The 68,456-nt window shown below is 44.4% G+C and overlaps 6 protein-coding genes across 12 annotated transcripts in view; 2 read left to right on the top strand and 4 right to left on the bottom strand.

Annotated features, from left to right (window-relative positions):
• MRPS21 (mitochondrial ribosomal protein S21) overlaps positions 1-9,514 on the bottom strand; it is a 14,524-nt gene extending 5,010 nt beyond the window's left edge. The window contains exons 1-2 of one of the 2 annotated variants that reach the window (XM_027097583.1): positions 9,404-9,514; positions 8,855-8,969 (exon numbers count right to left, since the gene is read on the bottom strand). In XM_027097583.1, coding sequence (XP_026953384.1) covers positions 8,855-8,937 — 83 coding nt within the window. In that variant the 5' untranslated portion in view covers positions 8,938-8,969; positions 9,404-9,514. Of the gene's footprint in view, positions 1-8,854; positions 8,970-9,185; positions 9,323-9,403 lie in introns of those variants that run through there. The other variant, XM_027097582.1, reaches the window with a different exon arrangement.
• A 5,368-nt stretch (positions 9,515-14,882) lies between these two features.
• Positions 14,883-19,476, bottom strand: CIART (circadian associated repressor of transcription). 3 transcript variants are annotated; one of them, XM_027097621.1, is made up of 6 exons: positions 19,409-19,476; positions 18,431-18,847; positions 18,188-18,263; positions 17,882-17,960; positions 17,646-17,748; positions 14,883-15,542 (listed from the first exon to the last, which is right to left on the bottom strand). In XM_027097621.1, the coding sequence occupies exons 2-6, from the start codon at positions 18,833-18,835 to the stop codon at positions 15,015-15,017; spliced, it is 1,191 nt and encodes a 396-aa protein (XP_026953422.1). In that variant the 5' UTR covers positions 18,836-18,847; positions 19,409-19,476; the 3' UTR covers positions 14,883-15,014. The 3 variants fall into 3 exon arrangements, with proteins under 3 accessions (XP_026953422.1, XP_026953423.1, XP_026953421.1); XM_027097622.1 differs by having other exon boundaries at positions 19,217-19,451; XM_027097620.1 differs by lacking the exon at positions 19,409-19,476 and having other exon boundaries at positions 18,431-19,283.
• Positions 19,477-21,049: 1,573 nt separating this feature from the next.
• On the bottom strand, positions 21,050-27,600 carry CUNH1orf54 (chromosome unknown C1orf54 homolog). 2 transcript variants are annotated; one of them, XM_027097747.1, is made up of 7 exons: positions 27,319-27,600; positions 26,813-26,878; positions 25,537-25,620; positions 25,077-25,135; positions 24,549-24,659; positions 22,326-22,424; positions 21,050-21,656 (listed from the first exon to the last, which is right to left on the bottom strand). In XM_027097747.1, exons 2-6 carry the CDS (start codon positions 26,856-26,858, stop codon positions 22,329-22,331), a joined length of 396 nt encoding a protein of 131 aa, XP_026953548.1. In that variant the 5' UTR covers positions 26,859-26,878; positions 27,319-27,600; the 3' UTR covers positions 21,050-21,656; positions 22,326-22,328. The 2 variants fall into 2 exon arrangements, with proteins under 2 accessions (XP_026953548.1, XP_026953547.1); XM_027097746.1 differs by having other exon boundaries at positions 21,578-21,656; positions 22,326-22,427; positions 27,319-27,594.
• Positions 27,601-29,081: 1,481 nt separating this feature from the next.
• APH1A (aph-1A gamma-secretase subunit) lies at positions 29,082-32,875 on the top strand. Its single transcript, XM_027097610.1, has 7 exons — positions 29,082-29,584; positions 30,142-30,312; positions 30,479-30,552; positions 30,789-30,911; positions 31,065-31,192; positions 31,614-31,737; positions 32,076-32,875. The coding sequence occupies exons 1-7, from the start codon at positions 29,088-29,090 to the stop codon at positions 32,138-32,140; spliced, it is 1,182 nt and encodes a 393-aa protein (XP_026953411.1). The 5' UTR covers positions 29,082-29,087; the 3' UTR covers positions 32,141-32,875.
• A 329-nt stretch (positions 32,876-33,204) lies between these two features.
• CA14 (carbonic anhydrase 14) lies at positions 33,205-39,306 on the bottom strand. The gene is made up of 11 exons (XM_027097612.1): positions 39,198-39,306; positions 37,205-37,225; positions 36,061-36,240; positions 35,406-35,548; positions 35,084-35,179; positions 34,822-34,888; positions 34,467-34,624; positions 34,238-34,358; positions 33,998-34,018; positions 33,788-33,872; positions 33,205-33,665 (listed from the first exon to the last, which is right to left on the bottom strand). The coding sequence occupies exons 1-11, from the start codon at positions 39,250-39,252 to the stop codon at positions 33,602-33,604; spliced, it is 1,011 nt and encodes a 336-aa protein (XP_026953413.1). The 5' UTR covers positions 39,253-39,306; the 3' UTR covers positions 33,205-33,601.
• A 15,849-nt stretch (positions 39,307-55,155) lies between these two features.
• Positions 55,156-68,456, top strand: part of ANP32E (acidic nuclear phosphoprotein 32 family member E) — a 14,779-nt gene continuing 1,478 nt past the window's right edge. The window contains exons 1-7 of one of the 3 annotated variants that reach the window (XM_027097584.1): positions 55,156-55,550; positions 58,391-58,540; positions 59,024-59,146; positions 60,263-60,428; positions 61,497-61,678; positions 66,785-66,839; positions 67,579-68,456. The exon at positions 67,579-68,456 is cut by the window's right edge and continues 1,478 nt beyond it. In XM_027097584.1, the coding sequence (XP_026953385.1) occupies positions 55,497-55,550; positions 58,391-58,540; positions 59,024-59,146; positions 60,263-60,428; positions 61,497-61,678; positions 66,785-66,839; positions 67,579-67,649 (801 nt within the window). In that variant the 5' untranslated portion in view covers positions 55,156-55,496 and the 3' untranslated portion in view covers positions 67,650-68,456. Of the gene's footprint in view, positions 55,551-58,390; positions 58,541-59,023; positions 59,147-60,262; positions 60,429-61,496; positions 61,679-66,784; positions 66,840-67,578 lie in introns of those variants that run through there. The other 2 variants (XM_027097585.1, XM_027097587.1) reach the window with 2 other exon arrangements.

Here is a 68,456-nt window from a genome sequence, read left to right as displayed (position 1 = left end):
TTAAAAAATCTTTCCCAATAAACAAAATAGTCTAAGCCAGTGGTTCCCAAACTTGTTTGCACATTAGAATACTTGGGGATCTTTAAAACATTCCAATTAAGTCACAAGAGGGGAGGGACACGGGCAGGGTTTGTTAAGTTCCCTAGGTAATTGCAATGTGCAGATAAATTTGGGAACCACTAGTCTAAGCTCAAAGTCCTAAACAATTGAGCTTCACCCTCTCTCTCTCTAGCTTTATCTTTAGTAACTTGCCCTAAAAAGCCTATGTCTAGTCATATTGAACTAGGTGTTTTCCAAACACACTACACATGTATTTTTTACATTTGTTCATGATGTTCTCTGAGAATATGATTCCTTTCTTTTTCTGTTTTATGAAAGGCTATTTATTCTTCAAAGGCCCAGATCAACGGGTAATGATATTTGTAAACTGGTCCAGGAGAAATTAATCACTCCTTCTCTCTGTTCCCAACGCACAGTGGTTCTCAAACTTTGAGACTCATGCAACAGTCACCTGGAAAACTTGTTAAAACACTGACTGCTGTGCCACCTCGTTTCTGATTCCACAGGTCTAGGGTGGGGCCCACGAATCTGCATTTCTAACAAGTTCCCAAATGATTTTGCTGCTAATGGTCCAGGGAGAACCAATGCCACAGTACACTTTTAAAGCACTGATCAGACAGTATTATATTTAGCCATGTTTGGTTTTTTAGTTTTTAAATTCTCCCTTACAGGGTTGTGTGCCTTCTAAGGTTAGAGATTAAGTCTTTCATTTTTGCATTTAATATAGTACTTGGCAAAAGAGCAAATATCAGTAAATGTATGACAAAAATGAATCCTCTTGGTGACTGACAAATGTCCACAGCTCAAGGGATTAAGTTACTTTCTAACAGACACAGTTCTTGGGAATATTAGCTCAGAAGGCCTCAATATTACCTTTACTAAAATGGCACATTAGACTTTAGATAGCATTTTCATATCCATGACCCTAATCATTATCCTATGAAACTGATTAAGCAGGTAATGTCATCTTTTTTTTTTTTTGGCCGCACCACGTGGCATGCAGGATCTTACCACTGGACCACCAGGGGAGTTCCCGTCATCTCTTTACAGATTAGAAAACTGAAGTTTAGAGAGGCAGACCTGCCCAAGATCACAAAATGGAGCTAGCAGTAGAATTCAGGTCTTTAGTGCACTCTGCTTCTCAAACAAAATAGCACTCTGCTTCTCAATATCCTATACTCTCAATATCCTATCCTAGCACTCTGCTTCTCAAACAAAAACCACTGAGGTTTGAAAGACAAATTACTGCGGTGCCCATGGGCAAAGCGAAAAATGAGGGAGGAAAGAGCTGGGCCAGGCTCCTTAATTAGAGTAAAAAGATGCAAGCCAAGAAGACATGGCACACAAAGGGAAAGGAACTGATCCAAACAATTAAGTATTTATTTCTGTCTAGACCCTGTTTACTGCTATTTAATGAAGGCCACTTTTTGGACTAGAGACTAGTATATTAGAGAAAAAACAGAAAAAACAACAACAAAGAAAGTTCCTGAAAGGGAAAGACTGGAAATATAAAAAGGGCAAGGAGACTGGATTTGAGGAGAGACGATGAAAAGAACAGAGACCCTAGATATGACTTCACCTAGGAAGAAGAGCCTACTGGAATGACAAAGACAGTTTAAAGTAGTATGAAAGAAAACAGCAAAAGGAGGAGGAGTTTAGAAACACACTCAGGTATCCTACTGGAGTTTCAAAAGGGTTCTGAAACAGAAGTGATCATCTTACCAAGTAAATGCCTGTGTGGTCAGGCAGAAAAGAAAGACAAGAAAAAAGTACCAAAGGAATGTTAGAGGAGGTGAAAAAAGTGAAAAGATCGGTGGCCCCCAACATAATGATGGGGTTGCTAAATGGTGTTCCTTGGATGGTTCTAGTTCCAAAACACAAACCAAATAAATTCCAAGGTGCAAGGTGAGGACTTCCTTCCTTACCGTGCACTTTCTAGGTATCCTGAAAAAGCACAGATTATCTTCAAATGTTCCAGAATCCCTAAAGTAGAGGCATCTACTCAACTCATTTCTAATAAAGGATGTAGGAAGAGTTTTGTAGAACTCATGAAGTAAATAGAGAGGGTGTTACTAATGATGCTTCTGCTTCCACAGGTAGTTCAAGGACTAGTCAACCAAGGGGTTTAGAGTAAACAGATCAACCCGGAGTTTGGGCGCCTGGCAACCTAACATTTAAGGAGAACTCAGCTGCCAGTTCAACAGACTATGTAAAAGGAGCTGAGCTGCCTGGGCTGGGGAATTTGGGGGTGGCAGACTCACATGTCAGTGTAGCCAGCCTACATCAGGATCAACATGTACACAGAAGGACTCAATGGGCCCAGAAGCTCATCTACCAGGAATAAAAGGGTTCAACTGGGCATGCTTCCAGTGTGCTTGCCTTTCTTTACTGGGGCACCAGCCAATCACGCAGGGCTTCCTAATGACCCCCCACTCTCCATCTCTTCATCCAGGGCACCAATGAGGGCCCTTGGTTATATAACAAGCATTTTGTGGTGGTCTCACTGTGCAGACCCATAGGCTGTTTCCTTTCTAAGACTACATCTGTGCTCCAAACATGCTAAAGCTTTAACCACCTCCCTCTCCTCTCATTTGCTCTCATACCTATTGTTGTAATTAGACTGCAGAACATGCAACTTATTTTTAAACTACCAACTATCAGAAAGCTGAGAGAAACGAGGAGAAGCTCAGGATTTAAGAGAGATATACAGCAAAGGCAGCCAGAGGACATTACGGAAAACCAGAGGAAAAGAAGTAAAGTATCAGAAAATACTGTGTTTGGATGGACTTGGAAGGCATTATGCTTAAGTGAAATAAGTCATATAGAGAAAGACAAATACTGTATAATCTCACTTATATGCGGCATCTAAAAAATACAATAAACTAGTGAAAGTAACAAAAAGAAGCAGACCCACAGATATAGAGAACAAACTAGTGGTTACCAGTGGGGAGAGGGGAGGGGAGGGGCAATATAGGGGTAGAGGATTAAGAAGTACAAACTATTAGGTATAAAATAAGTTACAAGAGGAATTCCCTGGCGGTCCAGTTGTTAGGACTCACCACTTTCAATGCCAGGGCCTGGGTTTGATCCCTGGTCAGGAAACTAAGGTCCCCAAAGCTGCATGGCGCAGCCAAATAAATAAATAAATAAATAAGCTACAAGAATATATTGTACAACATGGGGAATATAGCCAATATTTTACAATAATATAAATGGAGTATAACCTTTAAAAAATTGTGAATCACTATATTGTACACCTGTAACTTATATAATATTATACAGTAACTGTACTTCAATACAAGAAAAAAAAGGGCTTCTCTGGTGGCTCAGTGGTTAAGAATCTGCCTGCCAATGCAGGGCACATGGGTTCGAGCCCTGGTCCAGGAAGATCCCACATGCTGCAGAGCAACTAAGCCATGTGCTACAACTACTGAGCCTGAGCTCTAGAGCCCATGAGCCACAACTACTGAGCCTGCATGCCACAACTATTGAAGCCTGTGTACCTAGAGGCTGTGCTCCGCAACAAGAGAAGCTACCGCAATGAGAAGCCTGTGCACCACAACGAAGAGTAGCCCCCGCTTACTTCAATTAGGGAAAGCCCACGCGCAGCAACGAAGACCCAACGCAGCCAAAAAATAAATAAATTAAATAAATAAATTTAAAAAAAAAAGAAAGAAAGAAAGAGAAAGAAAATACTGGGCTTCCCTGGTGGTACAGTGGTTAAGAATCCGCCTGCCAATGCAGGGGACATGGGTTCAAGCCCTAGTCCGGGAAGATCCCACACACCGTGGAGCAACTAAGCCCATGCGCCACAACTACCGAGCCTGCACTCTAGAGCCAGTGAGCCACAACTACTGAAGCCTGCGCGCCTAGAGCCCACGCTCCGCAACAAGAGAAGCCACCGCAATGAGAAGCCCGTGCACCACGATGAAGAATAGCCCCCGCTCCCCACAACTAGAGAAAGCCCACACGCAGCAACGAAGACCCAATGCAGCCAAAAATAAATAAAATAAATAAATTTATTAAAAAAAAGGAAAGAAAGAAAATACTGTGTTTACTGTGTTTGACAGACTGACAGATAGGAAGGCTGGGACACTCCAGAACCAACCTGCTCACATTTGGATGCTTAAAAGTCCTTGCCTATTTTAAGAACAAAATATTTGTTCACTTTTTTCTCCTGAGGCTAAAATACGATTTAAGGATATGTATCTAACACTCCAAGATAAAAAGGAACATAAATGCAGCTTCCTAAAGAATAAATCTACATTGACAAAATACATATCCTCCCCAAAGATTATAAAAGTCACTGCCATAATACTTGCTCCAAGCTGGCTTCTTCCAACCGTGCACTTCTTGCACTGTTTTCCTAGATAACCTTAGTCACAAAGTTCGAATTTTCCAAATTCATAAGGAAGCCTACAACGAGATCATCACACCTCAGGCCCTGAGTGTCTGGGACCAGAATTTCTTCATTTTTTTTTTCTGCCTAACCATGCCTCTCCTTTCTGATCAAATTCTTTTCTTTTTCAGCAATGTAAATTGTTTCTCCCCCCCCAGATCTATTCCTATGTTGGTGTTTTAATCCCTGGAGTGAGGAAAAAGTAATACCACATTCTTACCTAGGATACTTGATAGAATGCCAAGGGTACTATCCAAAGACAAAAATCTCTAGATAAATTCAATGCATCTGCGTGGAGGACCAACTTTAACTAGAGTGGAAGTGGGGGTGCTAGCCCTAAAACAAACGTAAAGACAACAAATAAAAATCACCTAAAATTTTAATTAAAAAAAGAGAGATTAAAAAAAGAAATTCCATGTTTGCTTGCGGTGGAAGAACCCCTTATAGTTCCTTCACTCTCCTCTCCTGTTAAGTATACTTCAGTGGAAAGGTTTGACAAACACTAAACTTAGGGAGTGACAGAAGATAAAGGAACATTTATATTCATTAAGTAGACATTTATTGAGAGCTTTCTATGCACCTGACACTTTGGTAAATGCAAGGAATATACAAATGAAAAAGCATAGGTCTCTACCCTTAAGACTATTAAAATCCTAGCTGAATATTAAAATCTCATGAGACATTGTAAAAAATGCTGCTGGTCAGACGCCACCATCGAGAGATTGATTTAGTCTCAGGTTGGGCCCTGACATCACGAGGGTTTTTGTTTTTTGTTTTAAATAAAGATTCCCCCAGGTGATTGGCAGCAGGGTCAAAAACCACATAGCGTTACACTGACCAGTTTCCTGCTGTTTCTGACTAAAATGAGCATTTCTACCCAGGAAAAAAGTACGCATAAACTGCAATTCACCTATAAAAAGAGAATCTTAAAAGTATGGGGCTCTTGTTTAACAAAAAGGAGGAAGGAGGGAAGAAGAAAGGAAAGAAGGAAGAAATCAATTTAGAGATATTTGAAAACAGATTCTTAGGAACAAGAAGGTATAAGATAGTATTAGGCCAGGCCAGATGACAGAAGGTATCCAAACACACCTCACCTTTTGTCATTTATTTCTTTTTTTCTCACCTACACCCACTCCACACCTGGGATCAGGAAAGATTTTCAGACAAAATGAAAAAAAAAAAAAAGAAAAGAAAAAACAGGAAAAGCAAAACCCTCATGTTGCTTAAATACAAAGGTATTTGCTAAATTAGGATTTCATAAGAGGCGGAGATACAGAGATTTGTTTCCAGGTTAATTAGAACAATCCCAGGCAAAAAAATAGAAGAGTCTTCTCTCAGAAGGTGAATTGGCCTTATGCTTTCTGCAGACTTGGCATCAATAGAGAGATGATCAACTCCTTTAGGCAGGAAGTTAGAAACATTTTGTTTTTCAGGTTTTCAATTTTTGTAAGTGGAAATGGGGGATGAGGGAGCAGTGCATACAGAGGGAGTAAATGCTGTTATTTCAAAATGAGATTAGCATTAGCATATAGAGAAGAAGCCTTGGTTGGAAAGTACCAGCATGTATAGGAAAAGTCATTCCAATATACCAGCAGCCAACTAGAGCCTCAGGACAAAATAAAGCTAAATTATTTTCTCATTTTTTCACCTCCAGGCCACCTTGAGCATAACTTGATAATCAGGGAGCATAAGAGAAAAAACAGTTAAAGCAAACTGTCAATCTCTCAAAACAAATGAATAAACAAATCACCCAAGAAGTAAAACCAAAAGGGTAAAAATTCCCTTACAGTTACTTCCAAATTATGATTATAGCTAACACATAATGCCTACTATGTGCCAAGCACTGTCCTAAGCAATTTATTTATATTACTAACTTAATCCTCACATCAACCCTATGAGGTGGGCACTATTATTAGTTCCATTTTACTGAAGAAACTGAGGCAGAGATATTAAGTAGCTAATCACAGATTATGAGGCCAATAAATGGCACAGCAGGGATCTGAACCAGTCAGTTGGCTCTGTGCTCTAAACCACTAAGTTACACTGCCTCATTTATGTGAGAAAACTATTTTTAGGCCTGGCTTTGGTCAAAAGTATTAAGGGGCTTCCCTGGTGGCGCAGTGGTTGAGAGTCCGCCTGCCGATGCAGGGGACACGGGTTCATGCCCCGGTCCGGGAAGATCCCACGTGCCGCGGAGCGGCTGGGCCCGTGAGCCATGGCCGCTGAGCTTGCGCGTCCAGAGCCTGTGCTCCGCAACGTGAGAGGCCTGCGTATCGCCAAAAAAAAAAAAAAAAAGTATTAAAGTTGCAGCTACTTTCTTTCTTTCTTTCTTTTTTTGGCCTTGTGGCCATGCTGCGCAGCATGTGGGATCTTAGTTCACGCCCCCACCTCCCCACCCCCAATCGTGCCCCATGCAGTGGAAGGGCAGAGTCCTAACCACTGGACTGCCAGGGAATTCCCTGTAGCTACTTTCTTGATACAACTGTAAGAAATGGTTCAATAAATAATGCTGCACAAATTATTTTTTGGTTCTTCATCAGAGTAGTTAATTTCCTAAAAACAAAATTCTTGCTTTTGTGTTATTTGTTCTTTAAGAATAAAAGAGGTGAGGGGAGCTAAAGCTGAGCCTCTGGAAATTTGTTTTACCATCAGGTTAACAGCTGCCCTTTGACATCCCTTAACAATACAAACATCACAGTCACCCTAGTTAGAAGACCCATCTAAATCCACCAAAATAAATCATACAGAAAAAAACTTGGGATTCCCTGGCGGTCCAGTGGTTAGGACTCTGCGCTTGTACTGCAGGGGCCCCAGGTTCAATCCCTCGTGGGGAACTAAGATCCTGCAAGCTGCACTGCACAACCAAAAAACAAACAAACAAAAAACTTACAGGAAGAGGTCAGAAGGGTGAGGTAATCTACAAGACTTCCTTTCCCCAAATTCAGCATTTCATCTCACTAGCTAATTCACTTCAGAATCTGTAAAGACATTCACTTGGTACTTCCAGTATAGGGGCAGAGAAAGATCATTAGACATCTCAACCCTCCCACAGACATGCCACTTAAAGGTCTAAAATAGGAGAGTAGGGAATGAGCAGCAATACAAAAACATGAAATAGGATTATCTTACTGCCCTGTACTTAACTGATTATCTTTACTTTAGACGCAAGTGAAAATGCAGAGGGAACAGCTTCTGCCCAAGGATATGACTGGCATGCACAGTCACTGAAAGAAGAGGCTGACCCAAGACCAGATCCTTTTAAAAGACATACAAATCATCCTCAGCCTGCAACTGCTTCTCAATTACATAGCTTCTGACAGCACCTTTGTCCTCATTTACTATGGTCCTCTGCCATCCAGCCCTCCACACCTAGAACTCTTTGCTTGGATAAGAATTGGTTCTCTTTCATTTACCTTCTTAGTCCCCAAGAACCCCACCTATATTTAAACCCAATCAAATAAGGATTCTTAACTGCAGAGTGACTGCCATAGGTCTCTCCATTTCCAGAGAAACTAGTCAATAATGTAGTAACAGAGCAAAGAACATTGCACTAGAAAATTGTGATTTATGCTTCTTTCCACCATTCAACAATTGTAACCCAAGGAATATAACTCAATCTCCCTAGGCTTCTCTTACTTCTGACATAAAGCTACCACCTTAGTGGCCTTAAGGCAGAGGACCAGCTCATATATTAACATCTCTTTCATATAATTATTTGATAATTCAACTCAACAAGCATTTGTTTCTCCAAACTCTGCTTCACTGGGGAAAAAATGATAAGTGAAACTCAAAATCCTTACAACTAGTGATAAGGGAAGCTTAAGGAACTATTTTCTTGAGAAACCACAACTGTGAGGCGTTTTTTATTAGAGTCATTCTACATCTCTTACCCTAGCATTCAAAACCTTTCAATACAGCTCCTCCACTCCAGCCAGTTCATTTCCATCTTGTTTTTGCTTGTGTTGTTAACCTTTCTCTGAACCTGTAACACTTTTCTATCTCTTGCTTGCTTCTCTAAGATCCCAAATCTGAGTTCATCTTTTCCATTAGCCTTGTCCCACACCAATCCCTCACTCAGCTTTCTATATATCATGTACTATGTTTTCGCTTACTAGCAATTTTATAACTTGATTTTCCCTTTGGGCTCTTTTTAAAGTCTTGGATAGAATTCAGGTTCATTATCAAAGGAATGACGGCTGATAAGTAAGCCTCACAGTTAGGTTTGGGAAAGAATTTCATTTTTAATATAGTAAACTGAGGGTCTGAGAAGTTTCAAGGCTGTGAACACCTGGGCTGGCACTGGTTTGAGACAACCTACAACAGGGGAAGTGAGAGAATAACCACCGCACTTCTCAAGAGTTGGTCTAGGCATGATTCTGGTCCCTAACCAGTTACCTGTTTAGGGTCCTGTATGCACCTTCCACATTCCCTTCCTGTACCATCACAGTTCTGGCAATGAACTTCAGATGTTTTGCCATGACCTTGGATTTAAGTCTTCAGTCTGCAGGACCTAAAGTATGACGGAGAAAGGGGTAGTAAAGTATAGAGACCAGCTAATAAAGAGAAACACAACAGAATACACAACGACGTAGCTTATTCAGGAACCGGAAATGCAACGGGCTCTGGAACATGCGCGACTGGGGCACCTGCAAGTCCTCATATCCTAGAAAGTATACGCGACTTGTTATCAAGATTCGCCCGATCTCTTTGCCAATACAAACCCTACCATAGGGAAGAAGACAGACGGTAGCAGGGCGTCCCCACGTAGATTTATCTGGCCGGTCATGGGAGACCAGGACGCGCCGCAGGCGTCCCCTCTCCCTCCCAATTACCGCTCCTCGTCCCAGGACGGTTTGGGGTGGGAGCCGGGAACAGGGTCTCTCCGTGCTTGGAAGGGGGGAATCGCGAGAACCCCGCCCTCCCGCCACACCTGCCTCACTTTACCCTTCCCCCGCACAAGGTCCTCAACGCTCGGCGCCCAGCCGACTGGAAGCCCGCCCCGACCGGAAGCGGAAGTTGCGTGATCTCCAGCGCCGCGCGAAGACAATGAGGCTGAAAGGGAAATGAAGCTACGTGGAAACCATGGCAACCGTCCTTCTGGCCGGGGTTGGCTGTTTCTCTAATCCTCCCCCACCACCGCCAACCCCCGGGCCTGGACTCAACACCTGACAAAGCAAAATACTTGTTGCCTTAAATTCCGCCCTAAACGGATTCCTCGCTTTCTCGTGGAGTCGCCGTCCTTCGGCATCAGAGGTCAGCCCGATTCCGTACCCCTTAATCCTATTAAATCTTTTTTTTTAAATTGAAGTATAGTTGATTTAAAATGTGGTGCCAATCTCTGCTGTAATCCTATTAAACCTTAAATAGATAATCCATTTCTTTTTCTGGAAGGAAAATAAGAATAGGCGAAGCTTCCAGAGCATGCTTCCTGTTTTCGCCAAGGACAGATTCCTTGAGATCTGCTCTCCGGATGGAAAAGAGTTTTACCCCCTCATCTGCCTGAAAACTAAGGAAAAAAAAAAATGAAATGAACATACTATCAGATTCCTATAACATCACCTTCTCAGACATTTCACTAAATACAGTGAAATCACTGAAGAAAGAATCAATACAGGGCTTCCCTGGTGGCGCAGTGGTTAAGAATCCGCCTGCTAATGCAGGGTACACGGGTTTGAGCCCTGGTCTGGGAAGATCCCACATGCCGCGGAGCAACGAAGCCCGCGCCTAGAGCCGGTGCTCTGCAACGAGAGAAGCCACCACTATGAGAAGCCCGTGCACCACATCAAAGAGTAGTCCCCACTCGCCTCAACTAGCGAAAGCCTGTGAGCAGCAGCGAAGATCCAACGCAGACAAAAATATAAATTAAAAAAAAACAAGAATTGGGAAACACCTGCAGGATTTAGAATCAAAGACTCTTTTATGTCAGCTTCTATCTCATTTGTCTCCTAGTGACAGTATAAATAACTCCTTTTTTATTTCTTCCTCATTGTGGAAACAGCTTTCCTTTTATTTTATTCGTATGTTACTTCTACATATATATCATTTTATGGTTATTCACATATGTTCAGATCTACTGGAATACAGTAGGGAAAGGCGCAGAAGAAAGTAGGTCCTAACCAGGTACTTGTGTAATAAGGTTCTTTGGTTACCTCCCCTAAAACACAGAGGCACATACACACACACAGATGGATCGTCATCAATTATGCTAATAGACCTCACACAAAAACTGAAGCCTTGGACTTCCCTGGTGGTGCAGTGGTTGAGAATCCACCTGCCAATGCAGGGGACACGGGTTCGAGCCTCGATCTGGGAAGATCCCACACACCGCGGAGCAACTAAGCCTGTGCACCACTACTGAGCCTGCACTCTAGAGCGTGCGAGCCACAACCACTGGGGCTAGGGCCCAAGCTCTGCAACAAGAGAAGCCACCACAATGAGAAACCTGCACACCGCAAGGAGGAGTAGCCCCCGCAACTAGAGAAAGCCTGCACACAGCAACTAAGACCCAATAAATAAATAAAAATAAATAAATAAATTTATTTTTTAAAAAAATCTAAAAATAAAAAAAACCCTGAAGCCTGCTTTAGAGTAAGCCAGGTTCAAAGTACCAAAATAGAGCTAGACTGGAACATGATTATGCTTATCAACAAACTTTTATTGAATGCCTACTTTGTGTCATGCCGCTGACTCTTGGACTACCAAAAGACAGTAAGTAGCCATAAAAAATAAATAGTAAAACAAGGTAGCATATATTGAATGCAAAATAAATTACATAGGCAACATAATATAGTGTAAAGCAAGGATTGGAAGTCAGGAGATCTGGATTCTACGCAAATTCTGATACTGAGGCATATGACCTTGAACAAGTCACTTAAACCAGTAGTCTACAAAGTACTGCCTACCGATCAAACCCAGCTCCACTCTTGCTTTTGTAAATAAAACTTTATTGGAACACAGCTGTGCTGTTTGTTTATATATTAGGTATAGTTGCTTTGGGCTACAATGGCAGAGTTGGGTAGTTGCAGCAGAGATGTATGGCCCACAAAGCATATATCTATCAGGCTCTTGCTAAGCCCTGACTTAAACGCTCAGTCTATTTCCTCATTTGTAAAATGGAACTAATATCTGCTGTCAATCACACAAAATTTGTCATGGGAATCAAATGGGATAAAATATAAAAATACTTTGAAAGATAAGAAGAGGAAAAGTAGCATTTTTGAGAACCTACAATATACCAAACCTTGTACTAAGCAGTTTATGTACCTGACTTCATTTGAAGGAGTAAAGGGCCAAAGACTAAGCATATATATCTTTAATGGAGCGAATAATTGGGAGAAGGACTTGAGTTAGTCATGGAAAGAAGTGTAGGGCTTAGTTAACAGAAGCAGGAAAGGCTGGGCAAGGTGAATGGCATGAACAGGAGTTTAGAGGCAAAAAGGCTTACAGTGTTCAGGGCAAACAACAAAAACAACAAAAACCTGGAACAGAGGGATCATACAGGGGAGCAGAGGGAGAAACAGAGACCTTGACTAAAGGCTCTAGACTTTCTTCTCAAAATACCAGGGAGCCATTGAATAGGTAATGACATGCAAAGCATTGTTCCAGGAAGACTAATCTTGTTATCAGTGAGAAGGGTTTAGAGGTAAGAGAGGCTATTGCTATAGTTAAGGTTTACACCAGAGAGGTGGCAATGGAATGGATAGGAAGAAATAGATTTCAAGAGACATTCCAAATACAGAATAAAAGGGATTTGGTGATTAAATACACCACGTTTTAAGCCTAGTTATATAGAAAAATGATGGTACCGGGGCTTCACTGGTGGTCCAGTGGGTAAGACTCTGTGCTCCCAATGCAGGGGGCCCAGATTCAATTCCTGGTTGGGGAACTAGATCCCGCATGCCACAACTGAGAGTTCGCATGCCGTAATTAAGAGTCCACATGCCACAGCTAAAGAGCCTGCACGCGGCAATGAAGATCCCGTGTGCCACAACTAAGACCTGACGCGGCCTCAATAAATAAGTAATAAATAAATATTTTAAAGAATTAAAAGAAAAATGATGGTACCATCATTAACAGAAGAAAAAGAGGTTGTAAAAAGGCAGAACGGGACATCTCTAAAAGAAGGATAATAGTTTGATTGGTGAGCACTAGAAAAGGTACCAGACTGGAAAATGAGTTCCGTATGACACATTGTGTTGTCTTACACAAGCTACCTAAGTTTTCTCATCTATAAAATGAAGGGGTTGAATTAGATACAGATGGTACCCTCTTGGCTCTAAAATGCTGAAATTTTCAATGTTTTAAGTGTTAGTAATATGTAAATGGAACTGTCCAGCAGAAATGTAGACATTCAGTATGTCATCTCAGGAAAGATTGGGACTGAAGATGAAGCTTCAGAAGTCTTCTAAGTTGAGGCAATAATTAGAACCATGAAAGGAGATGAAACCTTGAAGTGAAGGAATGTAGTTAGAGAAAAGAGCCAAGGGCTGAGCCTAAGGGAACATGCATACTCTGGAGTGGGCAGAAGTGAGGCTATTAAGAGATATAGAAGTTGCTGCCAGATAGGTAAGAGGAGAATTAGGATAGCGTGCTGACATGGGATCCAAGGGAGGAGAGTTTCAGTAGGCATTACCAAGAGTGTCAAATGATACTGAGAGCATGGAGTACCTAGGCTTTGTAAAAGCCCCTGGATCAAGCTATTGACTGGATGGAAGCTACATTATAATACTCTAATTCTGTAAGATCTTCTTAGTGACTTAAGAAGGTGCAGTAGAGTGATAGCAGTGGACGCTAGGCTGCAAGAATTTAAGGACTGAGTGGTGGAAAGGAGTCAGAAAGAGTATGATTAGACTACTCTTCTTTTTTGGGGGGGGTTGTTTGTTCATTTTTGTTTTTTAATTTTTTGGCTGCACTGCACGGCATGGGGGATCTTAGTTCCCCGACCAGGTATCAAACCCATGCCCACTACAGTGGAAGCACACAGTCATAACCACTGACTGCCAGGGAAGTCCCTACTCTGTCAAGAATTATAGAGAAAAGATGAGAAAGAGGGCAGTTGGGCTCAAGAGATATTTTCTTTTTTTTTAAATTATTTTAAAATTTATTTATTTACTTACTTATTTTTGGCTACGTTGGGTCTTCATTGCTGCACGCAGGCTTTCTCTAGTTGTGGCGAGTGGGGGCTACTCTTCGTTTTGGTGCGCAGGCTTCTCATTGCGGTGGCTTTTCTTATTGCAGAGCACGGGCTCTAGGAGTGTGGGCTTCAGTAGTTGTGGCTTACGGACTCTAGAGCACAGGCTCAGTAGTTGTGGCGCATGGGTTTAGTTGCTCCATGGCATATGGGATCTTCCTGGACCAGGGATCGAACCCACATCCCCTGTATTGGCAGGGGGATTCTTAACCACTGTGCCACCAGGGAAGCCTCTCGAGAGATATTTTCAAGAAGGGGTACCTAATCATACTTGCACAAGGAATAATTATTACTTGTAGGAGAAAGAAAGAATAAATAATTCAATAACAAATGGAAGTTACAAGGTAAAGAGGGCGTAAGTGACTCAGCAAAAGTTCCAGAGGTGCAAGGTAATTAAAAGCACAACTGGAGAAGTTTGCCCTAAGGGGAGGGCATGTTGTCTGAAATAAAATGAGACAATAATTCACTGAGAACAGAGGACTTGGGAAACAGGTGAAAGATGTATAACCAGCTATGAGAAATATGCTAAGTAGCCAATGTGCAATAACTAAAATGACTAAGTAGTCTGAAACATTGCCACGGCTGGGAGAGGACATGGTTTTGATGGAAACTGTGACAAATCAGAAAGAGTAATGCATGGAGAAGGGTAGACGTAGGTAAATTCACAGACTTCAGTTTTGCCCTTTGATGACACTGGGTAGCATACATTTAGCAGCTGCAGGTTTTTGAAGAAGGAGGCCCAGCATCTGAGGGGACTTCCCATTCTGACAGTTCTGGGGCACCGTTTCCTCTTCAAAACTGGCAACCACAGTGGCTCTTCTGGGCTTTTGTGTCCCTCCTCTGGCAGCAGTAGATTACATATGCATTTAGCCACAAGCATCAACAGCTCCCAATAAAGCAAAGAGCTACCCCAGAGCAGTAGAACCTGCTAGTCTGGGCCAGCTGGAAGGTTACAAGAGTGAGAGACACAAACAGAAAGATACTAGTCTCTGGGCCTGAATGAAAAAACAACCCAACTCTGAACCCTGTAACTGTCCCAAGGGTGTTCCCTAGGAAGATAGCAGCAGAGAGTCCCTTTTCCTCTCCCACAGGACGTATATTGTCCCATCCAGACTTCTAATTTGGTGGAGCTCGGGTTCACAAACATTCCCATCCCCTTTCTTTCCTGCAGCTCAGAGGATAAATATTGGTATTCGAGGCAGAAGGTTTCAATTTCCCCCTGTCAGCAAACTGTTTAGGTATAAAATTTATTTAATCAGAAAGGATTTCTCTTCCCTCAACACAAATTCACACATTAACAGTTTAAAAAGTATATAGAGAGACATATATTTACACAAATTAGAAACTACAGTCTCAAGTCCTGCATTAGGGATTGAGAGGATGGACATCAGGAGCAACAGAAGGGTGGCTTCTCATCTGTTGTAGGTCTCCCATGGTCATCTCTCTGGTCATGGTGGGTAGACCAGGAGGGGATGGGGTACAGCTCCAGTCTGATGGCAGAGTTACTGGCAAATTGTGGCAACAAGGCCCCTCTCCAGATAGTTTCTTAGGATCACCAGGGATGACAGGAGATGCTGTAGTAGTAGATGGAACTGGAGAGGTTGGGGCTGAGTGGGTGAAGGGCTGTACTCCATGCTGGAGGAAAAGGATGACACCGATGCTGGTTCCAGTGCCTAAAGGACCATGGCTAAAGGAGATGGTACCTGGGGAACTGAGAGGGGGATTGCAAATTGGAGTAGTGTGGATCCAAGTGAGGTTCATAGCTGGCCATTCAGTGAGGTGCCAAGGCTGCTTTGGTTTCAATATTAGCTGTCCTAGCTGTGTCTGGTCCATCTTTTCCACAGAAAGTGCAGGAGAGGAAGCAGCTGGATAACTGTGGTGGCCTGGAGAATGCTAGGGACAGGGAGAAAAGAGAAAAAATTATATGAGAAAGCTTTCAGATTAACTCCACCCGGTTGCTTAAACATTTGCTTTCCTTGGGAACTCTGTAATGCTAACATACCTTGTTTTATGCAATAGATAATTTCCTGTCAGGCCATGATTAAGTAAAAGTTTTAGTAACCAAACTGTACTTTCATTTACTTAACAAATTCTTGTACCACGCACTATATAGGCGCTGGCTATTCACACGTATACAAAATAAAACAAACAGTCCCTTAGATTCTCACTATTTATAAACTAATTTATTTTAGAACTTCTTTCTAAAAAGTCTATTTTTAACTGGAATCATCATTTCCCAATTTCTGTATTTTAAGTTCTAATTTCCTGTGTTGAGTTCCTTAAGAAGTGTAGATTAATATGCAGGCAAGATCCTCCTGCTTATGTTTATGTATTTATTTTTTAATTTTTAAAATAAATTTATTTAATTTATTTTTTTGGCTGCCTTGGGTCTTCGTTGCTGCGCATGCATGGGCTTTCTCTAGTTGCGGCGAGCGGGGGCTTCTCTTTGTTGTGGTGCACAGGCTACTCATTGTGGTGGCTTCTCTTGTTGCGGAGCACGGGCTCTAGGCGTGCGGGCTTCAGTAGTTGTGGCACTTAGGCTCAGTAAGTAGTTGTGGCACACGGGCTTAGTGGCTCAGCGGCATGTGGGATCTTCCTGGACCAGGGCTCGAACCTGTGCCCCTGCATTGGCAGGCAGATTCTTAACCACTGCACCACCAGGGAAGTCCCCCTCCTGCTTTTTTTGTTTTTTAAATTTATTTATTTGTTTATTTTTGGCTGCGTTGGGTCTTCGTTGCTGCGTGGGCTTTCTCTAGTTGTGGCGAGTGGGGGCTACTCTTCGTTGTGGCGCGTGGGCTTCTCATTGCGGTGGCTTCTCTTGTTGAGGAGCACAGGCTCCAGGCACGTGGGCTTCAGTAGTTGTGGCACGTGGGCTCAGTAATTGTGGCTCGTGGGCTCTAGAGCGCAGGCTCAGTAGCTGTGGCGCACGGGCTTAGTTGCTCCGTGGCATGTGGGATCTTCCCAGACTACAGCTCGAACCCGTGTCCCCTGGGTTAGCAGGCAGATTCTTAACCACTGTGCCACCAGGGAAGTCCCCTCCTGCTTATTTACAACTCAATTATTCCCACAGCAGTTGAAAACAAGGACTGTCCATTAGCTACAGGAAACATTCCTCTCCCTATCATTTGAGTGCCCCCTACATACTCTATTATTTGAAGGCACAGAAAATAGGTCATTCCACACTAGATCTAAGAATCTTTTCAGGGACTTCCCTGGTGGTGCAGTGGTTAAGATTACACCTTCCAAGGCAGGGGACATGGGGCCGGGAAGATCCCACATGCAGCGGAGCAACTAAGCCCGTGCACCACAACTACTGAGTCCGCGTACCACAACAACTGAAGCCTGTGCGCCTAGAGCCCGTGCTCCACAACAAGAGAAGCCACCACAATGAGAAGCCCGTGCACCACAACGAAGACTGGCATCCGCTCACTGCAACTAAAGAAAGCCCGCGTGCAGCAACGAAGACCCAACGCAACCAAAAATAAATAAAAAATAAAAGAATCTTTGCAACACTCTCCTTATGGGTGCCCCATGGGTGCCTTCACCCCTCCCAGTGATGTACTTCTTGTGACCAGTCCTCAAAACCCATGCTTCCAGAAGGATACAAGGGTACTTGGGAAGGAGTAAAAAGAGGGAGAGGGAAAGGGGTTTAGGGGCAGCAGAAGAGAAAAGATTTGCAGAGAGAAGCTGAGGAATCTTCCTGCATGATTCATTTGGCCAGGTAAAAAGCATTCTGTATCTATGCAGAAAGCAGATAAGCTACAACATGAGGAACAGGGCTAAATTCCATGGAGTTCCTTGAGATGATCCAAACAAAATAGAACCCCCAAACACCTAGGAATCAAGACAATGAAGGAAGTTTAGGCATTCCCTTCCCTGAAAAGAAAACTTGTTGAAAAGATCCAAAAGAAAATGCAAGAGGGAGCCCATTTCTGCATGTACACTTCATTTCTTTGGTTATTTCCCCACCTTTTCCTCAGGTTTATAAGTTCTCACCTTGGTCAGCTGACTATGCAATGATGACTTCTGGGCAGCTATATGAGGAAACCAAGTCTTTAACATTCCTTCTACCTGTAGCAGGGTTCCAAGATAACGCTCTCTGTGAGGAGAAAAAAAAAGCCATTAGGTGTGAAAAAAGCAACAGGACAGGACTGGAGATAGCTCCTTTTTTATGAAGTACTGAGGAAAGAGCTCTTTTATGAAGTACTGAGGAAAGAATCAAGGGGACTTACCCCATCTGTGGCTTCTGCAAAACACCTACTATACGCTGGATCCTGTCCATTGCCACGCTCTGCTGGAAACTGCTCAATCCTGGGGTCAGGAAAGAGAAAGATCAAGGATTGAGATTCAAGAATTTAATCAGGTAAAGGAAAGACAGAAGGGGTTAAAATGGATTCACCTAAAGAAATTGTCACAGGAGAAAAAGCTAATCATCCAGGCCCCAAACAAAGACTTAAGAGAAATACACATTCAAAACATATTTTGAGAGACAGAGAGATGAATGTAGCTCAAATGAATACAAGTAATCAGATAACTACCTCTCTCAAATCGACCCATCTTCAGTCCATTCAGTAGGTCTGTGAGAGGGGGTATGAATCCTCGGAGCTCTTTACACTGTAGAAAAACAGGACAAAGGGTATGAGAAGACCAAGAACTGCCCACACCAGTACTTATTCTTCCATCTCCCAATCTGAGAGCCCATACTATCCTCATGGGGTCCTTACCAACCAACTGGGTGCTAAGCCACTTGGTCGTATCTCCTTTCCCCAGCTTTCTCTTACCTTCTGAGCAAAGAGCAGGTCTCCTTCTGTGGTACAACCCTGGATGTTTAGACTGGTCTCCAATTCACCACCTCTTGATCTTTTGACCCCAGATCCTGACATAGAAGAAGCCAAGCCCCGCTGTTCCGAGTGAGATGCTGTAGGTTGCTTACTGGAAACCTTGGGTCGTTGCCTGCAGCGGATAGGACCAGGGCTGGGCCGAGAACCTCCCCTCTGACCAACAGTGTCTGGCCTGGGGCCATGGGCCCACTTGTCGTCCCTCTCACTATCGGAGGGGAAGCCAGAGTCACTGTTCACTGGGGAGGTGGAAAAAGAGGAATAAAGAGAGTAGGAAGAAACGCTAGATGGAGAATCCATGGGTTCAGAAGCAGGGGCTGGAGAGCAGCTCCCGGAGTACCCAAACATCGGGACCTGCAACTGAAGAGCAAAGAGAGGGAGTTTGAAACCAGAATCTGAGTATTAGGAAATGGACTGGGAGACTAGGGTGTACTGTCTGCGATCACAATATCTCCTCCCTCCCTCCCCAATATTACCTGTCTCAGGGACAATTTAAAAAGTCATCTTCCCCACCTCCCCTCCTCCATTAAGAACCTGGATTGCCTCTCTGGCCTCCGCAGAGCAGCTCTTAGCCTGACACAGACTCTTTTCCCTTAGTTCAGAGTAAATATAATGATTTGACACCTTTCCCCGGTTCGCCTCTTCTGGTCTCATCCTGACCCCGTAGTGAGCCTCTCTACCTGAGATCACGCCACCGGCAAGCTGGAAATCTGCGGCACCCGAACCCACCTAGGGACCCGCAGCAACCTCCCTCCTCTTGCCAATCTTTCTGATCAGGATCCCTGCGCCGGACCATCTCCAGTCGCGCCTGCCACGTGATGCGATCCCTCTCAATACCAATATCCGCGTTGAGTCCCTAAGCCCACTCCCACCGGGTCTGATCCTGCTGCGCGGATCGCTCCCTGACCTAAGTCTCCTCACCTGTGTCGGTCGGCTCAGCCCAGGCTGTCTCCAGCTCCTACTCCGACTGTCGGGTCAGGGCTACCCACCTCCGCCTCCCTCCCACTGGGTCCCGCCCCTTCCCCCTCCCAGACACGTGCAGCTCCGCACGTGCCTTCCCCCGGCGTACACAGACCTCGCACCCTCATTGGTTGTCTAGCCGGTGGCACGTGACTCTCGTTACTGAAGTTCACATTCCATTTGCTACAGCGTACAGGGGCTCGGCCAATAAAGAGGCAGTCAGGTGACGATTGGTTGGAAGATAAGCATTCCGTGCTCCGCCCCTACATGCGGCTAGCGAGGAGGACCCGGTGATGAGAGAAGGAGGAGGATGGAAAAAGAGTGGAAAAGAAGGGAGGGGAGGAAAAGGGCGGAGCCTGTGGCTTTAAATAGGATGGTGGTGTGCCGGAGCCGCGCAGCTGGAGTGTGCAGACTGGTTGTGTGACCTAAGGAGTGCGCCTTGAGATGTGGGACTCTTGGCTCTTCCTTGAGAACCGACCCCTCTGCCCCCTCTTTCAGCGCCTCCTCTCACGAGTGCAGCACGTGGAAACGATCAGCGACTTGCGTCTGCAACGTGTGTGAGACAATGGATGTGTGCCACTATGTATACTCTCCCCCTCTCGGCGGCCCAGCTCTCGTGACTTCCCGGTCTCTGTTTCACCCTCCCCTCCTCCTCCTTCTCCTACAAGTTGGGTGCCTCCTGCCCTGCTGGGTGAGGAGGGTGGGGATTGCTGCCGAGAACACCGCGTCCTTTCCCCGGCTCCCGCTGGGGCGGCTCCACCAGCCCTTTCCTTATGTAACCCGCCACGCACGTTACCAGCTCAGATGCCAGCCCGCCACGACTCCAGAGGTCAAAGCCCCGCCGGGTTGCTCCTGACTTTTCTACCCCGGTTCCCCGGGCCCTGCGCCCTTAGTTCTGTGTTTCTTAGCACAAGAAAAGGAGAGTGGGTAGGTCTCTGATCTCCTAGATTATGTACTTGTCCAGATTCAGTTTCTTCATTTGTCCTCTGGAGAAGATTTGAAGGACGGAGGGTGGCAAGTCCGGAGTTTACTATTCACTGGCCCTTGCAGTGCTTTGTTTCGTTTTGTTTGTTTGCTTTCTTTTGCTGTGCCAGGAGGCTTGCGGGATCTCAGTTCCCCAACGAGGAATTGAATCCGGGTGACCGCAGCGAAAGCCCGGAGTGCTAACCACTAAGCCACCGGGGAACTCCCCCTTGCAGTATTGAGAGCACAGTGGAGAGAAGGGGACAGGACCCAGGGATTGTGGGCTGATTGAAGCTATAACATCGAAGAGGCCGCAAGGGGGCAGCCCAGTTCTTTTTAGGGTCGAAGGATAAAAGGAAAAAAAAAATTTTTTTCTTTTTAAAGTTTGTCCCTGGGCTTCCCTGGTGACGCAGTGGTTAAGAATCCAACTGCCGATGCAGGGGACACAGGTTCGAGCCCTGGTCGAGGAAGATCCCACGTGCTGCGGAGCAACTAAGGCCATGTACCACAACTATTGAGCCTGCACTCTAGAGCCCGCAAGCCACAACTACTGAAGCCCACTCTAGAGCCCGTGCACCACAGCAAGAGAAGCCACCGCTATGAGAAGCCCGCGCACCGCAACCAAGAATAGCACCCGCTCGCCGCAACTAGAGAAAGCCTGCAGCAACAAAGACCCAAAGCAGCCAAAAATAAATAAATAAATTTATAAAAAGAAAAAAACAGTTTGTCCTCGAATGCCTTAATTACTAACTGAAAAGGTACATAGTTAGGGGCTGGAGGGGGGAGATAAGGGGAGGAGGGTGTGAATTTTAAAAATCTATTCTAAGTAGTTTTTGATATTTTACGTATGTTTAACAATGTGCTTATTTTATAAAAAGGGTCAACTTTCTTTCTCCAGATATACTGTCTCAACACCATATATGATAAAGCAAAACAGTAGAATTAGAGGGAATTATAGGCTGTGAATAAACCTGTTGTTTGTGGGTGTTTTTCTCCATTCTTCCCAAAATTTCAGGGTTTATTTTTTCACAGCCCTAATAATTCCCTCTAACTCTACTGTCGCCTAACTCCCTTTCTAATCTACCCTTCACACACCTATATCCTGGTGCTCTCTTCAGTGTTGCAGCTTTAGAACTGACCCTCATAAAGGAGTAGAGAGTAACCAGATTACTTCATTTATTTATTTAATCTTCCACTCTCCTCTTCCCAAATCCCCATCCAATGAGTCGTAGCAGTGTTCCCTCTCCTAAAAAAAAAAAACAAAAAAAAAAACAACGAAGAAAGGGAAAAACAAAAAAACAGGGTCAGGGGACTCAGGAAGCCCCTCCCACCTCTATGGAAACCCCCCAGATTTCTTATTTTGAGCTAGATTTCCCCATGACATCCACTACATGTGTCCCCCTCCCCTCTTTACTTCTTCCTTCTGCTAAACCCTTCATGCCCATAGTTATTTAGATTACCAACTTAAATTCCTTCCCTATAATACAGGTTTCTCTTCCTTCCCCCTTTCCACCATCTCTCCCCTACATTAGGGAACCACCCCCACTTCTGCCTCTTGACTCTGCCAGGTTGTAGGGCCCCTCCCATTTTGCCCTCTAGCACCTGAAGAGCCTTAAACCAGGCCAGCTTTGATTCCTCAAGGCAGACTGGAAACCTGGAGAAGTTTCTTCTCCATTCCACCTGCTTCTGCTCTAGGAGGTCCTGAAATCCTCCCAGTTCAGAAAGAGTAATGACTCTTATGACAAAGGCCTTTGCCTCAACATCTCCTAAACCTCCTTAAAGTTAGATAAGATTTTTCTATATGTGATCCCTCTTTAAGCAGCTCAGACAGAATTGACCAGGCTGGAAACACTAGCCAGAGATACTGGTAAAATTGCTTCACAGACTCCCCCAAGGCCAATGGCTGCACTCTCACCTTCTACATGAAATACATCCCCCCCTGAACGAGGGCCCAGGACAGGAGGAGTGCACCAGGACTCTGCAGACTGGATACAGCATTGTTCAGATCTGGACTCTGCTAAAATACAGACATCCCCTCATAGTAGGCTAGTGTCACCCTTCCTACTGCCCACCTCCCACTCTGGAAGGATAACCATCTCTTTACACCAATCTCTGTCTTCTTTCCTCTGAGCTTAGAGAAAGATCCAGCCCTCCTCCCCATCACTATAAGAAGTCCTTTCCTCTGTGCCTTTCAGCCATTCCTGACCATACCAGGGAGACCTGACTCAATTTAATGAGATGTTTTTTGTTTTGTTTTTTAAGCTATGTGCATGACACTATACTAGTCACTGTGCTAGGTGCCATAGGGGGGACATAAATATAATTAAGACAGTGGTTCTGTCCTCACAGAGTTTACAATCTAAAGAGAGCCTACTATACACTTTAAAATATTTATCTGTCCTTGTCAAGCATCAGCTTTCCATTTCTACTAAATCTTCCCATCTGTGTTCAACTATATTCAGACTGCACTTTGATCCTGTTGCCCTTTCTAGCTGTTGCTTCTCTTTTTGCATTACCAGATTTCTCAGATGGTTGGTCTCTCCTCTCCCGCCACTTCCTCACAATGTATTCCCGCTCTAACACCACAAAATCTAGCTTTTGCTACATCCACTCAATTAAAACTACTTTCTCTGTGATTATCAATCACCTCCTTCTCCTTTGCCTCTTGGTAGCTTTTGATTGATTGTATTAAGCTTTCTCTTCTAGACTTTAAAATACAAATTTGGCTATCTGCCTACCTCTCCAATCAGCTCGTCTCCATTTCCTTTGTTGATTCCTCTTCTACTAACTACCGGCACAGTCATTGGCCATTTGGTCTTCTGTGTGTACTGGCTCTAATGAGCTCTACTTTTGTGACTGTGACTTGGCACTTAGAACTGTAGCACTGACTTAATTCAGCTACCTTTACGACACCCTCATAGGGCTATCATTATAAATTCAGCTTGGCCAATACCAAATTTATAACTTCACTCCTAAATCATTCTAATCTCCCACAATTCCCATTTTGGTCAACCGTTTTCCCAGATATCCATGTTTAAAACTTTTAAGTTATTTTAACTCTCTCCTCATTTATTGCCCATATGAAATTATCACTGGAGCAAGGCATTTTCTCCAAAATGTTTCTTATTTTTCTCCTCTCCATTCAAAATGCCACTTCCCTAGTCCAGACCTTTAATGGATTGTTTCTGGAATGATGCAAATCTCATGAGTCTCTCTCCACTCCACTGCATCCTTCATACAACCAGATAAATCATTTTTCAAAAATACCACTTTCATTGTGTGTTTACCACACTGAAGAACTTACTAGGCTCCCTATTGCTTATAAGTCTGAACCTTCCCTGATACTTTAGACTCTGTAATTTGGCCCTATCTTCCCATATGTGAGATTATCAAGCAAATATTTGGAGCATTGTAAATGTTATTTCTTAATTTCCCACTGTTCCTTTCCATATACCCTCTCCTTCAGTCATACTCCATCCACTAAACATACCCTGCTTGTTCTGTCCCCCTTGTCTCTGCAGCTCTTTCACTCTTGGAATAACTATTCTTCCCCCTAATTGCTTTCATCCTTTCATAACTTCCTGCCAACCAAAAGCTCACCTATTCTTCAAAGTGTATTTCAAGCATAATTACCTCCTAAAAGTCTTCCAGACAACTTCAGCCTGTGCTAGTCTCTCTCCTTCCACAGCCTAAAGCACTTGTTTGTCATATGCTGTCAAATGTGTATGCAATTTAACATTGTTACAAATCTTTTCATTTTGTTTTAAATGTTTCATAAGTGTAAACTTGAGTTTTATGAATACTTTGAGGACAATAACAACACCACAGATTTCTTTTTCATCATCAGCAGCAGCAGCAGCAGCAGCTCTAGGCATAGGTTACTTACACATTAAATACTATTCAACTGAAATTTAACTGCACCAAATCTTCCCAGTGTTCTGTATACGGGTTAGTATTAAATCTCAGTGAAAGAAATGATGGCCAAGCTGAGATGAACCCCTGCATTGTAGTACTAGTTGTTTGGCTCCCCCATCCACCAAAGCCTCCCTCTGCTGCACGTCACCAGCTCTGGGATCTATCCAGGGTAAGGGTTGTCTGTCTCCCCCCACCCCCGCCCCCTTATCCCCAATCCACTCACTGGTTCCATTGTCACTGGTTTCTCTGTTACAGGCTTCTGATGGTCTGCAGGGTCTGTTTCACGACTAATGGTAGTCTCTACTGCTTCCATTACCTCCTTATCCCACTTGTTCTGCCCTCAGTAGGATTAGGAAACACAGAGTTATCACTGCCTCCATCCAACATCCTCACAGATTTTCTATTTAGAGTTCTTTTCTCCTTCACCACCTCTTCTCCCCCCTTCCCATCCCCCAAGACTTAAACTCAGGGATCTTCCCTACTTCATGTTTGCATGGATTATGTACCCATCCCATTCACCATTTCCCTTGACTCAAGGATTGCTCCTCCCTTTCAGTGTCTTAGCAAACCTACTGCATTCTGGCTTCATCCCCAGCTGTGGTTAACAAATTTGTTTTGGGCTCACTACCTAGTTTCACTTCACCTAACTAATTTTTATTCCTGTTCATCACTTACATTTCAACAATGACCAGTTTCTTTTTAACTGTTACCTATCCTGATCCTCCTAGAGGGTCATGTAGATATCACTCACCAGCCTGTTCTCTGACTCAAACATAGAGTAATCAACAGTGAAGTTTGCACCAAAGTCATCTGGGGAGGAGAAAAAAAATTAGTAGTAACAAAGGTAGCACTAGATCTGGAAATGAGAAGAGGAAGAAACTGTTCAGAATACTTCAATTTGCTCAAGTTGTAAAATTTACTGGTATAATTCTAATGAACTTTTGATGTTAAAATGTTTGTGAATGTGTATGCATTTATATTTTCAATCTGGTGTCTAAAATCATGTACAAATTTGAAAAATTTCTAATTTCTAAAGGCTTGAAAATCACTAGTTTGAGACATAACATCATGAGCTTGATAGTCTTTGCTCATAGCCACATTTCTTTCTGACCTAGTTATACCATTGTAAAGGAAACGTCAAAGTGTCAGAACTGAGCATCTCCCAAACCTCTCTCCATCCTGCGAAGGGTCAGAACCTTATACATACTCACCATAGTTGGGGGTGACTGTGTAATAATAGACCACCTGATAATAGTCATCCTCTTCCAGTCCTTCTTCATCCTCATATTCTTGTCCTAGGGGGACAAGGACTAGAGGTCAGGGGGCATCTGGAACTCCTTAGCAATAGAAGGACACCTGACGTTGACCTCAGCTCTATCAGTTTCCTTTCCTTCTGCCTCCACTCTACTATCTCCCTGCCTCTGTACCTCTAAACCTTTCTCAGTCTTCTGGGCTCCATAACTCTGATGAGACCTGTTACACTGTGCCCTTTCAATCCGGGAACTCCCAGAAGAGAAAACGGGTCCCTTCACACACTGTAACCCAAACTAAGCCTTAAAAAGGTAGGAAGCAGAGAGACACCAGAAATTAAGACCTCCAAATCCACTCCTCAGTATGCTCTAGACTTACTGTATTTGTGAGAGATGTTCTCTTATCAGTGTCTCCCACAACTAACACACACACACAGTCTCTTGGACTTGGGCTTTAGTTCCAGTTTCAATGCTAACTAGTAGAATATCTCTGAACAAGCCAGTTAACATCTGCTTTCTTAAAATGAGTCAGCTGGACTAAATGATCCATCTGCATTAGTTTTTCTTCCTTTCCAGGATTAAAAATATGTGGCTTGGACTTGACTGGGTCAGGAATTCTAGGCCTCCTGCTAAATATTTCCCTAAGCTCCTTGAATGCTCTCTCTTAACCCCAAGCAATGACACAGAGTCTGGAGGAAAAGGAAACAATGAGAGCACCTGGCAGACTGAGAACAAAGGAGGGAAGGAGCCAAGCTACTTTTGGGACCTTGTCCCTGAAGGCAGACAGTACTCACTATCGAAAAGCCACCCCTTCTGTGTCTTTACTAATACAAAGTTTTTCTCCAACTCGCTGGGAAAGAAGATATCCTGGCTTCCCTTGCTAGTTTCAGACTGCCCCACCTTCAAAGAGTCCACCTCTCTCCACTCTCACTTTAGTCCTTCTCATCTTGTTCAACTCTGTGGTTATGGTGAGCTGAATTCACTCTTGTTAGGACCTCCCCATGGCTGGGGCTCCATCCCCATCAGCTGTCTCTTCTTTGACAGGACTATGCTCTCCTCCCCTTTTCCTGGCCCTAATTTCCAGGTTTCCCCTCTGCCCCTGACATCTAACACAGTTGAGAAAGTGTTATCACTCCTTATTGAACTGCACCTCCCGCCCTCTCCTCATTTTCTTTTCTCCCACCCCATTTATGGTAGAAGACCTGGCTCAAAAGCTCAGAGAGAGACGTGTACTTACCCAGGATGAGTGGCACAGCAAGGATGGCTACAAAGAGGACATCCATTCTGGATTCTGCACTAGTGCCTTGAAAGTAAAAAAGGAAATTACAGCGTTTCCCACCAAACTTACCCCGCCTTCTGCCCTCCTCCAAAGCAGGGAAGGAGCTGCAGCAATCTTCTCCCAGGGGGGGAATTCCCCGCCCACTTGCTTACTGACTGGGCCATCAGTTACTACCAGTGCGGTCCTCAGCCACAGCTGCCCAGATCAAGAGAGGCAAAGTGAACTTTGATGGAAACATGTTCATTGAGACCCTCTGGCTCTAGACTAGATCCATTCAGGCCTCCTGCTGCCACTTCCAGAAAAACAAAACAAACAAACCAACCCACAAAACCCCCCGCCAAAACCCAAACCAAACAACAACAAAAACCCCAGCCTACCAAGGAGTTTCCCCTCTCACCTACTTTCCTTCCTTGTTCCCAGTCCTCACAAAAAGCTCACCCTCCCTCTCACTGTCCCTAACTTACTATCACTATCCAGAGCTGCCCTTCTCTCTGAGGCTTCATCACAATCTCTTTCTTCACAGTCAAAATATTCTTAGGAAGGGATGAACATTTTTTCTAGACTGAAAATAGTCTCCCTTCTCTGCGTGTCTCGGACTATGAAGTATGGGAACAATATCAACATCATTGTCTGGCTCTCCAAGCACCTGCTGCATTGCTTCTGATTTCAAAAAAAAAACAACTTTCAGTCAAGACTAGTTACTTCCTCTCTGCTAAGTACTGATCTCACCTCACTTCTTTCTCAACTTTCTGCACACAGGATGGGAAAAGGGAGGAAGCAGGTAGTCTCTTTCCCTGCTGTATATGCCACACCCCTTCTCCCACTTTCAGTCACTTGGTATGTTCCCTTCATTCTAGCCTACAGGGGTGGAGTTCATCTTATCCTTCTCTCTGCTTTTATATTTCCCATTTTCATTCAATTCAATTTAGAAACATCAAACATAATGTATGTGCTAGGCACAGTGTGCTAGGCCTAGTCTGATAGGCAATTCAGGGTTCAGAGGCAAGGGAATAAGAAAAGAATGCAGGTATTTTTTTTTTAAGGGAGTTAATAAACATCCATTCAACATCTACTATGAGTCAGACACTATGCAAGTCTCTGTGGAACTACCAATGAACAAGATAGGTTTGATTCCCGTTCTTAAGTCAGCAAATGCTGTGGTAACAGCTCGAAGGAGAGATGAGAAGAGTTGTCTTATCCCTATCTCTTCTGGATTGCTATGCTCAGAAGCAAGACAATAGAGTCTTGAGCACTGGCCAGGATGTTCCCACCCTCTTAACCTTATTGGGGGAGGATTTGCATGGTGACTTCTCACGTACATCTATATAATCTATTCCTTCAGCTCCTTTCCAGAATTTCCTGGAAAAAAATGGAAAACTCTTATGTGGCTGTACATCTATGCATTGCCATAAATCATTTCCAGGAAGGAAAGTAAGCCTGGTTCTCTCTGAAGAATTTCTATAGATTTTTTGGGTACTTTGATTACTCTCTCAAGAACAATATTCCAGTTTCCCTCACTTTCCCATCCTGGTACTCTTTTTCCCAAACATCCTCCCTAAGGACTAACCCCACCTGCATCCAAATGAGGATACAATACCCTCTTCTCATACTTTAACTTTCTTTTGCTCTAATATGCATCCTCTGCGCCTTCTCTTCCCCCATCCTGAGGAAAAGACACTACTGAGGTTCATTTTCAGAAAATAAATGGAGGAAGTATGACATAAAAAGAACTGAGTAACTTTGCGGGCTAGTGGTGGTGGGGTGTCATTTTCCAACTCCATAGCTCGAATTGCTTTTTACAAACAACTTCAACTCCCGATTTTAACTCAAAATCCCCTCTAACCTTCCTAACATTGCTCTCCAGGCTCCTTTTACTTCCCTCTGATTCTCTTGTCATTATGGATGAAGGCTTCATTAGCGATACACTGTATTGCATGCTTCCTATACTAGCCTGTTCAAAGAGCTCCTACTTTTAAGTGTAACCTTCATCTCTTAGGCAGTAGCTCTAGCTCATTTCCTCTCATTCAAGTAAGAACAATACCCGTCCCTATCTCCCTGCACCCTCTATCCTGTGCTTTCTTTGTATTTGTCCTTTAGGTTCCAACAGGATCTTCCCCCCTCTGCAGCTCTTCAAGAAGCGTAGGATTGCTACCACCCTGCCCCATAAAATACCGAAAGGGAACAGCGACCAAAGTCGAACCGAACCAGGAAACTGGGCTCGGGCCCAGCCCACATGTTTAACCGTTTGGAGCCACTCCCAGGGCCGAGGTCCAGGAGGAGGGCAGGACTACAACTCCCAGCACGTCGTGAAGCCACGCCCCCGCCTCCGCAGCTCCGCCCCCGCGGGTTCTCCATTGGCCTCCAGGGGGTGGGGATTAGATGGGAGGTGGCCATGGGGCCGCGGCAGGGGTTTGTCCCCTCCTCGGCTTCCGTAGAGGAAGTCGCGCCGACCTGTATCTGGGGTTTCGGTGTCCCCGCCTTCCCGGGGGTCCGGGGTGACATTGCACCGCGCCCCTCACGGGGTCGCGTCGCCACCCCACGCGGACTCCCTGGCTGGCGTGCTTCATCCCTTCGCCTCTCTTGGCCGGGCCCCCACCTCGCCCCCAGCTGCCCAGCCATGGGGGCCGCAGTGTTTTTCGGATGCACTTTCGTCGCTTTCGGCCCGGCCTTTGCGCTTTTCTTGATCACTGTGGCAGGAGACCCGCTTCGCGTCATCATCTTGGTCGCGGGGTGAGTTAAGGGGTTGGGGAGACGCGGGAGGACGCCGAAGAGAGAGATCCAAAAGGGGCTGGAGGAACTGGGGCGAGCTGGGAGCCTGAGAGGGGGAGACAAGTCGGAGGTGAAGATTGGAGAGGGTCGAGTCAGGGATCTGGGTGATTCGCCCTTTCCCGCAGTTGGTTTCCGCCTTCCAGAGATCGCACAGATTCCTCCTATACTCCTCCTGCGACGTCCGAGGAGGCCCAAGGCGAAGACTTGGAAGGGGGCTGTGCTGACCTCGGCCGGCCTTAAGGGAGTATCCAGGAATGGATACCTCACCCTCCTGTCCTCCTACACTCTGGCTCTCATCATTCTGAAGACTCTTTAATCAGATTTCTTACCCTTTCCCTGCGTTCAGATCCCTACAAACTCCCTTGGTGGAGACACCTATCCTATCTCCTCCCTGTCTCCCTGGACAATCCGGAAGTCTAACTTCCACTTTTTATGCTGCAGCCTTGGTTGGTTCCCCTCTTTGATTTCCCTGGTTGCCCCCTACCCTTGCTTGTCTGATTGCCTTTGTCTTTCCTCAGGGCATTTTTCTGGCTGGTCTCCCTGCTCTTGGCCTCTGTGGTCTGGTTCATCTTGGTCCATGTGACCGACCGGTCGGATGCCCGACTCCAGTATGGCCTCCTGATTTTTGGTGCTGCAGTCTCTGTCCTTCTACAGGAGGTGTTCCGCTTTGCCTACTACAAGCTGCTTAAGTAAGGAGTTGGGGTGGTCTGGAGGGGAGAAGGGCAGAAGACTGAACTATAAGTGGGGCAGCCCTGGGTGGTGGTTTGAACGAGGAGGTACTAAGGGAAGATATTAGAGGGGAAGGCGATTCCTGCCCTCCCTCATGTTTCCCCTATCCCACCCACCCCACCCCAGGAAGGCAGATGAGGGGTTAGCATCGCTGAGTGAGGACGGAAGATCACCCATCTCCATCCGCCAGATGGCCTATGGTGAGCCAAGGGAGAGGGACTGGAGGAGGGAGTTGGACACTCCTCTCTCCCAGGGAAGTCTCTAAACATCCACATGTCCTAAGCGGCTTCTTGTTTTTCTTCATACCTGACTTCCAAGGAGAGGTGGTCTGGAGGGAGAGTAGGTGTGGGGGAACTGGGACTGGGAATGGGGAGGGATCACTGGTAATAAGGCTATAGTGATCTTTGACATTGATGAAGCCCTCCCTCCCCCCCAGTTTCTGGTCTTTCCTTCGGTATCATCAGTGGTGTCTTCTCTGTTATCAATATTTTGGCCGATGCACTTGGGCCAGGTGTGGTTGGGATCCATGGAGACTCACCCTATTACTTCTTGACTTCAGGTAAGGTCCACTTTCTTTCTTGCCTCCATGCCCCATTCATCCCTGACCCTGATTTGATTTATTGGCCTTCCCTGGGAGACTTCTTTGGCTCAACATCTCAGGAGGCTGGGAGAAGATGAGGGATGTATCTCATCCCCATCTCCCTCCCTGCAGCCTTTCTGACAGCAGCCATTATCCTGCTCCATACCTTTTGGGGAGTTGTGTTCTTTGATGCCTGTGAGAGGAGACGGTACTGGGCTTTGGGCCTGGTGGTTGGGAGTCACCTACTGACATCGGGACTGGTGAGTTGGGGACAGGGGCCTGAGTTAGAGAGAAAAGAACTTAATGGTGAGTGGGATGGAGGGGAAATATATTCTCACTTCTTAACATTTAAAAACTTACCTTGGGAGGAGGCAGAAAGGTGAGTCTTTAGACGTCTCTCACCTCAGCATCAATTGTATAACCTGCTCTGGGGATGCTCTAGGGAGGAGTTTGAATGGATTAGTCAAACTAATGCAGATGGCCTGAGGTGAGCAGGAGTGGCAGAAACCTCTGAGGGGGCTGAAAAATCACAAATGCCCTTAACTGTGATGATATCGGTGTTCTGAAGGACTGGGAGATTCGAGTGAGATACCTGGGGGAGATTTGGGTCAAAGGCACAAAGAGAATATGGGGATTAGAGGAAGAATCTAACCTCTTTTCTACTCTTTCCCCCATCCCCAGACATTCCTGAACCCCTGGTACGAGGCCAGCCTGCTGCCCATCTATGCAGTCACTGTTTCCATGGGCCTCTGGGCCTTCATCACAGCTGGAGGGTCCTTCCGAAGTATCCAGCGCAGTCTCTCGTGTAAGGACTGACTACCTGGACTGATCGCCTGACAGATCCCACCTGCCTGCCCACTGCCCGTGACTGAGCCCAGCCCTAGCCCGGGTCCATTGCCCACCATTCTCTGTCTCCTCGTCGGTCTATTCCACCACCTTCAGGGTTTTGCTTTGTCCACTCATGACCTTTAGTCTCTAGGCTTTACCAGGAGCAGTCTGGGTTCAGCCAGTCAGTGACTGGTGGGTTTGAATCTGCACTTATCCCCACCATCTGGGGACCCCCCCCCTTGTTGTCCAGGACTCCCCATGTGTCAGTGCTCTGCTCTCACCCTGCCCGAGACTCACCCCCATTCCCCTCTGCAGGCCGACGGCAGGAGGACAGTCGGGTGATGGTGTATTCTGCCCTGCGCATCCCACCCGAGGACTGAGGGAACCTTGGGGGGGACCCCTGGGCCTGGGGTGCCCTCCTGATCTCCTCGCCCTGTATTTCTCCATCTCCTGTTCTGGACAGTGCAGGTTGCCAAGAAAAGGGACCTAGTTTAGCCATTGCTGTGGAGATGAAGTCAATTGGAGGTTCAAGGGTAGACGAGCTCTGAGTTTCCCAGTACCCCCTCCCCAGACTGGATATCTTAAGTCTTTTTCTCAGGTCTGAGGGGAACCATTTCTGGTGTGATAAAGACCCCCAAATTGCCTTTTTCTTTTGAAGCAGGAGGAGGGAGGAAGTATGTGTTAATTCTCCTAACCTCCTTGGACTATATTTTCCCTCCTCAAATTGCTCCTTATGGCTGGGCTTATATCTATCCAGCTTTCCCCTTGGTCCCAGGCTTTGGGGGAAAGGAAGAAGTGCATGTTTGGGAACTGGTATTACTGGAACTAATGTTTCAACCTCCTTGACCACCAGCATCCCTCCTCTCCCCAAGGTGAACTGGAGGGTGCTGCGGGGAGCTGGCCCACTCCAGAGCTGCAGTGCCACTGGGGGAGTCAGCCTACCGTGACATCGCAGGGAAGGAGGGCAGATTTTTTTCTAGTTTTTAATTGGGGGATGTGGGGGGGGCGGGGAGGTTTTCTATAAACTGTATCATTTTCTGCTGAGGATGGCGTATCCCATCCTTTTAATCAAGGTGATTGTGATTTTGACCAATAAAAAGGACTTTATAATTGTGGGGGAACTTGGCTTTAAAAGGAGGGGATAACATGTTGATTGAGGTTTCTGCCCTCTCATGTCTCTTTTCCAACCTCCCTCCTAACCTGGCAACCTCTCGTTCCCTCCAAGCATAGCTTCGATACAAGGGCAGAAATCTGGGCTGGGGGTCTAACATGTCAGAAGCTCTGGGTTAAGCATTTTCCAGCAGTGGATCTCCCCTTCTCCAGGATTGGGGTAAAAGGAGTTACTCACCCATTCGTCCTTTTCCATACCCTTTGCCCACCTCTGCCATCTGAGGCATTAAGGAATTCTCCCATTCTCAAGAGCCCCCAAAGTAAGGCCAGAGGCGGGGTCGGCAAATTTAATTTCCTAATATATTGAGGGAAAAAAACATAGCAGCAGCAACCCTTTTTCCTAAGGGGAGATCTTGTACTATATCTCGGGACAGGGATACAGAGATGAGGGGGTGGGGGACTTTGGGGCACATCCCCAGCTTCCCCTACAACTAAACACAGTTCACCCTCTGCATTGTCAACATAGGGCTGTCCTTATCTACGTGTTTTGAGAGGCTGAAGGTTCTGTTCTTCCTTGAATGAGAGCCTGTCCATACCTCTGTGTAGGGGCTGTCTGGAGGAAGGAGGGATGTCAGCCTACTCCTACAGTATTTTCTGGCCAGTCCCTGCACCCCACTTTAGAAGCTCCCTGATAGGCGAGGGGAAGCCATCTGTGGTGACCGGGAAGGAGTCTATGCCTCGGTGGCTCGTGCTGAGGTGAAGACCACACTTTTCCGGTTTCCCAGTCTCTTCTTCCTGAAAGGGAGAATGGTTCGTGGAAATGGCTAATGTCCTAGGCGAAACAGATTCGAGGTGGAGTAGGCGAATGCTTTTCAATGCCAAAGAAAAGACTGGAGGAATGGAGAATAGGAACTCACCGAATCTTTCTAGCAATGAAATAAACAGCCAGCAGAAGGCAGAGACAGCCAACCAGGATTCCCACTCCCAGACTCAGCATTTCACCTGGGAGAGATAAAGGTGGAAGGTGTCAGCCTAAGACTAACATAGATATTGAGCTTTTCCCTAACTCACTGAGGAGAACCCTACCCTGCACTCCACCCCTCGATACATGGGTAGGCCTGTCTTACCTGTGGTATACAAGGATCCCACTGTAAGGGAAGAAAACTTGGGTCAGTGAGACTAGATCCCCACCCCAGTTGGGAGTAGCACACTGTGCCAGTACTCGGGGTTGGGGCATGGTTCCCAGTCCAAGCAAGTCCTGGAAATCCCTTCCCCTGTTAGCCTTCTTTTCCTTCCCAGGGGTTCCCTAGTTCCTGCCATTGAGTCCCCCAGTTTCCCGTCTCCTTTTCTGAGCCCTGTACAGTTACCTTGGATGAAAGAAGCAAAGACCGTTCGCTGATTGAGAGGCTGGGGGGCTCGGTAGTTCTGTACCAGGAGCTTAGAGGGCTCCTCTTCCGTGGAGAACAGTGTCTCTTGAAGCTTTTCCAGCTGAGAAGTAGAAGAGTGGGATTAAGGGACAAGTGGCACTCGCTCTCGGGAGTGGGAAAGGGTTTGAGGTTACAGCTATGTCTGCTGTCTCACCTCTCCACCACTCACCTGTCCTATTGAAATCTGGGCCCTTCGACTGAAGACCGTCCAGAGCACACTCTGGTAGCAGGGCGGTGTGGTGAGCGAGCCATTGTAACGGAAGTACTGCGCCAGCAGTGGGGGGAACAACTCTCTCAGGTTGAAGGGAGGCACTGAGGTCTTCTGATCTGGGCAAGAACAGACTAGGACTCATCTCCCTCTCACTGCACCCTCGCTTACCTAGACAGGGCTCCTAGAAGCGAACACCCTACCTACCTCCGGCCCCAACTCACTGCCTCGTTCCAGGCCTCTCAGGCCTTTTTGAGAAATTTCCCTGAAGCCTAATTAATGTTACTTTGTCTTAAGATAGCTTTTTAGGGCTCACCTTTATGCCTGATTTCATGCAAGTGACTCAGAATGTGTTCATAAGCTGGATTCTTAGTCTCACCCACCTGTATGGGGAGGAAAGGGTGAGAGAGTTCGGGATGAGTCCATGTTTGGAGTAAGACACTTGTGTATAGGATAAATAGCCAGAATGGGTTGCTGACTTGTCTTGGGAGGGCGACCAGCAGCACACATGGGCAAAATAGGACTGAGGGATGCAGAGGAGGTGGAGAGAGACCAAGGAGGGATTGGGGGCCACTGACCTCAATGAGGATGCCCAAGACAGCCAGGCCCTGAGGCCTCTGAGCAGCCTCACTTAAGCTTTCGTAGGAATCAGCATCATAATGTACGATGTGGAGCTGAGGGAGGGGAGAGGGAATTGAATCATTTAATGTTTCTCCACCACCCCCTCCCAAAAGCTTTTATCCTAGCCACCACCACCACCTCTAGCACGCCCTAAATCTGTCCCACAAAGTTTGCCCTTTTCCCCCAAGTATGACTTTCCCCAGTTTCCAGATCCTTCCTTTCCCCTGGCACCGACAGTGCCTACCACTGTGTCCTAATCCAGGCTTTGCTCCCTGGTACCTCTGCAGCTGTGGCTTCGCCATTGATCTGGTGCTCTGACCCCCCCAGGGATCCTTTCTGACCCCAGTGCAGGTGGAGCTGGGCAGCTACGTATTTTCGGGGAAGTCCTTCCAGATACAGGGTTGGGGGCAGAGAGAGTTGCACTGTGAGGGAAGGAGAGCGAGTTAGGGTTGGTGGACGAATGTGGATACGTTCCCACCCCTGGGTTGCCACCACTTTGGGGAGATTTGGCCAGCCTTTTCTGTCTCCCTGCACATCACCCACTTCTTCCCATAGGCCACTGCTTTTCTTTTTTCTTTTTGGCCGCGCCCTGCGTGTGGCATGTGGGATCTTAGTTCCCCGACCAGGGATCAAACCCATGCCCCCTTGCAGTGGGAGCTTGGAGTTTTAACCACTGGACCACTGGCTGGAAGTCCTAGCCACTGCTTTTCTCGTAAAGATCTAGTCAATGCTATGATGCTAACCCACCCATAAAACTTGATCTTACACATTCAGTTCCCACCTTTGGCTACAGTAGCCTGATCCCCATTCTCATGTCTCCAAATTTACAGATGAAACCTTCTGAGAATTTAGAAGTTAGGAGAATGCTTCTTCACTTCTGACTCCTAAGATTGGAACTGGAGCTTATATCTCCTTGGAGGCCTGGTCTTTTTACCTGTGTGGCCATTATTGTGCAGGTCCAAAGGCTCAGTGCCAGGCTCTTCATATCCATGGGGCTGCAGAGGTAGCAACTCAGGGTCAAAAGTCACACTGCCTGTCTGAATGTTGATGGGGGACTGGGCGTTGCTTCCACACTCAGGGTAAGAGGCTGGCCAGTGGTCTTGACCATGTGGACCTGGTGGGGGTTACCACAGACATCTGTCCTGTCCTCCAGCCCCTAACCACCCTTCAGCAACCCTTCACCCAGCTTTACCCGTGTGGAGGCAGAAATGCACTTCTCTCCACCCCAGGTGAAGCCCCCAGGTGTGCGGGGCTGGGTGAGCAAGGAGCCCCTCCTGGACTTGCTGCTGCAGTCCCTTCACCTACGCAGAGGCGGTGATGATTCCCCAGCTCTCCTGATGAACGGGGAGCAGTTGCTTTTACTTACTTGTCTTCTTGTTGGAAGACAAGAAAGCTAAATGAGAGGAAGAGGGGATGGATAGAAAGCCCGCATACCCAGAAAGGTGGGATTTGAGTAGGAGCAGGAAAACTGGGGAAATGAAATGGTCCTAGAGAGGTAGGGTCTCCTTGGGGCCCCCCTATCAGGTGGCCTTAAGATTCAGATCTGCTGACTTTCCATCATTCACTTCTTGCTTTCGCACTGGACCTTGCATTGACTCTGGAATTCGGTTTAAGTTATTAATCAGAAACGCAAAGGAATCGGGTTCCACCTCTGCCAGGGTCACAAACTGTCCTGCCGACCTCTTCCTCACCCCTGACCTCAAGCTCTGTCCCAATTCCAGATTCAGGTGGGGGTAGGATCCATCAGGATAGAAAGCGAGCCAGGAGGAGAATTGGCAGCTAAGCTTATGGCGCCTTTCCCCACCCAGTTCCCTTTCCACTCCAGCTCCCTCATTCCCGCACAGATTGACTGAGGACATAACTGGTTTTTCTGCTGAATCAGGGTGTGTGGGATTTGATTGTTAGAACAGCGTCTAGGAATCATATATGTGAAAGCTGGGGCATGGGGAGTCGGGGAAGGAAGGAGCGAGGGTGAGAAGCTGGAGGAAACCTCCCAACCCACGTGGCTAAGTCTTCCCGCCAGGTGAAGAGGTCCCAGTGGGAAAGGGGTGTCGGTAGGCCTTGGGTTCTGCTCTCACCGTCATATGTCCAGTGTTGACCTGCAAGGTAGAATAATTTGAGTTACAGCCAGCGCAGCCTGGGGCAGGGCCCTCCTCCACCCCGCCCCCCTTTCTCCTCCCTCTGCTCTACCACTTCCCAAAGGAAGCCCTGAAACTGGACACCTCGGTGGAAAGGTCGAGGGTGGGGGGGGGCCCTATTTAAAATCACCAACCAGGCTGTGCTTGTGCTCGCTGAGTAAAGGGGGAGGAGAAATGAAAAGAGATAAAGCCAGGAGACTAAAATTAACCTGGATCCAAATGTGCAAAATACCCAACCCTCACTTTTCTACAGCCTCTGCCAAGCCAATCTAACTCTTAGAAGATGGGGCTGAGGTGATGGTGTAGGGTTTGGAAGAAAGGGACTGGAACAAAGAGAGGGGCAAGGAGTTCAGCGTGGGCGGGCAGTGCTGCTGAGGGGAGAGGGCCATTATTCCTTTGCTTGGAAGCATTGCACGAAAGAAGGCACTGAGCTGTGAATTAACATTTAAGTTCCTCCTCTGGTCCCAGGAACTCTAAAGGAAACTTTCCCCATCACCAGGAACCTCTGCTCCCTAGATTCCCAGATGGCTGGGGAAGGTGGGAATCGGGCAGGGTCCACTCCACGTTGAGGGTAGTGGGTGGGCACAGGCCGCCAGGCTGGCAGGGACAAGGATGAAAGTGAAGCGTTGTGTGTGGAAAAGGGCACTGCCAGCTGGGTCACATGCCAGGCTCTCGTGCAGTCCTGTCTCCAGCTAAAAGGTCGGGGGCCTGCTGGTCCAGCTCTCACCCAGGGCCAAACTGCTTCAAGGGGAAAGGGAGGCCTTCCTGTGGGTTGTCTCTGCATTATTCAAACTGCTAGAAACTTTGGAGAAAAATTCTAACTTCCTCCCTGTCTCTCTCTCTCTCTCTCTTATTCCCTTAAACAAACCCCTCAGACTTCTAAGATATCCTTGATCTCATCGTTGGGCTCTTCTCCTGGCCCATCCCTTCGTTCAGACAATTCTGAAAAGCAGCGCAAGGGAGGGCTGGAGGCAGCCTCTCACTCACCAGCTCAGTGGGACACTTCAACAACTCGAATTCCCTGGTTCTGGGCAGGCTGAGAGCCTTGCCCTTCCCCTCCCACCAAATCCTCAGCACAGTAGTTTTACATCTCTTCCTCCTTTTCCCCAATTGGTTCCTTTCTCCTCAGGTGCAATTTACAACTCTCCTCGGCTGGGTGCCCCTCACCATCATCTTCTTTGTGTTCCCCTTCTGCCCTCTAGATACCCCCCTCATCCTGTTCTTCCAACAAATTTTAATTACACACCTGCTATGTGCTAGGCACAGGGATCACAAAAATGAGGGCTAGGGGTTCTGGGGACATTCCTGGAGCACCTCGGCCTGTTCCCCCTCAAGAGTCCATCCTCCTCTCCTGGGAGTTCCTGAAAGTCCTGTGTAAATTGTAAAGGGCCCAAGAGTGTTGACTGTTATTGCTACAGCTTTCAGGAAAAACCGGGAAATTAGTCGCCCCATAGAACCGAGAGGGGACTTTGGCCATGAGGTTCATAGTCAGGGATCAGGGTGTGAGTTTGGCAGTAGGCAGGAGTATTCCCCCCACCCCATCAGTCCTCTATCCTTTCACTCCAGGCCTCTTTGGCTCCCTAATTGGATGAGTTTGTAGATAAAGAAGACCAGGAGGGTTGCCTGGGACCAGGGCAGTGGGGGAACGAGCTCCGGAGAGAATTTGCAGCCTGCAAAGTGACTCCCGCAGTGTGTGTACACATCCTGACCCAGGCTAGTTTGCCCCCAACCCCACGAACAGCAAGGCTGGAATGGCAAAGGGAAAAGAAGGAAAGTGGTCTCCTCCCCAGTCCTGTCTTTTCCCCTGCATCCCTGAGCCTATTATTCCAGCCCTAGGCTTCCTCTTACACTCCTCCTCCTCCATTAAGCATGCATGGCAACATGTGTACATCAGCACACACAGACACACACACAGACATCCAGATGTACCTACCCCCGTTGGCAGCCAGGGTCCAAATCACCTCTAGCAGGAGCGTGAAGAACAACATGGTATCCCTGGAAGAAACACAAGGTACTGGGAGTTTGGGGACTAGAGGACTAGGGCAGGGAGAGGGGGGAAGAGAGGAGGGGAGAGAGAGAGGCGGAGGGGTGGGGGAGAGAGAAGAGAAGTTTCCTGGAGTTGAGTGTATTTATCTTTTTCTCTTGCTTTCTTTGTGCCTCTGCGGGCTTCCAGGGGATTTGGTTTTCAGTGGGGTACCGTGAGTTTCCGGGTTCCCAGGATAAATCTCTCTCTGCCTCTCTTTCTGCCCTCTCTTTTTTATCTCCCTCTGCAGTCTTCACTCCACTTGCTGGCCAGCTACTTCACAATTGCCTCCCGCTTTTAAGGTGGCTCTGGACGGGTGTACGTGGGGAGTGGGGACTGTCTGGGTTGTTGGCGAACAGCTCCTTAAATAGCCGATTAAGCATGCAGGATGGCCTCGCTCAGAGTGCAGCACAGCGGGTTTCGCAGGGGACCTGGCCCTGGCTCAGGAGCGCAGCTGGGGTGAGCTCTTCCTTCCTCTGCTATTCACACAGACACTGTTGAGAAGGGTGTCCCCTGGAATGGGCGGGGGCAGGAACGGAGGGTTTGGGGGTCCGATCCTCTGGGGTCCCATCCAGCTCCCTCAGGGGTTCTTATTCCCCATCTGGCTTCTCCTCTGAGGAGCAACTCCCTGGATGGTGTAGGGCAGATGGTGGGAGGACCCGTTCCCCACGCCCTGCAGAATGTGAGTGCCCTGGAATAGGAAGAGTGCAGAGTTAGGAGAGAGGTAAACGAGGAGCTGGGAGACTCAGGGTGCGGGTGGAGGGGAGGAAGTCAAGGACCAGAACGTGGGGTGTGGAAAATAAGGAAGAGAAGTGAGGCAAAGGGAATTCGTTTGGAGCGATCTCCTTCTCCTGCGCCTGTCACCACCGGCTTCCCACGGTGAGGCTGGGTCCACGTGCCTGTGTGGCCTGGGAGGGGGGTGGTTTTGTTTGCTGAATAAAGCCCATTTGTGTGCCCAGCGGGGGGCGGGGCTGCAGCAACACCCTGGAGAGACAGCGGCTCCAACTGTGAGGCCCAGCCATCTCCCTCCCCAGGGAGCCCAGATCTAGGGCGGCTTTTGTCACCAAAGAGGACACTGACCCCTGGCACGGTGGCCAGGGCAGGAGGAGAGACGGGGTGACCTTAGAAACAATCACTACCACCATCAGAAAAAAGGCGGACTCCAGGGCAAGAGAGGGGAGGGAGCAGAGAGAGACCATGTGATCCTGTTGGAGTGGAAGAGGGGCCCAGGGTCTTCCCTCCTGTCCAACAAAGGGCTGAGGCAGGACTTTTGGGACTGAGTGAAACCTGCCACCAGAGAACTGGGCAAGTGGAGCATAGAGGCTGCCGAGTCTCAGGAATGTGGGCTGGTGTTTGTTCCCCCACGGGACTGGAAATCCCGATTGGAATGTACATCCTAAATCCCTCACTACAGAACGTGAAACCCAAAGATAACTTCAGGCCAGACTTTGAAATCTCTTTTTCCTGATACCCTTCACCGGAGTCACAGCCAGAAAGATGCACCCGTTTGAGCTCCTTCTGCCCTCCTTGCTTCTGCCAAGTAGCAATAAATAGCCAAAACAAAGGGAGCGGAGGCTAAATAAGGGTGCAGGATAAAAGCCAAGTGAACAGAATAATGCATCTGCTAGATCATCAGCCCCTGCAGAGGCAGGAGCCTACCATGCTTTTCTGTCCACTGTGGTTGATCTGCAAAGCAAAGCCATTTTGCAGATGTCATTTCCTTTTTAATTCTTTCATCACCCTCCAAATTACTTTTCCCTTACAGATAAGTTTTATGTTTCAATGTTCCCCCAAAGCCCCACTCATCCCATCTAAGAAGAAGAAAAGGCTTAAAGTGTAAATTATACTTCCTGGGAATCAGGACAGTTAACACAGAGGAACAGAAAAAAGAAAGAAAGCAGAGACATCTTTTGCAAGGTAGGAAAGAAGAGGCCCGGACAGAATGACCTCTGCCAGGACAGAGTTCCCCTGGAGTGTCTGGGGCTGTGATGCAGCCTCCCAAGGTAGGTAACGTGTCTTACCAGGCGCCACCTCCTGGTTGTCTATGAATTTTTTAATTTTTAAAGTTTCAATTCAAAATGTTTTGTGTGTGATTCCTTCTGGGAAGTGTTTCACTACTGGTGGGCTTTGGCATTTTGCCTACACAACTGAATAATGTTTCACAAAGATGTCTTAGCCCCAAATCAGCATCTTCCCACTTCTGAGTGAGCAGTCCCTCCAGGCCCTCATGCTTCCCAAAAGGACGAAGGCCCTGGTATCTAGGAGAGAGGGGGAAAGGAGGCAAACTCCAGGCACTTGCCTTTATTTATTTATTTTTTAAAATTTTTATTGGAGTTACCTTTATTTTTACCTTTGGCTTTACTGTGGATATTCCTGTTGTCACCAGGCTGATTTGGAGTAGTGTCAGGAGGACCCCTACATGTTAAAATAAAAAAACGCCCCCACAGTTGCTACTCAAACTCTGACGCCTTTGTTTTAATTCCTACTTCTCCCTCTAGCCCTTTGCTCACTCTGGGGTTGGCTGAAACCCTGCTAAAACCAAGTTCTGCTGCCTTCTGGCGCCATCTCCTGTCCTTCCAAATGCAGTGAAATATGAACCAGTCAGAGAGTCAAAGGTATCCAAGTGTGGTGACTTTTGGGTTTGTTTCTTCTTGCCTTGTTTTATTTATTTATTTACTCGGCTGTGCCGGGTCTTAGTCGCGGCACGTGGGATCTTTGTTGTGGCATGCATGTGAGATCTAGTTCCCTGACCAGGGATCGAGCTTGGCCCCTCTGCATTGGGAGCGTGGAGTTTTAAGCACTGGACCACAACGTAAGTCCCAAGGGTTTGTTTTTTTCTTAAGAGGTCCTTTTTTTTCTTTTTAATAAATTTATTTATTTATTTATTTTTGGCTGCGTTGGGTCTTCCTCTAGCTGCGGCGAGCGTGGGCTACTCTTCGTTACGGTGCATGGGCTTCTCATTGCGGTGGCTTGTTGCAGAGCACGGGCTCTAGGCGCGTGGGCTTTAGTAGTTGTGGCACGCAGCCTCAGTTGTTGTGTCTTGAGGGCTTCAGTAGTTGTGGCTCACGGGCTCTAGAGCGCAGGCTCAGTAATTGTGGTGCACGGGCTTAGTTGCCCCGCGGTATGTGGGATCCCGGACCAGGGCTCGAACCCATGTTCCCTGCATTGGCAGGCTGATTCTTAACCACTGCTCCACCAGGGAAGTCCCTTAAAGGGTCCTTTCTTAAAAGGATATTTAAACTTACTAAATACGGTAAATAGTCTAAAACACCTTGCAGTAACCCACTAAGTGCTCTGAGTTTGTGTGGTGGGGAATATGAGAGTTCAGCGAGGGAGGGAGGCAGATCAAAAGGAAAGAGGAATGGTCAACACAGAAATTTGCTCAAACAGTACAGGTGGTGACTAACTGCCTAGAAGAGAGAATCGATGAGGAGACAGAATTAGATGGATTCAGTTTCCTAAAAGGGCAAGCAACTTTGCGCCGTGAGTAACATAGTAACACAGAGTAGTAACATAGAGTAACATAGTAACATAGAGATAGTCTATTTTGATAATCGCATTTATTATCACACGCTTGTCTTCTAACACACTGGTACTGAAGGCCCTTAAGCAAACACAAAAGCTTTCAAGAATTAAAGTCAAAGTAATTTGGGGGAGGGGCTGGTCAGAACTCTGGATCATTTTCTCGGTTTTCCAGTTCACATCGCATGACAGATGCAGTATGAGAATCTTGTAGACAGAAGACAGGTCAAAGTTTGTGGTCTGAAATGTTGCAACTTTAATTAAAAAGGAGTAACTTTGTGTCATGCATTGATTCCATGCTCAGAACACTGCCTGGTACATAAATATTTGCTGATTGAATGAATGAGTCTAGTCACTGGAATATTTATTTACTTTCTTTCTGCCTTTTCCCAGAATTTTAGGCCAGGAGGGTCCTCAGGCATCATTTCAACTCTCTTGTTATACCCTATAAAGACTGAGTTTTGAAGGATTTATGGATTCTCCCATGGCTAGTCATAGAGCTGCTAAGCTAAACCAGAAAAAGGACATAGGCGCCATTGAACTTTCTCTTTTTGGTTTTCAAACGTCATTGTACATCAGAATCACCTGGAAAGCCTGTTAAAATTCGGATTTCTGGGCCTCTGACCCAAGGTTTCTGATTCTGTAGGTTTGGAGTATGTCCAGAGATTTGCATTTTTTGATAGGTAAAAAGTAGATTTATTAATAACGCTTTGTAAAGAGGTTGGAGGAAAATGGGGCACAAGAGGATGGTCATGTCCCAGGTCTTGGGCAAGTTCCTGGGACAGGCTGCCAAGTGAGGGTCCTTGGCTTCACTCAGGAAAGAATTCAAGAGGGATTCTTGAATCCCTGAAAGTGAAAGCAGAGAGACACATTCCATAGGCAGAATGTGGTCCTTCTCAGAAGGTGAGAACGGCCCAGAGACTTGCATTTCTAATAGGTCCCCTGGTGACCTGTTAGATGGTACTGGTCTGAGGGCCCACACTTGAGAATCAGTGCTCTACACCTATTGGAGGAGCAGAGGTGGTAAGGAGTTTGCTTTTTCTTTCTTTTTTTTGCCGCACGGCCTGGCTTGATCTTAGTTCCCCAGCCAGGGATTGAACCTGGGCCACGGAAGTGAAAGCACCAAGACCTAACCACTGGACTGCCAGGGAATTCCCAGGAGTTTGCCATTCTTTGTAGAGATTCCAGCCATCTGGAGTTGTTCTTGCCGTCCCTTCTGCAAAGGTTAGCGACAATACTTTCACTAGTTTACAAACATATATTGAGTACTTCTAGGTGCTAGGCAACATGGTAGGCCCTAGAAAGAAAAAATTAATGACATAATCCCAGCCCTCAAGAACTTCACAATCTCTTTAGGGGATGCAGATACCTTACCCAATTACTAGAATACAACAGTGAGAAGTTCTAAATAGTGGTAGAACAAAGTGTTATGTGAACCAAGGGGGGTGGACAATTGGCAGTGAGATTTTCTTTAGCTGATGTCAACAATCTTTCCACAGGATGGGTGCGTAACCAGGGCCTATAGTTATATATGAGAACATAAAAAGTGCACTCCACAGCAGGCAGACCCATGCTTCACTGTCTCTGAGATGACGCCAAAGGATACGTTATGTCAAAGCAGGATTCTCCTTAGTATATTTAATAAACTGCTTCCTCTGCAAGGAAGGATATCATGGTGCCCTGGAATTATAATAATTTGTTCCATCTACTCTGGTGGCCTCCTCATTCTGCCTGACTTCTCCCTTTTCTTTTTATTCTCTACCATTCATCTAACTCAAATGAAGGTTGTGTTCCAACCCAAGCAAAAGACAGTAACACTTATGCCACTTCCCTTCAATAGTGAGAAGATTCTAGTTAAAGATATTTTTCTTTGTTTTTTAAAGAATTGTTATGTCTGAATTGCTATAGGAATAGGAATCAGATGATAATATAGCAAAATATTGTGACGATGGTAGCTTATTACTGGTTTAATCATCCCCCAAATAAGAAGTCTGTTCTCAGATCAGATTGTGACAAATGATTTGGGTTTTCTTTGAAACCTTAAAGGAAAAGAGCTTGCTGTGCTTTCATCGACATTTTATTTGCTTCAAAATATCTATACTTTTTTTTAAAAAAAGAGCATGAGGGCTTCCCTGGTGGCGCGGTGGTTGAGAGTCCGCCTGCCGATGCAGGGGACACGGGTTCGTGCCCCGGTCCGGGAGGATCCCACGTGCCGCAGAGCGGCTGGGCCCATGAGCCATGGCCGCTGAGCCTGCGCGTCCGGAGCCTGTGCTCCGCAACGGGAGAGGCCACAACAGCGAGAGCCCCGCCTACCGCAAAAAAAAAAAAAAGAGCTTGAGTCTTGAAAGGTAAAGTGGCTTGGCTGGGGTCATGTAGAAATATTACTAGGACAAAGCAGCAGGCTCTGACAGACCCACCACTCAAAATGTAAGATACTTTAAAAACAAAACCAAAAACCTTTAAAGGAAACAGATGACATTTTTGACTCTGGCTGCTTCTGCCTCAGTTAATTCCCTGTAGCTGGTGGGGAGTCATTGCTTTGAGGAGGAAATACAAATACAAAACCAACAAACCTTTTTTTTTTTTTTAAAGGTTCGAGTCATTTGTAAGGCAATACCTGCAAAAGTGAAATGCAGTTATTTATGAGCTCATAGATCCTGCATTCTCCCCATTTTTCTACCATCAAACATGCTTATTGTTTCATGTATTACATATATTTTATTTAAATAGCACCATCACTGGCTGGTTACAAATCCATGCACATTGGCAAGAATTTCTTTTTGTTCCTTTTTTAAAAAATAAAAAGGAAATGTTGGAGTTGGCTCCAGAATGGTAGAGAATATCAGATCTTAGCAATGGCTTGTCACTTTTCCTCTTAATTATTATTTTACAATATACAAATAATACCTGATTATTTTAAGGAAAAGAGAAGATTCCAAAAAGCAAAAAAGAAAAATAACATCACTCAAAATTCTCCTAATTAGAGATAACCACTGTTACCATTCTACTAACTTACAATCTTTTTTCTATGACGCTATATCTAAATGCATATATTTTGTGTGTATAAATATTATTTTTTTTACAAAAATAGGACCAAGCTATATACATAATGGGCCTATAACCTTTTTTCTTGACACTACTTTGTGAACATTCTTCTATGTCAATAAATATATATCCCTGTCAGCAATTTAAACTGCATAGTATTGTATAGTAGAAACCCAATGTGTTTAACTAATCCTCTGCCTTTGGACTGGTAGGTGTTTTTCATTTTTTAAAAAATTTTTACCTATGACAAACAATACTTCAATCAGAATATTCTTGTTCATATATATTTACACATTTGTCCAACTCTTTCCTAGAAGTAGAATTGAAAGAGGGTGTATACTTTTCAAAAAAACTCTTTATTTTGAAAAATTTCAAACTCATTCCTTTTGTTAAAGTCAGGTTTCTGGAGGTGTAATTTACATGGGGTAAAATTCACCCTTCTTTTTTTTGCGGTACGCGGGCCTCTCACTGTTGTGGCCTCTCCCATTGCGGAGCACAGGCTCCGGACGCGCAGGCTCAGCGGCCATGGCTCATGGGCCCAGCTGCTCCGTGGCATGTGGGATCTTCCCGGACCAGGGCACGAACCCGTGTCCCTTGCATCGGCAGGCGGGCTCTCAACCACTGCACCACCAGAGAAGCCCCACCCTTTTTAGTGTAGAGTTCTATGAGTTTTGACAAATGCATAAAGCCGTGTAACCACCATCATAATCAGGACATCACCCTGTCCCGGACATAATTCCTGATCTGTTTCTCACCCTATAAGTTTGCCTTTTCCAGAATGTCTTATGTATTAAATTATACAGCATGTAGCCTTTTGAGTCAGGTTTCTTTCACTCAGCATTCATTCATGTTGTTGCGTATCAGGAGTTTGCTTCATTTTACTGCTGAGTTTTTCTGTTATACAGTTGTACACAGTTGGTTTATCCATTCACTAGTTGAAGAATATGTGGGCTGTTTTTAGTTTTCAGGAACCACAAGTAAAACCACTATAAACATTCAAGTACAGGTTTTTGAGTGGACGTATGTTTTTATTGTTCTTAACTAAATACCTAGTGCTGGGTCGTGTGGTAAGTGTATGTTTAACTTTGTGAAAACTGCCAAACTGTTCTTCATAGTGTTTTTTATTCCCACCAGCAGTGTTTGAGAGCTCTGGTTGCTCCAGCACTTGATACAGTCAGTTGAAAAAAAAGTAGCCAATCTAATAGGTGTGTAGTGATATTTCATTTTGGGTTTAATTTGGGGTGTGTACTATTTATTTATTTTTGGCTTTGTTGGGTCTTCGTTGCTGTGCGTGGGCTTTCTCTAGTTGCGGCGAGCGGGGACTACTCTTCGTTGCGGTGTGCGGGCCTTTCATTGCGGTGGATTCTCTTGTTGTGGAGCACAGGCTCTAGGTGTGTGGGCTTCAGTAGTTGTGGCATGAGGGCTCAGTAGTTGTGGTTCGCGGGCTTTAGAGCACAGGTTCAGTAGCTGTGGCACATGGGCTTAGTTGCTCCGTGGCATGTGGGATCTTCCCGAATCAGAGCTCAATCCCATGTTCCCTGCATTGGCAGGCGGATTCTTAACCACTGCGCCACCAGGGAAGCCCTGTTTCTTCTGTTTTAGCCCTATGCTCACCCTCATCTTCAAGGATTCTTAGTGTTTCCAAATTCAAAATCTTTGTGGGGTTCTACAGTATAAATCAGTTTGTCTCTCAATCTCCTGCAGGCAGTAAGGTTTCAACTTTCTCCTCTCTGCTAAGACAATTACCTCTAGTCTAATGGGGTCTCTGAGGGGGTCCCAATAATAGCATTCCTTCTTTGTGCAAGCATCCTGAACAAGTTGAGAAATAAAGCAAAAAGTAAATATGGAGGTCAACATATCTCCTTTGTTACTGTTGGAGGCCAGATTGGAGGATGCAGCTTAGTTTGACAGTCAGTGGGCCTGCTAACTGTACCCCAGAATCAGGCAGCCTGGATTGGGGCAGACCTCAGTGTGGAGGAACACAGCAGAATGTGTGTTCTGATGAACAGGCTCTCTCTCCCAGGAGCACAGAGGATGGAAGGAAGTGGAATACTCCACTTAGGGTAGATGAACAAAGGACTGGGAGAGGCCCAGCTGTACTAACTGAGCTCTTTTTTTTCAAGAAGGAAAACATCAGAAGTGAGGAGAAAGCCTTTCTGAACTACATGGTTCATCAGCTTCACAGATTCCATAATTTTGTTGGGCTCTCTCATCAACTGTCTTCTACTTGTTCAGTCTCTTTGTCATTTTGGGTTTAAGTTTATTCCTTCAAAGTCATTTTAGTAGGTTTGGGAAGGAATGGAGGTAAGTATGTACTATATTAAATTCTCCATGTTTAACTAGAAGTTTCAAGTTATTTTTTGAAAGTTACCTTGTTATCAAGGTTACACATTTTTTTTAAGGTAACTATTATCTGTGCTACTGGAGAAATGCAATGATGCAATAATTCTTAGAGTGCAAAATCTCTAAATCATTTCTATTTGATATTGCAATATAGATTTATTTCTAGGAGACTTACTCTCCCAATTTTGTTTTACTTTGACTAATGTTAAAACTGTTTTGTACTCCCTTTGTACACCTCATAAAGAGGTGACTCAAACTGGGGAATATCAACCTAGAATTTTATCCTTTTGCAGATATTTCCTAGAATTTGGTATTCATACAGCAAAACTCAAGAGTTTATTGTAATGGTATGCTTCCCTTTTCACCACTCACTGAAAATCCCTACAGAGAAAAGGTTCCCAAATTAAAGAAAGAATGAGATTGGAAAAAACCTGGAAAATGTGTGGCAGTTCAATCATTTTATAGTATTCATGGTGCCAATCAAACCCTTTTCTCAAAAAAAATCTGATAAATATCTTCAACTAAATTAAAATTTAGTGGAGTTCTTACATCTCAACAGGGGTCATAAGATTGAATATCTATGTGTGGCATTTTGGGCATTAATGGGGTAAGAATATTTTAGGGAGCAGAACATTTTGTGTACATGAATTAAACAGGATTATAATGGTCACCTTCGGAAAACGATGTGAACTTTGATCAGAGGAACCGGGTTTCAGATTCATCTTCACAAAGCACTAATCGTAGGACCTTGAGTGTATCCCTAGTTTTGCTATTGTTTAGTTATCCATTGCTAACAAATCACCTCAAAACTGAGTAGTTTAAAATAACAACCGTGGGGCTTCCCTGGTGGTGCAGTGGTTGAGTGGTTGAGAATCCGCCTGCCAATGCAGGGGACGTGGTTCAATCCCTGGTCCAGGAAGATCCCACATGCCGCGGAGCAACTAAGCCCGTGTGCCACAACCACTGAGCCTGTGCTCTTGAGCTCGCGAGCCACAACTACTGACCCCGCGTGCCGTGGCTACTGAAGCCCACATGCCTACAGCCCGTGCTCTGCAACGAGAAGCCACTGCAATGAGAAGCCCGTGCACGGCAATGAAGAGTAGCCTCTGCTCGCTGCAAGTGGAGAAAGCCTGCGTGCAGCAGCGAAGACCCAACACAACCAAAAAAAACAAAAAAAAAAAACAAAAAAAACCCCACAACAACAACTGTGCTGGGAACTCCCTGGTGGTCCAGTGGTTAGGACTTGGTGCTTTCACTGCCAGGCCCAAGTTCAGTCCCTGGTCAGGGAACTAAGATCCTGCAGGCCGTGCGGTGTGGCCGGAAAAAAAAAAACCAAAACCATGCTTTATTTACTTAAGATTCTGAAATTTGGGCAGGGCATGGTAGAATGGCTCATCTCCACTCCACATGATGTTGGCTGGGACAGCTTGACAAGGGCTGGACGATCCAAGATGGCTTCACTCACATGGCTGGGACCTCCACGGGGGTGGCTGGGACAGCTTGGGGGATGTCTGGGCTCTCTTTCTCTTTATAGTCTCTCATCCTCTAGGGCCTCTCTCTAAATATGGCCTCTCTCTCCAGCAGCCTAGTTGAACTTCTTTATTTGAGAACTGATCCCTAAGAGAGCAAAAACAGAAAATACCAGGCCTCTTAAGGGCTAGGCCCAGAACTTGCACAGTGTTATTTCCACTACATTCTATTGGTGAAAGCAAATCACAAAGCTATCCCAGATTCAACGGGAGGGGAAATACACTCCACTTCTTGATGGGATGAGTGCCATATATGCACAGGGTGGGAGAAATCGTCCATGGCCATCTTTGGAGACAATTTACCCCACCATTTAGCCACAATAAACTTCCTTTTTTTCCTTTGGAAAGGTAGCTCATTTTAGATAGTTATAGATATAGGTATAGATATAGATATAGAGATATATAGCCCTTAACTCTAAGATCCTATACAAATATAACAACTTACTTTGCCTTGACGGGTGTTGACCTGGAAGCTTTTCACAGAATATTAGCACAATGAGCCTGTAGAATTGTTCATATTCTTTGAGTATTGATCATCTATCCTGGTGCCAAGAGGGGCAGTAGCGACCCTGTTGGATGGTTTTCTGGGATTTCTCAGAGGTATGGGTAGGAAAAGTTTCTCGTGGTTCTAAATCAGCCTGAACTCTGGAGAAAATGCACTGGCATTAGTTGCACCAGCTTAGTTTTGTCTTGAGACTGCGAATTAACTAGTTTGGAAAACGGAAAGGTAAAAAGTTAAGAGGAAGAGAAGTTTGCAATTATCCTTAGCTCCTATTACTTATTCCTCAAGAAGGCATCAACCAAACTCTGTATTTCCTAATGGAAGTATGAATTTAAACTACCATCTCAGAGTTATTTGAGACATAATCAATTACCGAACACGTCTTGAGTACCCACTGTGTGCTCAGCACTGTGCTAAGGCCTGTGAGTGATGCCAGAGGAAACCAAGTTACTGACTTGGTTTTTCTCTAGGAAATTCCAATCTGGTTGGGCAAATTGAATTAGATAACACCTATGAGACGTTGCAAGGCAGCATAGGATAAACGCTGAATACGTTTAATAAGTCCTAAGGATTCAGAGGAGGTAAAAATCATTTTGGTTAAAGTAGAAGAACAGCATAAGCAAAACTAAAAACTAAAAAGAGTAGAATGACTATCACCAGTACAGAGCAAAAGGGCACTAGTGAGTCTTGATCAGAAAAATGTGATCGAGGGGGTTGTTCAAGTTACAATTGCTGTATAACAACTCCGAATTTAGAGGTTTAAATGATCATTTTATTCTCTCTCATGGTTTTTGTGGGACAGGAATTGGGGACAGGTTCAGCTGGGTGGTCTGGCTCTGGATTTCTTATGTGGTTGCAATCAGACAGTGGCTGGAGCTGGAAACAGTGGGGCCTGGAGAAACTGAGGGCTGGCTGGGTACCTCTCACTTCTCCATGTAGGCTGGAGGCTTCTCCATGTAGTTTCTCCCATAGGTCAGTTTGGGCTTTCTCAGAGGGTAGCTATGTGGAGAGGGGCTCTGTCACATGTTTGGTTCCCTAGGAACTCAACTGTGAGATGGAAATAGCATTCGGGATATTTACTGATATTTTCAGGGGAATGCTCTTGGGACCAATACCTGTGGAAGGGAGGAGAAGGAAGCAGGATTAAGCTGTGGGAGAAACTGAATGGCAATGCAGTCCAACAAAATTCTCAGTCAACCCCTGGGGGTGCTCTAGAGCTGGGATGAATGAGTCTTGTCAGGGCAAAAGGGCTGGCTGGGCCTTTATACCCCAGTGTTGATCACTCACTGGATGTAGGATGCCCCCAGAAGGAGGTATAACCTTGGGCAAGGCAACTTTCTTCAGCTGAGGCAACCCCTACAAGTACTGACAGCTGAAGGTCATCTTCCGGCAGTACTCCCAGTACCATGGAATAAGTCCTCGTTCCTGAAGGAAAATCTGGGTGGTGCATCACAGTGTTGGCTATAGCCCCAAACAGATCTGTGGCTTTCAGTAGAAGGAGTTGGTCCTCTTGTACCCACCTGACACAGAGGCAGTTGGGGAAAAAATACTCCAACCTCAGTCTCCTGCAGACTTCCAATTTCCTGTCAGTGCCCCTCCCCCATGGACCCAATGCAGGAAGTCATAGGACTTGATGCAGTTCACGTGGGTTTTGGGTAGCAGAGCAGGGTGGAGAAGGGTGAAGAGTGGATCTGGAGAGGCAACAGAAGATATTCGGCAGCGGAAATGACTTTAGTTTTTGAACGTTAAAGATGTTGAGTTAATAATATCCTGATGCATGCTTCTTATTGGTGCATTAAAGGAGTGTTCTGAACTGTCCTCTCATTCATTCCACTCCTTGCTCCTTGACTCCTGAATCCTTAACCTCACTCTTTATTCTACCATTTAAACCCTGCCTCATTACTTCAGCTTAAAACATGTTTTACTTCACAAGTTTGGCTTTTTTCCTGACTCTATTTCTTTTTTTTTAATTTAAAGAAATTAAAAAAATTAAAGTATGGTTGATTTACAATATTGTGTTAGTTTCCGCTGTACAGCAAAGTGATTCAGTTATATATATATGTATATATTCTTTTATTTATTTTTTTGGTTGCGCCAGGTCTTAGTTGTGGCAGGCAGGCTCCTTAGTTGCGGCTCACAGGCTCTTTATTTGTGGCATGTGAACTCTTAGTTGCAGCATGCCTGTAGGATCTAGTTTCCTGACCAGGCATCGAACTCCAGCTCCCTGCATTGGGAGTGTGATGTCTTAACCACTGAGCCACCAGGGAAGTCCCTATATATATATTCTTTTTCATATTTTCCATTATGGTTTATTATAGGATATTGAATATAGTTTCCTGTGCTATACAATAGGACCTTGTTGTGTATTCATTCTATATACAATAGTTTGCATCTGCTAGTCCCAAACTCCCAATCCATCCCTCCCTCTTGGCAACCACAAGTCTGTTCTCTATGCCTATGAGTCTGTTTCTGTGTCATAGATAAGTTCATTTGTGTCATATTTTAGCATCCACATATAAGTGATATCAAATGGTATTTGTCTTTTTCTTTATGACTTACTTCACTTAGTATGATAATCTCTAGGTCCATCCATGTAGCTACAAATGGCATTATTTCATTTTTAAAGGTATACACACACACACACACACATACATACACATGCACACTACATCTTCTTTATCCATTCATCTGTAATGGACATTTAGGTTGTTTCCATGTCTGACTGTATTTCATTCTTTTATCCTTCATTTAGCTCCATACACCTGTCTGCTAGTCTGGTAGTATTCTTCTTCATCCAACCCCTTCCCGGGCACCTTTCTTTCTGTGTACTAGCCCTGTGGGGAATTTCTATTCCCCTGCATCTTTTTTATCCTGGTTTCTTGATTAAGACTAGAAAGTTTCAGGGTATTGAGGTAATGGAGATAAGAGATGATATGAGGGTGGGGACAATGGGTATGGGGGGTAAGGCCCACTTTCGTGGATCCCTGTTTATGCTTACTATGGTATACTTTCTGCAGCTACTATCCAGTGGGGAAATGAATTCATGGCCTTTCCTCACATTCAGTATTTCTAGCCCACTCTCGCATTCTGTCTACTGTGTTCTGTTACAAAAGCCCTACCATTTAACCCCCTTGAAATTCTTTGGCTTCCATACATTTTTCCCCCACAAATTCACCTCCTTCTTTTCTACCTGCTCCTCAATTTCTTTGACAACTATGGTAGACAACTTAACTTCTCTCTCCTCTTTCCCCTCAACCATGTTTTGCTCTCCTTTGCCTGATAAGTCTTCTTATATACATTCTCTGTGGACATCTTATTTTGTTCTCATGCCCTCAACTATCACTCATATGTGGATGACTCCCAAATCTGAATCTCCTTCCCTGAACTCTCTCTGAGATTCCATTCCAGAGTTCCAGACTCTGCAATGGCTAGGGGGATCAGAACACAGGACTTCTTCCTAAGCTGGTACTAAAATGTGCTTCCAGGTTTCTTTGTAGCCCCTTTTTTCCTTCTCTTGTTTTTTAAACTCTTCCTTGAACTGTTCCTCAGTTCATTTTGGTTCAGTTTTATATCATCTTGGCTTCCTTTGGCCTGTATTCAAACAAACAAACAAACTAACTAACTAAACTAACTCCAAATACCTGCCCCCTGCCATGTCATTTTATACCAAAAGCTCTCCCTCTCCCGCTTTGTTTTCATCTTCATAAAATTTCCTTTTCAGGGAATTCAAAGGAAACACTTGGCAAGGAAAAGACAATCACTATTTTGTTTTCCTTTAAAGTACTTAACATGCCAAATACCAGATATTTACATTTTAAATGTAAGCCTATTTGAGGAGCTGTGTGTCTCAGTATGGGAGGAGAGGTGGTGTGGAGTGGTTAGAAATCTGTATCCTAAGGTCTCTAACTTGAGAAGCTGGAAAAATAGCAAATAAAACACTCAGCTCTGGGAGAGGTTGTACTAAGTCACCCACTTCCTTCCCCAAATCATCTGGAATTTCTTTGGGTATTTACCCTGAGAAAGGTATAAAGGAATGGAAAGGACAGAATTTAAGCAAGAACTAAGAAAAACTAGACTCTCAAGACAAAATTTTTTAAAATCATTCTTACACCTCTTTTATATTCCACATTGACAGACTTTTAAAAGCACATTTAAACTACAGATTTCCATGGAAACCAACCAAAGGGATTTTAGAAAGGATAGGCATTGCAGTACCATTTCTATGTGCGTTGATGTCTGATTTTCGTTAGGCCAGCACTGTTTTCCCTCCAAGGTCTTAGTGTTTATTACAGCAACAATTACCTCAGTAACAATTCCTCCAGGATAGTTTTATTTAAAGGTGCCTAACTTATACCTCACCCAACTGCTTTCAAAATCGTTCAGTCCTTCCTGCTGGAAGTTAAACTACCATCTTTATCCCTGCTCTGGTTCTGCACCAGAAGCCTATCTCCGGCAGGACAGTGCCACGAAGGCATCCTTTTTATGTGATGTGCACGTTGCTGTACACTTTGGCTGCAAAGCAGGAGTTGTGCTTTAAAACCGCCAAGAGCGGGGTGGGTGCCGTGTGCTAAATTATCTGTCTCGCAACTTCCACACGTCAGAAGGATGCTTTCTTCCTTCCTTTAACACTAAAATCAGGCAAAACAAAAACAAAAAGAAACCCGACAGGCTTCAAAACCGTCCGGTCGCCTAGGGAAAGCGCGCCAATCACACAAAGAAAAGGAGGGGGGCTACTGGGATTCAAAATCATTTCCCCGGGACGAACACCTTCCTGGACCTATCGGAGTTAACTGCGCGCTTGGTCGTAGCCAATAGGCACAGTGTTTCTGGCTCAGGTCCTCCCTAAAGATTGATAGACATTTATGTAACCCAATGGAGTAGTGAGATGCTGAAGAATCAACCAATACATTCGGGAGGTGGGTGGAGTGTAGGCCAGGGGGTTGGCGGTGCCGTGTCATGGAGGCTCAGTCTCCGAGCAGCCATTGAAGGGGAAGGAACTGCGGGTGTGTGTATGTGTGTGCGTGTGAGTGCGCGCGCGAGTGTGTGGACAAGAAGGTGGGGGCAGCTGAGTTAGAGTCCCAACTCCTTGGACTCCATTTGCTATTCCCTTCTTTCTCCCCCACACCTATCTGGTGGTGGTGGTGGGCGTTTATATTTGCATTTCTTTTCATTCATTTCCAAATCTTTTAAAATTTTAGGGTTGGGGGTAGTGGGAAAGGCAGGAAAAGGTAAGGGAGGAGAGTAGTAGCAGAAGAGCAGGAGGAGGACATGGAGATGAAGAAGAGGATTAACCTGGAGTTAAGGGACAGAGCCCCGGAGGAGGTGAGATGACTCAGCCCCCTCCCCTTCCTCACCAGCCCTGTATTCGGAGGATCGGGTTTCTGGGGGTCCTGGAGGGTGTGTGGGGCGGGGTAATGAATTAACCCCCATCTGGGGGTAGGGCTGGGGGAAAATATTTAATTTTAACTTTTAAATCATTAAAATCTTTTACTTAAAATGGCGAAGGGTTTAAGTTTCTAGGGGCGTTTTTGTGTGTGCTTGGGGGCTAAGCCCCTTCGCCTCTCCTCGAGTCAGACGTCCTGGCCTCGTGGAGGCGGGAAGCGGAGTGTTGGGGGCCGCTCGGCCGCTTCGCTCCTCACGTTCCAGCTCCTTGGGGCCGGCGGCGTGGGCGCGACCCCCCAGTCCCACTCGCCTCTGCCGCAGCCATCGTCGCCTGAGAAGTTAGTCCAACTTTTCTGCAGTGCTGCCAACTCTTTTTTTTGGGCTGGGGGGCGTCTCCGGCCTCGAGTCCCCTGGGCGTTGGACGACGTCGCGCCGGGCGCGGGCTGGGGTCGCTCGCGGAGTCCGCGGACGGCCCACTGCTGGCGGCGCCCACTCCCCCGGGAAGCGGTGCGCGCCGCCCGCCGCCAGGCGGAATCTGGGTCAGCGGCCCGTTCTTCGGCCGCGGGTAAGTTTTGGGACTCGTCGCAGTGGCCGAAGGTGGGGAGAGGACACGAGGCTTTATCCCCTTCGTCCCCCCGCGGTGTAACGAAATTCGGCGTGTCGTAGTGGTGGCTGCAACTCCAATTTTGATCCCTGGAGACGGTTTCACAAAACTCAACAAATGGGTCGTAGAAGTTTCGTGTTTTCAAGATGGGCTCGGCGAAACTAAATGATGCGCTCTCGCTGCTGTCGCCTTAGTTAAAGAGACGGGGTTGGGAGGGGCCACGTGAGGCGGGGTCGTGGTCAACTTTTCGGGGGTCGGGCGGGAGGCGTTTCCGCCTCCTTTTCGCGGGCGCCTCCTCGGCTTCACCCAGCTCTCCCCGCCCGGGGCGGAGGCGCTAGGGGAACGCGGGCTGGGAGGCGACCCCCTTTTTCCTTGGGGAGTCCCCGCCCCTTGTGGGGTTTCCCGTCGGTCGGAGCGGCAGGTCGCGAGAGCGGGGCCCATGGCCAACGAGGAACCTCGCATTTCTGGTCGCAGAGGAAAATGTCTATAGGGTCTTGCTGATTGCGGCCTCTGAAATAAACCCCAGAATTGCAATATAAGGGATATAATTTTTTTCCAGCAGGGGTGGAGGTGGTGCTTGTGCATACCAGCGTGGAGGATGAGTAGGGTCTGTTCGGTGGGCTGTGGCGGCGTGAAGGGTGGGAATCCAAGGTCCTTATGTACTTTTTAAAAAGTCTCTGTTTTGCTGAAATTGGTAGATAGCAGGGAGGAGGAAACAGTCACTACTATCATCCCACAGATAACTTGAAGTTTCCTAGGGCCTAGTCTTTAGGGGCTTAAGGAAAAAACAAACAAAATCAAAGTTAAAATGCTGTCTCAAAGAAGCACACATTTCGAATACTCTTTTATGTCTTGGGTTGGAAAAGTGGGTTTGCCCCTCCTTCCCCATTCTTATACCTATCCTATCCCTAGTAATTTCCTTGCCAGTTTTGGGGAGTGCCGGATGTTGCCTTTTTGCAGCCTCTCCTCCTTCCCCTGTGGTGTAATAACGGTCTTCTATTTGTATAGCCCTTTACAGTTTACAAAGCACTTTTCGTGTTTGTTGTTTCCTCCTTCCGACAGACTTGTAAGGTGGATGGTATTGTTGTAGAATCCAAATTAGCAAAAGGAGTCTCAGGGCAGTGAAGTTACTCAAGTGGAAGAACTGGTTTTCTGACACCAAACCTAGTGGCCCTCTCTCCTCCACTCAGCTAGACTAGGAGTCAGAAGACAAAGTGGAGGCACAGCTCTGCCACATACTGTGACTGACCCTAGGCAGTCATGCTTACCCTCTGGGCCTTGGCTTCCTCCTCTCTAAACAGATTATGATGCCTTCTTTGCTTCCTGAAATAATTATGTCATGTTCAAATAGAGAAGGTAGCATTCCTTGTTGCTAATTTTTATTTCTCAAAATACCTCAAACATATTTTTGCATTGAGAATGGAGAGCCAGGGTTTCCTGCCTCCCTCTTAAGATTAAGTCCATTTAGGCCCACACCGGAAAGTTTTGTTACAACTCTGACCTAAGAGAGGATCCAGCAACCCCTTCCCAAGACTGGGGAGAAGTCACAAAAATTCTACCAGGGTGGCAGGGAAAAATAGCATTTTGTCAAGGATGTGTTGTCCTGGGTGATATTGTTTCGCCTCGATATTAGAACAAATAACATATGAACGCTGGGCTGTCTCAGAAGGAGCTTTCTAACATTTCTTCATGAAGGGTAACAAGGTATTTTTGAGTTTTGGTGACATTTATCAACCAAAATAAGGGGGTTTAAACTGAAAAAGTGAATAAAACAATTTCCTTTCTTCTCCCTGCTGTTTTAGGACTCACTTAAATCCTTTCTCAGTAGCCTTGGTATCCCCTCATGCATAAATATATGCCCTGATGTTGAGGGTCTTTTTCATGAGGGTCAGAAACAATTTTCACATGGGACCTTTTTCAAAGTCTTATTTTTTATGCAATTAAAATTTTTTTATTAGTGATTTGAAGCAGGCATTGAACTTCTTAGTCCAAGTTTAAATTTAAAAAGTTAACTTACAATGATGACTTAAGACTGTATTTCAATTTGGGGGGAGAATGAAAAGGATCTATATGAGGGAATTGATGGTTTTAATATTCACATTTCCAGAGTGTCAGGACCCAGGTCTTTTGCTAAACAGACTGCAAACTAAAGAATCATTCATATTCTCTCTTATAGGTGACAGAGTTGGTCCTTGATAATTGCCTCTGTGTCAATGGGGAAATTGAGGGCCTGAATGATACTTTTAAAAAACTAGAGTTTCTGAGTATGGCTAATGTGGAACTAAGTTCACTGGCCCGGCTGCCCAGCTTAAATAAACTTCGAAAGGTAAGCTGGCACTAGGCGTGAAAGCATCATGATTTTGATGCCGTGGGCTATTATGTATATTTTTTTCCCAAATGAAACAACCATTCTGCATTTTAATTAGAAGGTTCTAAGTTTCTAGAGGTAGGAAAATGGGGTTTTGTAGGATTTTGAAATCAGCTGTCATATTACTTTTGGAAATTTAAATTGACTAATGAAATCGCTTTATGGCATGAATTTAACATCTACCAAATGTTTTTCTTTGAAACATAAAATCCAACTATTATACAACTGGAACCAAAACTGAGTTAGAAGTCTGTTATATAGAGATTCTAATATTTTATTTGGCAGTCATAGGTGGGATTTTGGAAATTAAAGACTGTGACAGTCCCTTGAAGCCAGAGAGAATGACAATTGTTTTCTTCTTTAAATTGATACATTTGAGAAATCTTTGATGTGTCCTAAGCCTTCACCATTCTTTGTTTTCTCCCCATGTTGAATTTATAGTTGGAACTTAGTGACAATATAATCTCGGGAGGCTTGGAAGTCCTGGCAGAGAAATGTCCAAACCTTACCTACCTCAATTTGAGTGGAAACAAAATCAAAGATCTTAGTACAGTAGAAGCTCTGGTAAGTGGAAAGGTTTGTCTCTGGACTTGCTTTTTTTGGTTGAATTTTTCTGAGATTTGCTTGAATTTTATCTTACTGACTTGTATTTATGTCACTCATTTGAAACTTCTGAATTTCTTATATGTCGTGATCTAGATGATACTGCTTTATTTTCCTTTGGAGTAAAACATTCAGATAAATTTTTTAAAAATAAATTTATTTACTTTACGGTTTTATTTTATGTTTTTTGGCTGCGTTGGGTCTTTGTTGCTGCGCGCGGGCTTTCTCTACTTGCGGAGAGCGGGGGCTACTCTTCGTTGTGGTGCGCGGGCTTCATATTGCGGTGGCTTCTCTTGTTGCGGAGCACGGACTCTAGGTGCGCGGGTTTCAGTAGTTGTGGGTCGCGGGCTCCAGAGCGCAGGCTCAGTAGTTGTGGCGCATGGGCTTAGTTGCTCCGCGGCATGTGGGATCTTCCCAGACCAGGGCTCGAACCTGTGTCACCTGCATTGGCAGGTGGATTCCTAACCACTGCGCCACCAGGGAAGCCCCAGATAAATTTTTAAATCAGTGAGAAATTTATTTTATCATCAACTTCAGGAGCTGAATATCTGGTTTTAAAATTTCCAGTATTTTCTTAAATTCTATTCCTTTTTCTTTCTTCTTGATTATTTTTATTTGCTCCTTTGTTTCCTGGTATGAGGGAAGGAAAAGGGGATGAAGTGAAACTCTGAAAATTGTTGCTCTGATTTTTTAAAAAAAGCTTGGGAGGAGGTTGAAATTGTTGAAAATAAGCTTGACTGTGGATTTAAACTAACCATGTTATTGTTGTTGCCTATTTAGGCACAGATTCAGTCAACAAAGTATACTGAGTGCATACTATGAGTAAGGCACTAAGCCAGGTGCTAGAGATACAGCAGTTGCCAAAACAAAGTTCCTACTCCCGTGGAGTTTAGGTGCCAGGGCCTCATTAAGAGAATTAGCTGTGCTTGATATAATAACCCTTCATTATAAAATTCTAAAAATCCAAAAATCATTCTCTTGATTTAAAGTTTTATACATGTTCTGGTTCATGAATTAAAAATAAATAACATGAGTTTTTAAATCTTGAATGTAATTTTTAACTTTTTACTTTTCCAGCAAAATCTTAAGAATTTGAAGAGTCTTGACTTGTTTAACTGTGAGATCACAAACCTGGAAGATTATAGAGAAAGTATTTTTGAACTGCTACAGCAAATCACATACTTAGATGGATTTGACCAGGAGGATAATGAAGCACCAGACTCAGAAGAAGAGGATGATGAAGGTAATCATTCTTAATACTCATAAATGTGTCACAGTTATAGCCTCCAGTCTAGCTGGCAGATTAGATTGGGCCTGGGTATTTAGGTGTGGGGAAAAAAAGACGTTAGTAAGACAAAAATTTAAAAACTCATAGCCCTAGTCTTGTATTCATTCAGATTTCTGATAGCTTTGGGGAATTTAATGATTGTTATAATATTAAGCTCCATGAAATTTTATATTTCTGTAAACTTCACCACCACCCAGTAAAAGTGGTAACTTTTAAAATAGTACTAAAAAAAAAAAAGAACCATTCATCACATAATTATCCATACAAGTCACAAAGTAGAAACAACCCAGGTGTCTATCAACTGATGAATGAACAAAATGTGATAAATCCATACAATGGAATATTATTCGGCCACAAAAATGATTGAAGTACTGATACATGCTACAGTGTGTGAACCTTGAAAACATTCTGCTAAGTGAAAGAAGCCGTACTCAAGCCACATATTGTATGACACCATTTATATGAAATGCCCAGAAGAGGCAAATTCATAGAGACAGAAAGTAGATTAACGGTTGTCAGGGCTGCGGGAGAGGAGGATGGTGAGTGACTGTTAATGGATATGTTTTTTTTTGGGGGGTGGTGGTGGTGATGGAAATGCTCTAGAGAGTTGAATATACATTTTTGGATAAATGGGTGACTAATAGATCTGATGACAGAAAAGCTGTTGTCAGTAATGGGACACTGTTACTACTGGTTGAAAAGTTTTTCACATGTAAGAAGAATTTGATAGATAAACAGTGTTATAAAATGATGGAATGATGGACAGGCAGATTTTGAAGTGTCCACAAAGTAAAATAAACTTCAGTCCATGTAATGTTTTGATGAAAAATCTATACGTTGGGAAAATTTTAATATTTAGACACCATATTTCTCAAACAGTAAATGGGATGTTATAAAAGAGAAATCTTAAAAAAAAAAAAAAATCACCCTGATATACTTTCTACCCATTGGCTTACGAGTTTGAGGGGCCAAGGCAAAAACATTTGCCTGGACATTTGCTTATCTTTTAAAATATTTTTAAAGATGGAGATGAAGATGATGAAGAGGAAGAGGAAGATGAAGCTGGTCCACCTGAAGGATATGAGGAAGAGGAAGAAGAGGAGGAGGACGAGGATGAGGATGAGGATGAAGATGAAGCAGGCTCAGAACTGGGAGAGGGAGAAGAGGAGGTGGGCCTCTCATACTTAATGAAAGAAGAAATTCAGGTGAATAGACCTTCTTATGTGCACTGAAAATTAACTGTTTAGGCATAGGGTTAAGTAATATAAAAAGTAAGCTGTGTAGAAATCTGAGAGTTGTTTCTAACTTGTGTGTGTGTGCGTGTGCCTATCTTTTTTCCCACTGCCCCTCAGTTCATATTATATCCAGATAATAAACCCTATGATTTTACCTCCTAGATAGCTTTCAAATCGGTTCTTCTCTCAGCAGCATGGGACAGTGGAAACATTTTACAAATGTTTCTGAGCCTCAGTTTCTGCATTTATAAAACTGAGATTATACCAACTTCATAGGGTCGTTAAGGATTTAACAAACTAACATGTGTAAAGTATCTAGTTGCTGGCACGTTATAGGCACTCATGAAAACTTTCCCCTAATTATTTCTTGCTTATGCTTTTCTAGTAGTTTTCTAAATGGTCTCTTTGAGAACAGCGTCACCACTTTGTTGTATCCTCCATAGTGCTTGCCTGTGTAGTCTGCATGCAAATGTGATCATATCACTGGCCTGCTTGAAACCCTTTAATGTTTCCCTGTTGCCACCAAGACATACAAGGCCCTTCATTATCTAGCCTCTGCTACCTTCTCTAGCTTCATCTCCCTCAATACCAAATTAAATCATCACACGAAGCTATTAATGCCTTTCTGTCTGTATACACATTGTTTACTCTATCTGAAATGACTTTCTACCCATGCCTTCTGATGAACTTTACTTTCTTTTTTCTCAGGTAAACATAAATATACTAAAGCATGTAAAGTGGACTGATTTTATGTACAACTCCATGAAATTTTATATTTGTACATACTTGTGTAACTACCACTCAAATCATGCCTCGTGATTCTTATCTTTAAACAGTCAACTCTGGCGTTGCCTCATTATTGAAGCTTTCTGTAATTTTTAAGAGACAGTCACTCCTTCCTCTGTTACCTTTGAACCTTGATTAGGTGTCTGTTGCCTGTAGACACTTCTGTAAAAACTTGTTTATTTGGCCACTTTCTACTAGATAGCTCCTTCAGGGGAGGGCTGTTCATTTTTCTATCTCAGCATCCAGTACATTGACTGGGACATAGTAGGTTCACAGGAAATCAGTTGACTTGAACAAATGATCTTTAGTCCCTGGGAGTTTAGATAAGTTATTTTCTCCTAATGTTAAATTATTGAGTTTTGTTTTCATAATTCATAATTTAAAGTAATATTTATTAAAAATAACATCTCTTATTTAGACTAGAAATTGTATTTTTGTTTGTTCTCCTAATGACTTTTACATTAGTTAGATAGACAGTATCACTAATTAATGATGATGTTTCTCAGATACCATTTTTTAAAAAATTTTATCATTTATTTTATCTATTTATTTTTGGCAGTGTTGGGTCTTCTTTGCTGCGGGCAGGCTTTCTCTAGTTGCGGTGAGCGGGGGCTGCTCTTCGTTGCTATGCACGGGCTTCTCACTGCGGTGGCTTCTCTCGTTGTGGAGCACGGGCTCTAGGCGTACGGGCTTCAGTAGTTGCGGCACGCGGGCTCAGTAGTTGTGGCTCATGGGCTCTAGAGCACAGGCTCAGTAGTTGTGGCGCTCCGGCTTCGTTGCTCCACGGCATGTGGGATCTTCCCAGACCAGGGATTGAACCCGTGTCCCCTGCATTGGCAGGCGGATTCTCAACCACTGCGCCACCAGGGAAGCCCTCTGATACCATTTTAAATATGAAACTAGTGTAGAAAAAATGGGACTTAAACTTGTTTGGGGCTTTCGTGAGTTAGCTTTACAATAATGAAGAACAGAACTTTTAAGCATTTTAAGTATTCAGGGAGAAAGGCAACCTATTCAGTTTACATCAGCATACAACTTGAATATTTTTCCCCTAAGTTTTAATTTACTTAGTAAAATAATGGACTTGTTATTTTGCAGTTTGACTTTGTTTTGGTTTGTTTTGTTTGTTTGTTTGTTTGTTTGGCTGTGCTGTACTGCTTGCGGGATCTTAGTTCCCTGGCCGGGGATCAAACCCATGCCCCCTGCAGTGGAAGCACGGAGTCCTAACCACTGGACCACCAGGGAATTCCCTGCAATTGACTTTTTATTTTCTCTGCCAGTAATTCTTCTTTAAATAGTATTAAGTCATTTAAAAATGACCTTCAGCTAACTGCAAATGTTTATGTTTATCATTCCATTGAGTACTGGGAAATATTAACTAAAAATGATGTGGAGTATAGAGCAAACATCTCTAAGATAATACATACAACATTAAGTCAATGTGGTAGCTGGGACCAGAAGTTTTCAATCATGATGAGATAATTTGGATGTTTTTTAAAATGAAGTCTTGTTTTTATTTTTAAAAATAAATTTATTTATTTTATTTTTATGTATTCTGGCTGCATTGGGTCTTTGTTGCTGCATGCCGGCTTTCTCTAGTTGCGGCGAGTAGGGGCTACTCTTCGTTGCGGAGCACAGGCTCTAGAGTGCAGTCTCAGTAGTTGTGGCACATGGGCTTAGTTGCTCCGCGGCATGTGGGATCTTTCTGGACCAGGGCTCAAACCCGTGTCCCCTGCATTAGCAGGCGGATTCTTAACCACTGCGCCACCAGGGAAGCCCGAAGTCTTGTTTTTAGAAGCTAAGAGCCAGAGAAACTTCAGAGACTATAAGACTTAAAAAAGAAATTAGAAATGGTATTTGATTAGCTCTGTTTTGTTTGAGTCTTGTTTCTATTTCAGCTGCTCTTCAGAGGTAAGGAATTAATATGTATAAAGAAGGACTTATGTATGTGTAGTATACTTCATTAAAAATGGAGATGGGGGCTTTAGAAGAATTGGGAATTATGGTGTTCTTGAACTATTCATAGTACAAATGAGGAAACATTTTATTACCCACTAGTTAGGAACTAAGACCATAATCTTTACAGAGCAAGTCTCTGGTAATCTAATAGATGATATATTTTTTTAAAAGGCATAAAAACATGAATTGATTAATCATGTTTTGTTTAAAACAAAATTTGCTTTTTAGACTTGGGCTTTTCTAAATTATCATGAATAAATGTGATTAGTATTTCAAGTGGCTTTTAAAAAATTATAAATATTTAAATACCCTCATTTATCATTCCTTGCAGATTTGAAATGTTTAAAATGTCCTTTTCTTTCTCCTTCTTTTCCTCTCTCTTTCCCCACTCTTCCATCCCCTCTCTCCTCTACCCCTCTTCTCTTCCTTTCTTTTCTTCTTTAAATGTAAGCCCACACATTCTCCTGATTTTTACTATAGTTCCTTAGTTTATTTGCTACCCCATCTATTGCTTATGCTCCTGGCAGCTTGGGTGTTCTGGTATGGAATGTTTTCGTGTTTGAATTGACTGTATAAGAATGATTTCTGATATAAGTGTCATGCAGTTTAGTTTCTCAGGGGCTTTAAGCTAAATGCTGGAAAAATAGGTTCTGTTTAATATTTATAGACACAAATAGAGCTGTGGATACTTTGAAAAGTGTGGGTTGTCCAAGTTTTTCCTAACTACACAGCAGTTTTTAACATTTGCCATTTAAACTATTTTTAAGGAGGGGTAAACTATTTTGGGGTTGGAGGGGGGACCCTCCAATCAACCCCTAGCTTGATTCCATTTTTTCAAACATATATTAGAACTTAACCATTTGGAACACAACCAAGCACAAGGCGGTAACTGTGAAAGGTATACGTAACAAAAGACATTTTCTTTGTAGGAGAGTATTCAAGCCATTATTCTAATCCTGTTTTCTCTTTTATATTCAGTTCTCTGGTAAGCTTGTTGATCTATTTTCTGAATCCATAGCAGATTAAAATTGAAATAGTAACTAACTGCAAAAGAGAAGGCATAAAAACTATGGAAAGATACAACTCAAAGTAGAGGCCAGGGTCATTTTAAAAAGGAAAAAACCATCTTATATATATTAATAGGCTTTGAGAGAATTGGCATATACTAATTAGTGTACTGCTCATGGTCACAATGGTGACTATGACAATTCAAGAAAAAGATTTGTTAGGTTTAGCATAAAATGGTAGAAGTGTGCAGTGTACTTTAGAGATTTTATCCCGGTTGGCTAAATTAAAAAATAAATGGTTATGATGTTTCAAGGCTATGTTTAAATCTTAGCTATGCAGAACAACTCATTCCACAGGGGTTGTAGATCAAGTTTTATTGTGATTTTTATTGACATTTGCTATTTTGATGTGTAGATTTTTAGATGTAGAAGGAACTTAGAGATCTTTCTAGATGAATACTTTCTTTCATTGATTGGAAAACTAAGGTCCAGAGAGATTAAGTGACTTATTCAACACGTGTAGCTGTGTTCAGGCTAAGATTCAGGTGATCCTTCCTCAGTCTATAAAACAGAAGACTGTGTCTTTGAAATAGTCAAAAGTTACTCTGTCCATTAGCCACCGGGCACATTTGTTTATTTAGTTAAAGTAAAATAAAATTAAAACTCAGTTCCTCATTTGCACTGGTCACATTTCAAATGCTCAGGAGCCACCTGTGGCTAGTGGTTACTGTATTGGACAGCACAGGTACAGAACATTTCCATTGTTGCAGAAAGTTCTTTTGAACGTTGCTGGTCTCAAACATAACTTGTTTTCATGAAGAAACTAGATTTAGTTGGGTTTTTAAAAAAGACCTCTGTAAGTGAGGCAGAGGTTGTCAGAACACAGGATGACCATAGTTTTTGCTCCTATTGGAATGTATTATTATCAAACAGTGAATAGCCCATGTCATGGCTTATTTATTCTCAAACTGAATTTTTTTCTTTTAACTGAAGTATAGTTGATTTACAGTGTTGTGTTAGTTTCTGGTATATAGCAAAGTGATTCAGTTATACATATATATGTATACATATACATATTCTTTTTCATTATGGTTTATTGCGGGATATTGAATATAGTTCCCTGTGCTATACAGTAAGACCTTGTTGTTTATCTATTTTATATATAGTAGTTTGTATCTGCTAATCCCAAACTCCTAATTTATCCCTCCCCCACCCCCTCTCCCCTTTGGTAACCGTAAGTTTGTTTTCTATGTCTGTGAGTCTATTTCTGTTTCGAAAATAAGTTCATTTGCATCATATTCAAACTGAATATTTGAATCTCAAGGATGAAGAAGATGATGATGACTATGTTGAAGAAGGGGAAGAAGAAGAAGAAGAGGGTGAGTTACATTAGCCATTCAAAAATCCTAAAAAGCTATTATTCATGGATTTTAAAGAATGAGTCTATAATTCAAATTATCACTGATCTCTTTGATGTTGGTAACATATAATAGAATTCCTTGAAAGGTGTAAAACCTTTTTTTTTTTTTTTTGGTGTAAAACCTTTTTTAAAGAGGAGTTTTCTCAGGGTATTCATTAATTCCATTTAAAAGAAAAAAAACAGCTTGTAACATTTATTTTCTAAACAGGAATGAAGAGATAATGGAACCATAAGCTCAATTTATTATTTTCTTAGGGCCTTTCATTTTGGAGGGGGTGAAACTTTATTTATAAGAGAAGAACAGTTGAACTCCAGATGATGCCCGTTTTAGATTTGCTCTCTGCTTCTCTTTACCTAGGCCTTTCAAGAAATTTAAAAATTCACTAACAATTCCAATGATGTCAAGCCCTTGGTTTTTTGATCTGTACTTCATGATTTGGCCACAAGGGTGCATAGCAAGCTGTCATTATTTATGGATTTCTAAGTCTATTAAGGCGCATAGCAAGCTGTCATTATTTATGAATTTCTAAGTCTATTAAGGCTGTTTCAATACTGAAATTGAAAGTAATGCAGAGGAGAAACTTAACCTATAATTTTCATACGCCATTAACTTTTCACTAAGATTCAAAATTCTGTAGCTTAACAAATATTCATTTGTTAAAATTAAGTATTTTACAGTTTTCCTTTTACTCTTTCAGAAGAAGAAGGTCTTCGAGGGGAAAAGAGGAAACGAGATGCTGAAGATGATGGAGAGGAAGAAGATGACTAGATCATTCTGAGACCAGATTCCCTAATATTACTGGGTGTGCAATAGAGTGATCACATCTTCTTTGTTTCTTCATGTACGATAGCTATCCCTACAGAAGATAATGTGTAACTTTTTATAGGAAAAGTGTGGTTTTACTATTTTTGCCTTACCATTCCAAGTAAGATTAACTAGTCTGTTAATGATCATATTGTATGTAGAGACAAATTTTCATTGACCCCATTGTGAAATTCCCTAGCAATTTATTTAGAATCTTAATTTTTCTAATTAAAGTTCACTGTGTTAGTCATTTTTAGTATAATTAAAACATGATTGCTTTTACACAGGCGTAATATGGTGCATTTCATTCATAGGATTTTAAAGTTATTTATAAATTAACTGAAATCACAGTTGGCTGGAATCTGGAATGAAAATAGTCTCTTGAATGATAAGTTGGTTATTTTTTTAGGGGCAACCCAGAGATCTTTAGTTTGAAGGCAGTGACTTTTTTTTTTTGGCTGAGGGTATTTGGGTGCTTTTTTGTCACATGAGTAGCTTGGAAAGTAGGAGCAGAATAGTAAAGATTCTATTCAACAATATAGTTCATGGCTTTTGTGAAGGCTTCTAAAACCTTTTAAGCCAGGTGACTAAGAAGATTTTAGTTTCCAAGGAAAAATTGCTTATACTGATTTCAGAGACATGTAGGAGAGCCCTTTCTTCAAGTCGAAGATCATGACCTGCCAACGGTTGTTATTTTGTTTTGTTTTAAGTGTGCATTCTTTGTTTTCCTCTCAGTGATTCTTTTATGATCACCTTCCTTTCTTGTTTCAC

The sequence above is a fragment of the Aethalodelphis obliquidens genome, unplaced genomic scaffold (genome assembly GCF_003676395.1).
Source record: "Aethalodelphis obliquidens isolate GAN/ISIS:26980383/991018 unplaced genomic scaffold, ASM367639v1 scaffold116, whole genome shotgun sequence".
In the NCBI taxonomy this organism is placed as follows: domain Eukaryota; kingdom Metazoa; phylum Chordata; class Mammalia; order Artiodactyla; family Delphinidae; genus Aethalodelphis; species Aethalodelphis obliquidens.
Note: the sequence above shows the minus strand (reverse complement) of the source record. Positions and strands in the feature narration are given on the sequence as shown.

Excerpts from the sequence above, each read along its gene's own strand:
- CA14 (XM_027097612.1), bottom strand. The coding sequence starts at position 39,252 with ATGTTGTTCTTCACGCTCCTGCTAGAGGTGATTTGGACCCTGGCTGCC. Across the intron at positions 34,019-34,237 it reads CTTTGCTTCTTTCATCCAAG|TGGGATCCTTGTATACCACA; the intron begins GTAACTGTACAG and ends CTTCCCTTACAG. Across the intron at positions 33,873-33,997 it reads GGGATCCTTGTATACCACAG|GTGAAATGCTGAGTCTGGGA; the intron begins GTAAGACAGGCC and ends TATCTCTCCCAG.
- APH1A (XM_027097610.1), top strand. The coding sequence starts at position 29,088 with ATGTTTAACCGTTTGGAGCCACTCCCAGGGCCGAGGTCCAGGAGGAGG. Across the intron at positions 30,912-31,064 it reads CTATTACTTCTTGACTTCAG|CCTTTCTGACAGCAGCCATT; the intron begins GTAAGGTCCACT and ends CCCTCCCTGCAG. Across the intron at positions 31,193-31,613 it reads ACCTACTGACATCGGGACTG|ACATTCCTGAACCCCTGGTA; the intron begins GTGAGTTGGGGA and ends CCCCATCCCCAG.
- CIART (XM_027097621.1), bottom strand. The coding sequence starts at position 18,835 with ATGTTTGGGTACTCCGGGAGCTGCTCTCCAGCCCCTGCTTCTGAACCC. Across the intron at positions 18,264-18,430 it reads ACCTGCTCTTTGCTCAGAAG|TGTAAAGAGCTCCGAGGATT; the intron begins GTAAGAGAAAGC and ends GTTTTTCTACAG. Across the intron at positions 17,961-18,187 it reads GATGGGTCGATTTGAGAGAG|GATTGAGCAGTTTCCAGCAG; the intron begins GTAGTTATCTGA and ends TCCTGACCCCAG.
- CUNH1orf54 (XM_027097746.1), bottom strand. The coding sequence starts at position 26,858 with ATGGATGTCCTCTTTGTAGCCATCCTTGCTGTGCCACTCATCCTGG. Across the intron at positions 25,136-25,536 it reads CACAGTCACCCCCAACTATG|ATGACTTTGGTGCAAACTTC; the intron begins GTGAGTATGTAT and ends TCTCCTCCCCAG. Across the intron at positions 22,428-24,548 it reads AACCAGTGACAATGGAACCA|CAGAGTCCAGATCTGAACAA; the intron begins GTGAGTGGATTG and ends TCTGTATTTTAG.